General features: G+C 44.0%; 2 protein-coding genes across 6 annotated transcripts in view; one reads left to right on the top strand and one right to left on the bottom strand.

Annotated features, from left to right (window-relative positions):
- The window catches only part of raly (RALY heterogeneous nuclear ribonucleoprotein), a 175,192-nt gene extending 154,482 nt beyond the window's left edge, over positions 1-20,710 (top strand). For all 5 annotated transcript variants that reach the window (XM_048550070.2, XM_059652720.1, XM_059652721.1 and 2 more), the window contains 2 exons: positions 17,076-17,120; positions 19,260-20,710. In XM_048550070.2, the coding sequence (XP_048406027.1) occupies positions 17,076-17,117 (42 nt within the window). In that variant the 3' untranslated portion in view covers positions 17,118-17,120; positions 19,260-20,710. The remainder of the gene's footprint in view (positions 1-17,075; positions 17,121-19,259) is intronic.
- A 7,625-nt stretch (positions 20,711-28,335) lies between these two features.
- Positions 28,336-62,361, bottom strand: eif2s2 (eukaryotic translation initiation factor 2, subunit 2 beta). Its single transcript, XM_048550307.2, has 9 exons — positions 62,173-62,361; positions 54,167-54,350; positions 51,903-51,997; positions 49,822-49,948; positions 46,469-46,569; positions 44,204-44,352; positions 38,382-38,438; positions 31,885-31,970; positions 28,336-30,796 (listed from the first exon to the last, which is right to left on the bottom strand). Exons 1-9 carry the CDS (start codon positions 62,185-62,187, stop codon positions 30,621-30,623), a joined length of 990 nt encoding a protein of 329 aa, XP_048406264.1. The 5' UTR covers positions 62,188-62,361; the 3' UTR covers positions 28,336-30,620.
- Between the last annotated feature and the right edge of the window lie 9,728 nt (positions 62,362-72,089).

Here is a 72,089-nt window from a genome sequence, read left to right as displayed (position 1 = left end):
CTGTCAGGGTAATTGTACCCACGGGGTTCTGTCTGTCGTGGGAATTGTACCCACGGGATTCTGACTCCAGTGGGAATTTTACGCACAGGTTTCTGTCTATTGTGGAAATTGCACCCACGGGGTTCTGGCTGTCGTGGGAATTGTACCCACGGGATTCTGTCTGTCATGGGAGTTGTACCCACGGGATTCTGTCTGTCGTGGGAATAGTACCCATGGGGTTCTCACTGTAGAGGCAATTGTACCCTTGGGGTTCTGTCTACCGTGGGAATTGTACCCACAGGATTCTTACTGTCGTGGGAATTGGACCCACGGGATTCTGACAGTCGTGGGAATTGTACACACGGGGTTCTGACTGTCGTGCGAATTGTACCCACGGGATTCTGTCTGTCGTGGGAATTCTACCCACAGGGTTCTGTCTAAATTGGAAATTGTACCCATGGGATTCTGTCTGTCGTGGGAATAGAACCCACGGGATTCTGACTGTCGGGGAAATTGTACCCACGGGATTCCGACTGTCGTGGGGATTGTACCCACGGGATTTTGTCTGTCGTGGGAATTGTACCCACGGGGTTCTGACTGTCGTGGAAATAGTACCCACGGAGTTCTGTCTAATTAGGGAATTGTACCCACGGGGTTCTGCCTGTTGTTGGAATTGTACACAGTGGATTCTGCCTCTCGTGGGAATTGTACCCACGGGATTCTGTCTGTCGTGGGAATTGTACCCACCGGATTCTGTCTGTCATGGGAATTGTACCCACGGGATTCTGACTGTCGTGGAAATTCCACCCATGGCATTCTGACTGTCGCGGGAATTGTACCCACGGGATTCTGTCTGTCGCACGAAGTGTACCCACGGGGTTCTGACTGTTGTGGGAATTGTACCCACGGGATTCTGTCTTTTGTGGGAATTGTACCCACAGGATTCTGTCTGTCATGGGAATTGTACCCAAGGGGTGCCTACTGGCACGGGAATTGTACCCACGGGGTTCTGTCTGTCGTGGGGATTGTACCCACCGGATTTTGTCTGTCATGGGAATTATACCCACAGGGTTCTGACTGTCGTGGGAATAGTACCCACGGGATTCTGTCTGTCGTGGCAATAGTACCCACGGGATTCTGACTGTCGTAGGAATTGTATCCACGGGGTGCTGTCTGTCTTCGGATTAGTACCCATGGGGTACTGACTGTCGTGGGAATTGTACAGTCAGGATTCTGTCTGTCATGGGAATTGTACCCACAGGATTCTGACTGTCGTGGAAATTCTACCCACGGGATTATATCTGTCGTGGGAATTGTACCCACAGGGTTCAGTTTGTCTTCAGATTAGTACCCCCGGGGTTCTGTCTGTCGTGGGAACAGTACCCATGGGATTCTGACTGTCGTGGGAATTATACCCACGGTGTTCTGACTGTCAGGGTAATTGTACCCACGGGGTTCTGTCTGTCGTGGGAACAGTACCCACGGGATTCTGACAGTCGTGGGAATTGTACCCACGGGATTCTGACTCCAGTGGGAATTTTACGCACGGGTTTCTGTCTATTGTGGGAATTGTACCCACGGGGTTCTGACTGTAGTGGGAATTTTACACATGGGGTTCTCTCTGTGGCGCTAAATGTACCCACGGGATTCCGTCTGTCGCGTGAATTGTACCCACGGGGTTCTGACTGTCGTGGGAATTGTATCCACGGTGTTCTGTCTGTCGTGGGAATTGTACCCCCAGGGTTCTGTCCGTCATGTCAATTGTACCCACGGGATTCTGACTGTCGTGGAAATTGTATCCACGGGATTCTACGTGTCGTGTGAATTGGACCCAGGGGGCTCTACTGTCGTGGAATTGTACCCACGGGATTCTGTCTGTTGAAGGAATTGTACCCATGGGATTCTGTCTGTCGCGGGAATAGTACCCATGGGGTTCTGACTGTCATGGGAATTGTACCCATGGGGTTCTGTCTGTCGTGGGAATTGTACTCACGGGATTTTGTCTGTTGTGGGAATTGTACCCACGGGATTCTCACTGTTGTGGGTATTGTACCCACTGGATTCTGACTGTCGTGGAAATTCTACCCAAGGGATTCTGCCTGTCGTGAGAATTGTACCCACGGGATTCTGTCTTTCGTGGGAATTGTACCCACGGGATTCTGTCTGTCATGTGAATTGTACCCACGGGATTCTGTCTGTAGTGGGAATTGTACCCACGGGGTTCTGTCTGTAGTGGGAATTTTTCCCACGGGATTCGGTCTATCGTGGGAATTGTACCCACGGGATGCTGTCTGTCGCGGGAATTGTACCCACGGGATTCTGTCTGTCGTGAGAATTGTATCCACGAGGTTCAGTATGTGGTGGTAATAATACCCACAGGGTTCTGTATGTCGTGGGAATTGTACCCACAGGATTCTGACTGTCGTGGGAATTTTACCCATGGGATTCTATCTGTCGTGGGAACAGTACCCACGGGATTCTGACAGTCGTGGGAATTGTACCCACGGGATTCTGACTGTCGTGGATATTGTACCCACTGGATTCTGTCCGTCATGGGAATTGTAACCGCGGGATTCTGACTGTCATGTGAATATTACCCATGGGATTCTTTCTGTCATGTGAATTCTACCCACGGGATTCTGCCTGTCGCGGGAATAGTACCCACGGGGTTCTGACTGTCCGGGGAATTGTACCCACGGGATTCTGTCTGTCGTGGGAATTGTACCCACGGTGTTCTGTCTGTCGTGGGAATTGTACCCACGGGGTTCTATCTGTCATGGGGATAGTACCCATTGGATTCTGTCTGTCGTGGGAATTGTACCCACGGGATTCTGACTGTCGTGGGAATTATACCCACGGTGTTCTGTCTGTCGTGAGAATTGTACCCACGGGATTCTGACTGTCATGGGAATAGTACCGACGGGATTTTGTCCCGTCGTGGGAATTCTACCCACGGAATTCTGCCTGTCGTGGGAATTGTACCCACGGGGTTCTGACTGTCGTGGGAATTGTACCCACTGGATTCTGACCCTCGTGGGAATTGTTCCCACGGGATTCTGACTGTCATGGGCATTGTTCCCATGGGATTCTGTCTGTCTTGTGAATTGTACCCACGGGATTCTGTCTGTCGTGGAAATTGTACCCACGGGATTCTGACTGTCATGGGAATTATACCCACGGTGTTCAGTCTGTCGTGGGAATTGTACCCACGGGATTCTGACTGTCCTGGGAATAGTACCCACGGGATTTTGTCTATCATGGGAATTCTACCCACTGAATTCTGCCTGTCGTGGGAATTGTACCCACGTGATTCTGTCTGTCACGGGAATTGTACCCACTGGGGTCCGTCTGTCGTGGGAATTGTACCCACGGGATTCTCTCTGTCGCAGGAATTGTACCCACGGGATTCTGACTGTCGTGGGAATTGTACCCACGGGATTCTGTCTGTCGTGGGTATTGTACCCACGGGATTCTGTCTGTCATGGGAATTGCACCCACGGGATTCTGACTGTCGCAGGAATTGTACCCACCGGGCTCTGTCTGTCGTGGGAATTGTACCCACGGGATTCTGTCTTTCGTGGGAATTGTACCCACGGGATTCTGTCTGTCGTGGGAATTGTACCCACGGGATTCTGTCTGTTGTGGGTATTGTTCCCACGGGATTCAGTCTGTCATGGGAATTGTACCCACGGGATTCTGACTGTCACAGGAATTGTACCCACCGGGCTCTGTCTGTCGTGGGAATTGTACCCACGGGATTCTGTCTGTCGTGGGAATTGTACCCACGGGATTCTGTCCGTCATGGGAATTGTACCCGCGGGATTCTGACTGTCATGTGAATATTACCCATGGGATTCTTTCTGTCATGTGAATTCTACCCACAGGATTCTGCCTGTCGCGGGAATAGTACCCACGGGGCTCTGACTGTCCGGGGAATTGTACCCACGGTGTTCTGTCTGTCGTGGGAATTGTACCCACGGGATTCTGACTGTAGTGGGAATTTTACGCACGGGGTTCTCTCTGTCGCGCTAAATGCACCCACGGGATTCTGTCTGTCGCGTGAATTGTACCCACAGGATTCTGTCTGTCGTGGGAATTGTACCCACTCGATTCTGACTGTCGTGGATATTGTACCCACTGGATTCTGACCGTCGTGGGAATTGTTCCCACGGGATTCTGACTGTCGTGGGCATTGTTCCCATGGGATTCAGTCTGTCTTGTGAATTGTACCCACAGGATTCTGTCTGTCGTGGAAATTGTACCCACGGGATTCTGACTGTCATGGGAATAGTACCCACGGGATTATATCTGTCGTGGGAATTGTACCAACGGGATTCTGACTGTCGCAGGAAATGTACCCACTGGGCTCTGTCTGTCATGGGAATTGTACCCATGGGATTCTGTCTGTCGTGGGAATTGTACCAACGGGGATCTGTCTGTCGTGGGAATAGTACCCACGGGATTCTGACTGTCGTAGGAATTGTATCCACGGGGTGCTGTCTGTCTTCGGATTAGTACCCATGGGATACTGACTGTCGTGGGAATTGTACAGTCAGGATTCTGTCTGTCGTGGGAATTGTACCCACAGGATTCTGACTGTCGTGGAAATTCTACCCATGGGATTATATCTGTCGTGGGAATTGTACCCACAGGGTTCAGTTTGTCTTCAGATTAGTACCCCCGGGGTTCTGTCTGTCGTGGGAACAGTACCCATGGGATTCTGACTGTCGTGGGAATTATACCCACGGTGTTCTGACTGTCAGGTAATTGTACCCACGGGGTTCTGTCTGTCGTGGGAACAGTACCCATGGGATTCTGACAGTCGTGGGAATTGTACCCACGGGATTCTGACTCCAGTGGGAATTTTACGCACGGGTTTCTGTCTATTGTGGGAATTGTACCCACGGGGTTCTGACTGTAGTGGGAATTTTACACATGGGGTTCTCTCTGTGGCGCTAAATGTACCCACGGGATTCCGTCTGTCGCGTGAATTGTACCCACGGGGTTCTGACTGTCGTGGGAATTGTATCCACGGTGTTCTGTCTGTCGTGGGAATTGTACCCCCAGGGTTCTGTCCGTCATGTCAATTGTACCCATGGGGTTCTGACTGTCGTGGGAATTGTATCCACGGGGTCTGTCTGTCGTGGGAATTGTACCCACGGGATTCTCTCTGTTGCGGGAATTGTACCCACGGGATTCTGTCTGTCGTGGGAATACTACCCACGGGATTCTGTCTGTCGTGGGAATTGTACCCACGGGGTTCTGACTGTCGTGGGAATTGTATCCACGGGGTTCTGTCTGTCGTGGGAATTGTACCCACGGGATTCTCTCTGTTGCGGGAATTGTACCCACGGGATTCTGTCTGTCGTGAGAATTGTACCCACGGGATTCTGTCTGTCTTGTGAATTGTACCCACGGGATTCTGTCTGTCGTGGAAATTGTACCCACAGGATTCTCTCTGTCGTGGGTATTGTACCCACGGGGTTCTGACTGTCGTGGGAATTGTACCCACTGGATTCTGTCTGTCGCGGCAATTGTACCCACGGGATTCTGACTCAGGATGTGTGCTGCCACGGCTGTCACAGGCAGCAACGTGACATTCTGCTGGTTGCACACGGCAATGACCGTTTGAAGACAGGAGTCTGTTAGCTGCGTTCGACCTGTGAGCACCATGTTCGGGACTGCTACTCTTTCTGTTATAGCTGCGAGTTAAACCTGAATTGAATACTTCAACATGCTTTCTTCCTGCACCCGCCTCCCAGATCCTGCTTGTTCATTCGACACACATTGCGTTAGTCTAATTCTTTGACCTCTGAGCCTAGCTTTTTGTGTTCAGTTGTATGCAGTTTACTGGCACATTCAAATCTTATTAAGACATGAAACCATTGTCTACACTGTTGTAATGAGGTGAACATAGGATCTGTTTTTGATTCATTTAAACCATGTCTTGTGATTTGAATCTCAGCGTGAATGCACTCCATCTGATTTAGTTTAAGGATGCAGTGATTTGGCCCCAGTCCTGAACTCAGTAATCCATCTCTTCACCACCACATCCTTCCCAACCACCCAATCTAATCTGCCGCACACTCTAAAACGAGCTGAAACGTTAACTCTGCTTTCTCTCCACAAGTGATGCCTGACCTGCTGGGCTTTCCCAGCAATTTCTGTTCCTGTTCCTGATCTCCAGCATCTGCAGGTTTTTTTATTTTGTTCAGCCCCAGTTCTTCCAGGAAACATCTGAGGTCACATTAAAAATTTAATTCGGAATAACACAGAACGTGCAAGCTGCCTTTCACATCGTTTGGTGGTGCTAATAAAGGAGGCAGGGAGAAAACAAACTGATATTAGTCATTGGAAAATTTGCAGAATGTTATTCAGAAAACATTAACACTGCATGTAACTCAATCAAAGTATGATCAAGCAAAGTAAATGCAGTTTTACAAAAAGGAAATAGTTTTGCTAAATTAGTTAGAATTTTTTGAGTGTAAAGATGTTAATTTTTCTGTATTTTTGATTGTGGACAGCAATGGGAAAGTAACTGCTTTAAAACCGCAGGTGGAGGCAGGATTGGTGCGATGTTTGAAAGCAGCTAACCCAATACACTTTGTCAGTGTTGTTTACACTGTTTCAAGCAGGCAGGGATATTTGTTAACGGGCTGAAGTCAAGGCAGCAATAAGTAAAAGAGCTGAATCCCAGAGGGTGAGGTGAGAGTGACAGCCCTTGACATCAAGGCTGCATTCAACCGAGTGTTGCATCACAGAGCTCTAGCAAAACTGGTATCAGTGGGTATCAGGGAGCAAACTCTCCGGTGGTTACAGTCATACCTGACACATAGGAAGATGGTTGTGGTTGCTGGAGGTCTGTCATCTCAGTTCCAGGGCACCTCTGTGGGAGTTCCTCAGGGTAGTGTCCTTGGCTCAACCATCTTCAGCTGCTTTACCAGTGACCTTCCCTCCATCATAAGGTCAGAAGTGAAGATGTTCACCGATGATTGCACAATGTTCAGCGCCATTCGTGACTCCTCACATACTGAAGCAGTCTGTGTTCACATGCACAAGATCTGGACAATACCCAGGCTTGGGATGTCAAGTGGCAAGTGACATTCGCACCACACAAATGCCAGCTTATGACCGTCATCAGTAAGAGACAATTTAATCACCGTCCCTTCACATTCAATGGTGTTACCTTCACTGAATCTCCCACTATCAACATCCTGGGGGTTGTCATTGACCAGAAACTCAACTGGCCTTGCCACACAAACACAGCGGCTACAAGAGCAGGTCAGAAGCTGGGAATCCTGCAGCAAGTACCTCACCTCCTGACTTCCCAAAGCCTGTCCACCAACTACAAGGCACAAGTCAGGAGTGTGATGGAATACTCCCCACTTGCCTGGATGGGTGCAGCCCCCAACAACACTCAAGAAGCCTGAAACCATCCAGGACAAAGCAGCCGCTTGATTGGCACCACATCCACAAACATCCCACTCCCTCCCCCGCCGACGCTCAGTAACAGCCGTGTGTACTATCTACAAGATGCTCTGCAGAAACTCACCAAAGATCCTCAGTCAGCACCTTCCAAACCCATGACCACGTCCATCTAGAAGGACAAGGGCAGCAGATACATGGGAGCACCACCCTCTGCAAGTTCCCCTCCAAGCCACTCACCATCCTGACTATATCGCCATTCCTTCACTGTCGCTGGGTCAAATTCCTGGAATTCCCTCCCTAAAGGCATTGTGGGTCAACCCGCAGCAGGAGGACTGCAATGGTCTAAGAAGGCAGCTCACCGCCACCTTCTCAAGGGGCAACTAAGGAGGGGCAATAAATGCTGGCCAGCCATCGGCACCAATATCTCACAAACCACAAACAAATAAAAGAAACAAACTGATTGGTCTGTGGATTTATGACCCACTCCCAATGACAAGAAGCTGACCACAGCTGTGTGATTGCCTCCCATGTAGCTGAAAAGCCTTGGGGTAGGAAGCATTGTGGGGAAAAGCTATCAGACCTCAGAAAGAGAAGGCATTATTGTTCCTCTGCAATAAAATGCCTTTCAAGCCTGAAGAAAGCCAATTCATTTGGCCTTACCAATTGCTGTAGGATGTGACTTTTAATAAATAAATCAGTGACCTTTATGAACATAAACCAGTCACCCTGCGCCTCCCACAAACAACTGAGCATAGGCCATTCAACCCATTGGTCCTGCTGCACCATTCAGTTTGAATATGGCTGACCTCATCTCAACCTCAACTCCACTTTCCTGACCCCTCCTCATAACCCTTCAATCCATTACTACTTACAAATCTATCTCCTCCTTAAATTTACTCTGTTCTCTGAGGCAGTGAATTCCACAGAATCACAATCCTTTGAGATAATTAATTTCACCTCTGGTCCTGACCCAAAATGTCAGCTTTCCTGCTGCTCTGATGCTGCCTGGTCTGCTGTGTTCCTCCAGCTCCACACTGTGTTATCTCTGACTCCACCTCACCTCTGTTCTAACTCTAAAACTATGACCTCTTGTTCAAGATTGCTCCCAATCTGAAGATCCGTATTCAAAATGTTAACTCTGTTTCTCTTCCCACAGATGCTGCCAGATCTGCTGAGTTTCTCCACCATTCTTCCTGGTTGTTTCGGATTTTCAGCATCCGCAGTATTTTACTTTTCTTTAAAAATAGATACTGAAGGTTATGTCGGTGAGTGATGAGGTGAAAGGTTGGAAGTCTGAAGTTATTCACTTTGGTAATAACATTGAGAAATAGAAACATTGCTTTGGAGGTGTGAAACTGTTTCCTCAATGTTAATATCCAGTGTTTCACGAGTGCTTCATTTACAGGGACACAGGAAGATAGCATATAATAGCAGCAGGGATACACAAATGCAAACAGGAATTTATTGTTTGGATAAGGACAGGGAGATGTAGGATCACGTCCGGAATTCTGCATTGTTTGCTCCATATCTAAGGAATGAAGGGTCACTAGAGTGGCTGCTGGGATGAGACGCTGAGTAAACAGGGTCTATATTCTCTAGAGTTTGGAAGAATGAGTGGTGATCTCCTTGAAAATCCAAGATTGTGAAGATAACATACAGGTCAGAGAGAGCTTGGTTGGCCCTGAATAAGGAATCAAGAGCGTGGGGGCGCAAGTCTCAGGATTAAGACACTGAGTATTTCGAACTGAGATGAGTGGAAATTTTCTTTTCCATCTCAGAAGGGTGTAGCTGCTCAATCTTTGCATATATTCAGGATCGGGGGACAAAGCAAAATGCTGCAGATGCTGCAAAGCTGTAAGTAAAATAGGAACTGCTGAAAGAAACTTGGCAGATTTGGCAGCATGTTCGGAGAGAAGGCAGAGTTAATATTTCAACTCAATTGACCGTTCTTCAGGGTGCTGGGGAAATGTGGGGCTGGGGATGAGTGGGGAAGAAGTGAGTTGAAGATTGAACCCAGAGAGAGGGAAAGGCAGAGAGACAAAGGGGTGAGTGATGGTAATTCAGAACCAAAGAAAAGCTGATAATGGGAATGTGAGTGGGTGAGCGGAGATGGTAGGAAATGCCGATGCTGGAGTCAGAGTTGATGCAGTGTGGAACTGGAGGAACACAGCAGGTCAGGCAGCATCAGAGGAGCAGGAGAGTTGATGTTTTGGGCCTAGACCCTTCATCAGGATTGGGAAAGGGAAAGGAGCTGCGAAGTAAATAGAGGGAACAGGGGTGGTGGGGTGGGGTGCTGGGGAAGGTAGGTGGGATGGGAATAGTTAGGGTAGGGAGTGGCAGGGCTTGCCCAGTGGGATGGGTGGGGTGGATAGGTGGGAGGGAAGATGGACAGGCAGGTTGTGTCAGGTCAAGGAGGCAGGGATGACAGGAGGAGTTGGGCATGGGATGAGGCCGGGGCGTGGGGAGATTTTAAAACTAGTGAATTCCATGTTTAGGCTGTAGGCTTCTGAGGCGGAATATGAGGTGTTGCTCCTCCAGTTTGCGTGAGGCGTCATTGTCACACTGGAGGAGGCCCAGGATGATTATGGGAGACAACAGGAGGCTGGAAGAACACAGCAGGCCAGCAAATGTTGACTGCTCCTTTCCTCCAGATGCTGTGTTCTTCCAGCCTCCTGTTTGCCTCCCTTGGATTCCAGTGTCTGCAGTTTTTTGTCTCTAACCAGGATGGACATGAATGGGTTGGGAAGTGCGCTGGTTGTGCTGAAAGCAGAGCATGTGACGACAGGGCCTGGGGATGGGCAAAGGATTTAGCTCTGCTTTCTCTCTCCACAGATGCTGCCAGAACTGCAGAGTTTTTCCAGTAATTTCTGTTTTTGTTTCAGGTGGACAATGGTTTATTCCTGCCCCTAGTTTTATGCTGTGGCACTCCAAAAGTGAGGTGCCATTGCTGTGTAAGTTAAGAAATCTGATCACCAACGTACACACAGCAAGATCCCCCAAACTAAAACACACAATCTGTTATCATTCTAGAATCCCTACAGCACGGGGTAGGCCGTCCAGTTCACACTGATCTTTCAAAGAGCATCCCACCCAGATCCAACTCCTTACCCCCTCACTGTAACTCCCACCTAACCTGCACATCCTCGGGCACTATGGGTCAATTTTCCATGGCCAGTCACCTAGCCTGCACATCCTCGGGCACTATGGGACAATTTCCCATGGTCGATCACCTAACCTGCACATCCTCGGGCACTATGGGACAATTTCCCATGGCCAGTCACCTAACCTGCACATCCTCGGGCACTATGGGACAATTTCCCATGGCCAGTCACCTAACCTGCACATCCTCGGGCACTATGGGACAATTTCCCATGGCCAGTCACCTAACCTGCATATCCTCAGGCACTATTGGACAATTTCCCATGGCCGATCACCTAACCTGCACATCCTCGGGCACTATGAGACAATTTCCCATGGTCGATCACCTAACCTGCACATCCTCGGGCACTATGGGACAATTTCCCATGGTCGATCACCTAACCTGCGCATCCTCGGGCACTATGGGACAATTTCCCATGGTCGATCACCTAACCTGCACATCTTTGGACCATAGAAAGAAACCTACACGGACAGAGGGAGAATGTGCAAACTCCACACAGACAGACCGAACCCAGGACCCTGGCGCTCTGAGGCAGCAGTTCTAACCACTGAGCCACCATGCCATTAACTGAAGGACAAATGTTAACTCCCGAAAAACCAGGGAGATATTCAGTTCTGCAGCTGGGTGATGAGTACCAGTGTTCTGTGAATTGATCAGACAATAATAGTGCATCAAAACCCCCTCCTTTCACTAGAGACAACAGATAGGATCTTGATTGCTTGCTGCCTCTGAAAATCAGTACTGCCCTAGAATATCAGCCTGGGTTTGATCATTTGAACCTCTCAGCTGTGGATGAAACTCACAACCATCTGCCCCAGTATGTCACTGAGTGAATCAAACAGACACAATGAAAATCAAGATAATAAAATGTGAGGCTGGGTGAACACAGCAGGCCAAGCAGCATCTCAGGAGCACAAAAGCTGACGTTTCGGGCCTAGGCCCTTCATCAGAGAGGGGGATGGGGAGAGGGAACTGGAATAAATAGGGAGAGAGGGGGAGGCGGACCGAAGATGGAGAGTAAAGAAGATAGGTGGAGAGAGTGTAGGTGGGGAGGTAGGGAGGGGATAGGTCAGTCCAGGGAAGACGGACAGGTCAAGGAGGTGGGATGAGGTTAGTAGGTAGCTGGGGGTGCGGCTTGGGGTGGGAGGAAGGGATGGGTGAGAGGAAGAACCGGTTAGGGAGGCAGAGACAGGTTGGACTGGTTTTGGGATGCAGTGGGTGGGGCGGAAGAGCTGGGCTGGTTGTGTGGTGCAGTGGGGGGAGGGGACGAACTGGGCTGGTTTAGGGATGCAGTAGGGGAAGGGGAGATTTTGAAACTGGTGAAGTCCACATTGATACCAATAGGCTGCAGGGTTCCCAGGCGAAATATGAGTTGCTGTTCCTGCAACCTTCGGGTGGCATCATTGTGGCACTGCAGGAGGCCCATGATGGACATGTCATCTAGAGAATGGGAGGGGGAGTGGAAATGGTTTGCGACTGGGAGGTGCAGTTGTTTGTTGCGAACTGAGCGGAGGTGTTCTGCAAAGCGGTCCCCAAGCCTCCGCTTGGTTTCCCCAATGTAGAGGAAGCCACACCGGGTACAGTGGATGCAGTATACCACATTGGCAGATGTGCAGGTGAACCTCTGCTTAATGTGGAATGTCATCTTGGGGCCTGGGATGGGGGTGAGGGAGGAGGTGTGGGGACAGGTGTAGCATTTCCTGCGGTTGCAGGGGAAGGTGCCGGGTGTGGTGGGGTTGGAGGGCAGTGTGGAGCGAACAAGGGAGTCACGGAGAGAGTGGTCACTCCGGAAAGCTGACAGGGGAAAATGTCTTGGGTGGTGGGGTCGGATTGTAAATGGCGGAAGTGTCGGAGGATAATGCGTTGTATCCGGAGGTTGGTAGGGTGGTGTGTGAGAACGAGGGGGATCCTCTTGGGGCGGTTGTGGCGGGGGCGGGGTGTGAGGGATGTGTTGCGGGAAATACGGGAGACACGGTCAAGGGCGTTCTCGATCACTGTGGGGGGAAAGTTGCGGTCCTTAAAGAACTTGGACATCTGGGATGTGCGGGAGTGGAATGTCTTATCGTGGGAGCAGATGCAGCGGAGGCGGAGGAATTGGGAATAGGGGATGGAATTTTTGCAGGAGGGTGGGTGGGAGGAGGTGTATTCTAGGTAGCTGTGGGAGTCGGTGGGCTTGAAATGGACATCAGTTACAAGCTGGTTGCCTGAGATGGAAACTGAGAGGTCCAGAAAGGTGAGGGATGTGCTGGAGATGGCCCAGGTGAACTGAAGGTTGGGGTGGAAGGTGTTGGTGAAGTGGATGAACTGTTCGAGCTCCTCTGGGGAGCAAGAGGCGGCGCCGATACAGTCATCAATGTACCGGAGGAAGAGGTGGGGTTTGGGGCCTGTGTAGGTGCGGAAGAGGGACTGTTCCACATAACCTACAAAGAGGCAGGCACAGCTGGGGCCCATGCGGGTGCCCATGGCCACCCACTTAGTCTGTAGGAAGTGGGAGGAGTCAAAAGAGAAATTGTTGAGTGTGAGGACGAGTTCAGCTAGGCGGATGAGAGTGTCGGTGGAGGGGGACTGGTCGGGCCTGCGGGATAGGAAGAAGCGGAGGACCTTGAGGCCATCTCCATGCGGAATGCAGGTGTACAGGGACTGGACGTCCATGGTGAATATGAGGTGTTGGGGGCCAGGGAATTGGAAGTCCTGGAGGAGGGTGATGACTGTATCAGCGCCGCCTCTTGCTCCCCAGAGGAGCTCGAACAGTTCATCCACTTCACCAACACCTTCCACCCCAACCTTCAGTTCACCTGGGCCATCTCCAGCACATCCCTCACCTTCCTGGACCTCTCAGTCTCCATCTCAGGCAACCAGCTTGTAACTGATGTCCATTTCAAGCCCACCGACTCCCACAGCTACCTAGAATACACCTCCTCCCACCCACCCTCCTGCAAAAATTCCATCCCCTATTCCCAATTCCTCCGCCTCCGCCGCATCTGCTCCCACGATAAGACATTCCACTCCCGCACATCCCAGATGTCCAAGTTCTTTAAGGACCGCAACTTTCCCCCCACAGTGATCGAGAACGCCCTTGACCGCGTCTCCCGTATTTCCCGCAACACATCCCTCACACCCCGCCCCCGCCACAACTGCCCCAAGAGGATCCCCCTCGTTCTCACACACCACCCTACCAACCTCCGGATACAACGCATTATCCTCCGACACTTCCGCCATTTACAATCCGACCCCACCACCCAAGACATTTTTCCATCCCTCCCCTGTCAGCTTTCCGGAGAGACCACTCTCTCCGTGACTCCCTTGTTCGCTCCACACTGCCCTCCAACCCCACCACACCCGGCACCTTCCCCTGCAACCGCAGGAAATGCTACACCTGTCCCCACACCTCCTCCCTCACCCCCATCCCAGGCCCCAAGATGACATTCCACATTAAGCAGAGGTTCACCTGCACATCTGCCAATGTGGTATACTGCATCCACTGTACCCGGTGCGGCTTCCTCTACATTGGGGAAACCAAGCAGAGGCTTGGAGACCGCTTTGCAGAACACCTCCGCTCAGTTCGCAACAAACAACTGCACCTCCCAGTCGCAAACCATTTCCACTCCCCCTCCCATTCTCTAGATGACATGTCCATCATGGGCCTCCTGCAGTGCCACAATGATGCCACCCGAAGGTTGCAGGAACAGCAACTCATATTCCGCCTGGGAACCCTGCAGCCATATGGTATCAATGTGGACTTCACCAGTTTCAAAATCTCCCCTTCCCCTACTGCATCCCTAAACCAGCCCAGTTCGTCCCCTCCCCCCACTGCACCACACAACCAGCGCAGCTCTTCCCCCCCCACCTACTGCATCCCAAAACCAGTCCAACCTGTCTCTGCCTCCCTAACCGGTTCTTCCTCTCACCCATCCCTTGCTCCCACCCCAAGCCGCACCCCCATCTACCTACTAACCTCATCCCACCTCCTTGACCTGTCCGTCTTCCCTGGACTGACCTATCCCCTCCCTACCTCCCCACCTACACTCTCTCCACCTATCTTCTTTACTCTCCATCTTCGGTCCGCCTCCCCCTCTCTCCCTATTTATTCCAGTTCCCTCTCCCCATCCCCCTCTCTGATGAAGGATCTAGGCCCGAAACGTCAGCTTTTGTGCTCCTGAGATGCTGCTTGGCCTGCTGTGTTCATCCAGCCTCACATTTTATTATCTTGGAATTCTCCAGCATCTGCAGTTCCCATTACCTCTAACAATGAAAATCAAATTGTAGCAGGACCTGTCCAGTAGTATATGGTGTCCCACAGCTACTATCCCATGGGTAGGCAATACTTCTTTAAAGAGGCCATTCAGCCCATCAAATGTGAACTGACCCTCTGAAGGGGATCCCACCAGACCCAGACCCGTACTCTAACCCTGTAACCCTGTATTTGCCATGGCTAACCCACCCTAGCCTGTACAACCCTAGACTATACAGACAATTAAGCTTGGCCAATCCACCCCAACCTGCACATCTTTGGGCTGTGGGAGGAAACCGGAGCACCCAGAGGAAACCCCACACAGTCACGGGGAGAATGTGCAAACTCCCGCACAGACAGTTACTTGAGGGTCCCTGGCAATTTCATTTATGATGATCCACAAAAACATGAATGTCTGGGAATTGGTGATAGGTTTGGCTAAGTGTGTGTGTGTGTGTGTGTGTTTGTTTGTTTGCATGTGTGTGCGTGTGGCGGGTGTGTGTGCTCTCAAGGCTAAGCAGTGTTGGTAGTGTATTATCTCAAATTGCCAGTTCCTGGCAAGTGTGAGGCAGCGATGATTCCAAGCATCTTTAGGCTATCTCCTGGTGAAAACCAGAAGGAGCTAATTAATCCCTGACCTCTGCAGAAAACCTTCAAGAATGTATCCAACTGAATGAAAACAGAGACAAAACACTAGAACCTCTCTGCAGATCTGTGCAGTTCTGATGAGTTGCCATCCATCTGAAGCTGTGTTTCTCTCCCTCCAGGCTTGCTCAGCACTTCCGGCACTTCCTCGGATTGCCTGCATATACAACAATGTTTATTTGTGTTGAGCTGAGCAGCGCGTGAAAGATGACCTAACTCTGGAATGAGGTGAAAATTGTTTCATGCCACAAACAGCCCGATACATCCTTGCTCCCTGCTTCCTGTGGGGAGCTCTGTCTTGTTCCAATTACATTGCAAGAGGTTTCATGTTAACCTTGAAGTAGAAGCAGTCAATACAGATCCTGAAGCTCTAATCAAAAGAACTCTGTAAGAACATGGCCTAGAGTTTGTCCTATAACAAATATCACTGGTAATAACATTAGCCTTAACTCCTGCGGTGAGGTAGGTCATAAAGGATAGCTTCTCCAAATGTTAAGCACAGGTTTGAAGGGTTGAATGGCTTCTTTGTGTGCTGTATTTTTATGTGACTCTATCATTTTGCCTGGGTTTGGTAACACGGGTACATTTGTAAACAGAGCAATATAAAACAAAGGAGCACAAGCAGGAAATTCAGCCCCAGAGACTCCTCTGTCCTTTAATGAGATCATGCCAATCTATTTACGTTCCAAATTCCACACTCAATGACCCATGATGACCCTTAATTCCCTTGCCTGACAGCAATCCAGCCACCTTCACCTTTAAAATATTCAGTGACCCTCCTATAATGCTAACTCTGTTACTCTCTCCACACATGCTGCCAGTCCTGCTGGGCTTTTCGGCTAGCCTTGGTGTTTGTTTTAGTAAACTGTCTGTTCCCCTGATCTAATACATCTGAGCTTCATTTATTTGCTGCATTACATCCAGTTACCTGGGCCCTAAGCTCTGGAATTCTCCCTCTGCTTCTCTTTGATCATGTTTATAGTAATCTGCCTTATATCGCTTCATGTCACATGAAGCACCTTGGAATGCTTTCCATGAGAAGTGCTTCATAAATGTAAGTTGTTGGTGTTGAAAAACTGCAGAACATGAAGGATTGAAACTACTTCTTAGCTAAAGAAAGATAAACACGCAGCAAATGTTCATGAGACTGATACCCGGTATATGTTTGGATTGACTGGACCTGTATTTTGATGGACTGAGATCTGATCTCATTGCAACATAGCAATCTGTCAGGAGCAGTTGTTCCCAGCTGGGAGCCCAGGATAAGAGGGTACAGTCGCAGGTTTGGGTGGTGGGGAGGGAGGTGTGGTGTGTGTAAAGGCATTTAGGGTTGAGATGAGGAGAAATATCTTCCCTGAGAGGGTCATGATTCTGTGGATTTCTCGACCACTGAAAGCTGGAGGCCAAGTTGGTGAATAAATTTTAAAAAAAACTGGATTTCTAGAGGTTAGAAGTGTTGAAGGGCATGGGGCAAGAGCATGACTGTGGCATCGAAGTAGAAGATCAGCAACGAATGGCAGAGCAGTTTCAAAGGGGCTGGATGGACTAATGCTGCAACTTTCTTCTATGTTTCTATATCATAGTAGCACTGGAATTATGAGGATTAATGTATTTACCATTTCTCTTTTGCAGGAAACCCATCACAGAACAGAAACAGAGACAACATTAGAATAGAAGGTATCAATTTTGCTTTCTTTTCTGTAATTTATTTTGGTTTGTTGTGACCCTGAATACATCTTGTATTTCGCTGTCATCCTCATCAAGTAACTTGTTGCGTGAATCCTTTTTGTCAGGAACTGGCAATTTGAGATAATACACTACCAACACTGCTTAGCCTTGAGAGCACACACACCCACCACACGCGCACGCACGTGCGCACACACACACACACTTAGCCAAACCTATCACCAATTCCCAGACATTCATGTTTTTGTGGATCATCATAAATGAAATTGCACAGAGCACACATTGGGGAACGGGGCGGTATTGGCCTCGTGGTATTATTGCTCAGCTGTTAACCCATCGACCTAGGTAATGTCTGGGGACCTGGGTTCATTTCCTGCCATGGCAGATGGTGGAATTTGAATTCAATAAATATCTGGAATTAAGAGTCTAATGATGACCATGAATCCATTGCCAATTGTTGGGAAAAACCCATCTGGTTCACTAATGTCCGTGTGGGAAGTAAACTGCCATCCTTACCTGGTCTGGCCTACATGTGACTCCAGACCCACAGCAACGTAGTTGACTGTCAACCGCCCTCCGGGTAATTAGGGATGGGCAATAAATGCTGCCGGGCCAGCGCCGCCCTCATCCCATTCATGAATTTAAAAAGAACATACTGATAACACAGCCTTAGCAATGAGTTAGTGATGCCACAGTGGGTTAGTGAATAAAAACCAAATGGTCTCTTACAATAAATCAATAAAATCTGTTTTATGCCTGTATATTTGACTGCAAGATTGTATTAATGAATGTCAAGTCTGCTAATTGCGTAGACCTCGTTCAGGTTTATTGACCCTTATCATTACCATGAAGGACTTGCCTTCTCACCCTAAGATGGGAAATTTCAAGGCTAGGGGGCACATTAGGGTGAGAGGAAAGAGATTTAGAAAAGGCGAGGCAATTTTTTATTTACAAAGAGGGTGGGTTGCATGTGGAATGAGTTTCCTGAGGAAGTGGTAGATGCAAGTACAATTACAGCGCAGACGGTATTGAGTCACTTTCTTGCACACTGCAGTTTGTGTGGAACGCTTAGGAAGGAAGCTCCAAGACACATGACTCAGCAGGAATAAAGAAAATGGTGATGTACTTCCAGGTAAAGTTGGACAGATACAGGAAAGGTTTGGAGTGATATGGGCCAGGAGCAGGCAGGTGGGACTAGTTTAGTTTGGGATTACGTTCAGCATGGACTGCTTGGACCGAAGGGTCTGTTTCTGTGCTCAATGGCTGAGGTCTGGTGACCCTCAGGCTAAACTACCATCCATCATCACTCTCTAATGAGATAGCAGCCCCATGGTTCGGTAGGACTATAGCATCCTTAACTATTACTCTTTTTATCACCCCTTACTGTAACACCTTTCTTGAACTCTGTAGACCCAACACCCTTTCTTCGTTTGTGTTGTGTTCCACTTTTGACTGCATTGTGTTTCATTTGCTCATCCATACAATGTTGTAGCAGCATTTCTTGACATGACTATACTCAGACAGATTGAAAACAGTCGGATAATTGCATTAATTACCAATGCAAGTGCCCAGGACTGAATGTATGCTCATTATTCTGTAATCATTCTCCACTCACTGGCAACGTTTTTGAGAAAGGTGCTGAGTACCAATCAGCAAACTGATGCAATGTGATACCTGTGGTCAAAACTGCAGTTACAGGTGAAAGGAACTGAATTTGAACTCCACCTCGAGTATCCTGTCAAAAGGCAGTGAGACATTCAAGTGCTAAGGCAGTTTAGGAAAGTGAGATTAATCAGGCTGAGAGTTTTATGGGGAATGGAGAGATTTGAGTTATTTTACATTGAATGGAGGAATATGAGGTGATCTTATTGAGATGCTAGAGTTAGGGGACTGAAAAGAAAAAGAAAATCTGGAATATTCATTTTATTAGATTACAAAACTAAACCAAGAAAAACTAGGAGAATGAAAAGTTGTCATCCCTGATTTGCCATTCAAGCAGAGTTTCTGAGAGTAAAAATCGTTGTGTTTAATGCTATTCCTGGTGATTCCCAATTATGTTGTGAACCTTTTGACAGATTTGATGTATTGCCTCTTATGTTAGTGTTTGTCATTTGTCTTTTTATTTTACAGACTGCAAAGTGGTGGTTCCCAGCAGGTTATGAGTAATAGGGAGACCACATGCAACCAACTGAGGAGCTCGACACGTAATTTAGAGAGAAACAAATACAGAGTATGCTACCTTCAGCTCAACTACACCAAGTAGATGAGGGGACATCTGTAAAACATTTAGGCATTTGATCCTGCATCATTGAAGAAAGGTTCAAAATCTGCTGGTGTGCCATAGAAGTTGCTGCAAGAAACACCATACCCTGTGGGCAAGACTGTAGGCTCACTATCACGGCAAGACTCTCTAGGATTTGTGACAAGTATCAGATTGAAAACTCACTGCTCCCACCTTCTTGATAAGTACAAACATTGTCGTCGACTTCCATCACACGAGAACCTCCGCCCATATTTCATGAAAAGAATTCCCCGCTCCAAAATTCTTTTCTTTTTGCCCTTCTCACCTAAACATTTCCAGGACACTGCCAACCATTTTACCCATGAACTAATGTCAGAGCCATTTAAGAGCTTTACCTTGTCCTGGCTCAAAATGTTCACTGCCAGGAGTGTTCAGGAACTGAACTCGCCACCCAAACCCTCGATGATATTGAGACCATTGTTGCTAGTTTAAAGCCAGAATCATTCTACGGTTCCCTCATACCCCCCAACTCTGACTCCCAGGAGTTACATTCTTACACACAGTGGGATAAGTCTATGATCTAACTGCCCACCCACACCCCACAAGGTGTTGCCAACTCTGCTCCACCTGGAGGTTTCATCACATGACTTCCTCCACACATCCTGGGCCTCACACTTTGGTCATTGGCTGTTCAACATCGCCACTCTCGCAGCCCCCCTCTCGTGCCCACGGCCAAAGGGAAAGCAAAAAAGACACATGGAAATAATATCCAACTGGTAACAAAAAACTCACAGCCCTTCTGTCTTCCTGTCCCAAATCCTTCTGCAACCAATAAGCAGAAGTGACCAAAAGAAAATGACTGGGATCTTGCTCCTGGAGATTCCAGAGCAATGTTGGAGAGTTGGTAATGCACATTATCCCCATGAACTAGAGTAAAACTGATGATCCTGCTACAGCCAAGAGGTCCTTATCTGATACTTCCTTTCTGCAAATACACTGTGTGGTAAGTTGTATGAGCATACATAAAGTGGGAGCAGGGGTAGGCTTTTCAGATTCGAAAATGAAATTTCATCCTCTGTGACATTGAAAATGATCAGCAAGTTGCAAACTGCACCATAATTTGCAGACCTGTTTTACCAAACTGTTTCTGTCCCTGCCTCAATCAACTCTTCAACCTTTCAATTCCTGCCATTGTTCTGAATAAGTTTATCATTAATCTATTGTGACTTGTGAATTGTATCTTACTTTATTTTTTTAAAGCTGGCAGTATTACATTTCTTTAAAATATTCTTGTGTTTAAAAAGAAGACAAAATTAAACTGTGATTGCTATGGCAACAATCATGATTGCATTGATTGTCAGGACAGGCTGCACTTCAGACAAATGAACAGGTTCCTCAGCTTCCTGAATGTACAGAAGAACAAGATCAGTTTTAACCTGGAAGTACATCACCATTTCCTTTATTCCTGCTGAGTCAAAATCGTGGAGCTTCCTTCCTAAGTGCTCCACACAAACTGCAGTGTGCAAGAAAGTGACTCAATACTATCTGCTCTGGAGGAATCAGGGAACAACAATAAATGCTGGCCTTGCCTGCGTTGCTTGTGTCTTATCAATAATAGATTTAGCAAAAAACTTCAAGTGTCTGCACTGTAAACTTAATTGATAACAGTAATTCACTATCTTACCATGGTCAATATTAAATCCAAATTTGGTATAATTTCCAAAATCACATCCCCAGGAAAAAAAATGGTTTTGGAGTTTGAACTGGTAATGTTAAAAGGAGACAATAATTGTGGATCAGTGTGGGTCTCAGTGATTACACTTAAAAAATAATCTTTTCCCAGTGGTAAATGGGAATAGTCAGGTACGATAAGATATGACTTGGAAACTTGGCAACTGTAATTGAATATTAGAGACTCAAAGTAACCACTGGTTTATTAATTAGTCCAGATAGTGTGAGGAGCTGATTTAATAATCCTTATCTTGCCTGCGCTGATCGAGATCCTCTAAGTCTATCATCTATTTTCTAAGGTTCTATATCCCTTTTCTCCCTGCCCATCCATGTACCTGTCCAGATACATCTTAAAAGACACTAACATGTCTGCATCTACCACCTCCACTGGCAACGCGTTCCAGGCACCCACCACCCTCTGTGTAAAGAACTTTCCACGCATATCTCCCTTAAACTTTCCTGCTCTCACTTTGAACTCATGACCCTAGTAATTGAGTCCCCAACTCAGGGCGGGGGGGGGGGGGGGGGGGGGTAAAAGCTTTTTGCTATCCACCCTGTCCATACCCCTCATGATTTTGTAGACTTCAAATCAGATCCCCCCTCAATCTCAGTCTTTCTAATGAAAATAATCCTAATCTACTCAACCTCTCTTCATGGCTAGCACTCTCCATACCAGGCAACATCCTGGTGAACCTCATCTGCATCCTCTCCAAAGCATCCACATCCTTTTGGTAATGTGGCGACCAGAACTGCACACAGTACTCCAAATGTGGCCAAACCAAAGTCCTATACAACTGCAACATGACCTGCCAACTCTTGTACTCAATACCCTGTCCAATGAAGGAAAGCATGCCATATGCCTTCTTGACCACCCTATCGACCTGCGTTGTCACCTTCACGGAACAATGGGCCTGAACACCCAGATCTCTCTGTTCATCAATTTTCCCTCGGACTTTTCCATTTACTGTGTAGTTCGCCCTTGAATTTGATCTTCCAAAATGCATCACCTCACATTTGCCTGGATTGAACTCCATCTGCCATTTATCTGCCCAACTCTCCAGTCTATCTATATTCTGCTGTAATCTCTGACATTCCCCTTCACTATCTGCTACTCCACCAATCTTAGTGTCATCAGCAAACTTGCTGATCAGACCACCTACACCTTCCTCCAGATCATTTACATATATCACAAACAACAGTGGTCCCAGCACAGATCCCTGTGGAACACCACTGGTCACAGGCCTCCAATTTGAGAAACTCCCTTCTACTACTACCCTCTGTCTCCTGTTGCCTAGCCAGTTTTTAAATCCATCTAGCTAGCACACCCTGGACCCCATGTGACTTCACTTTCTCCACCAGCTTGCCATGGGGAACCTTATCAAACACCTTACTGAAGTCCATGTATATGACATCTACAGCCTTTCCCTCAATCAACTTTGTCATGTCCTCAAAGAATTCTATGAAGTTGGTAAGACATGACCTTCCCTGCACAAAACCCTGTTGCCTATCACTGATAAGCCCATTTTCTTCCAAATGAGAATAGATCCTATCCCTCAGTATCTTCCCTACCACTGACGTCAGGCTCACCAGATGATAATTACCTGGATTATCCTTACTGCCCTTCTCAAACAAGGGGACAACATTAGCAAGGCTCCAGTCCCCGGGACCTCACCCATGTCTAAGGATGCTGCAAAGATATCTGTTAAGGCCCCAGCTATTTCCTCTCTCGCTTCCCTCAGTAACCTGGGATAGATCCCATCCGGACCTGGGGACTTATCCACCTTAATGTCTTTTAGGATACCCAACACTTCCTCCTTCCTTATGGCGACATGACCTAGAGTAAGCAAACATCTATCCCTAACCTCAACATTCATCATGTCCCTCTCCTTGGTGAATACCGATGCAAAGTACTCGTTAAGAATGTCACCCATTTTCTCTGAATCAGCGCATAAATTTCCTTCTTTGCCCTTAAGTGGGCCAATCCTTTCTCTAGTTACCCTCTTGCTCTTTATGAATAAAAGGCTTTGGGATTTTCCTTAACCATGTTTGCCAGCAATATCTCATGTCCTCTCTTAACCCTCTTAATCCCTTGTTTCAGATTCGCTCTACATTCCCGATATTCTTGCAAAGCTTCATCTGTCTTCAGTCGCCTAGACCTCATGTATGCTTCCTTTTTTCTCCTGGCTAGTCTCACAATTTCACCTGTCATCCATGGCTCCCTAATCTTGCCTTTTCTATTCCTCATTTTCACAGGAACAGGTCTCTCCTGCACACTAATCAACCTCTCCTTAAAAGCCTCCCACATATCAAATCTGGATTTACCTTCAAACAGTTTCTCCCAATCTACATTCCCCAGATCCTGCCAAATTTTGGTATTGTTGGCCTTCCCCCAGTTTAGAACTCTTCCTTTAGGACCACGCTCATCTTTGACCATGAGTGTTGTAAAACTTATGGAATTGTGGTCACTATTTCCAAAGTAGTCCCCTAATGTAATTTCAACCGCCTGGCTGGGCTCATTGCCCAACACCAGGTCCAATGTGGCCCCTTCTCAAGTTGGACTACATACATACTGCTCTAGAAAACCCTCCTGGGCGTTCCTTATGAATTCTGGTCCATCTTGACCCCTAACATTGAGTGAATCCCAGTCAATGTTGGGAAAGTTAAAATCTCCCATCACCACCGCCCTGTTGCTCCTACATCTTTCCATTATCTGTTCACCTATTTGTACCTATATCTCACGCTCGCTGTTGGGAGGCTTGTAGTACAGCCCCAACATTGTTACTGCATCCTTCCTATTTCTGAGTTCTACCCATATTGCCTCACTATTCGAGTTCTCCATAGTGCCCTCCTTCAGTACGGCTGTGATATCGTCTTTGACCAATTCCTGCAATTCCTCCACCCCTTTTACCTCCCTCTCTATCCCACCTGAAGCATCAATATCCTGAGACAACTAGTTGCCAATCATGCCCTTCCCTCAACCAAGTCTCAGTAATAGCAATAACATCATACTTCCAGGTACCGATCCAAGCCCTAAGCTCATCTGCCTTACCAATTACACTTAAAACAAATGCACCTCAGACCACCTGTCCCTTTGTGTTCATCATCTGCTCCCCGACTACTCTTCCCTTTAGTCACGCTGACTCCATTACCTAGTTCCCTACAGGCTTTAGTTACTACCTCTTTTCTGTCCAATATTTGGTTCCCATCCCCCTGCCACATTCGTTTAAACCCTCCCCCACAGCATTAGCAAAAGCACCCCCAAGGACATTGGTTCCAGCATGGCCCAGGTGTAGACCATCTAATTTGTAGTAGTCCCACCTTCCCCAGAACCAGTTCCAATGTCCCAAAATATCCAAAGCCCTCCCTCCTGCACCATCTCTCAAGCCACGCATCCATCCTAGCTATTCTTTCATTTCTGCTCTGACTAGCATGTGGCACTGGTAGCAATCCTGAGATCACTACCTCTGAGTCTCTACTTTTTAACTTGGCTCCTAGCTCCCTAAATTCTGCTTGTAGGACCTCATCCCGTTTTCTACCTATATCAATGGTGCCTATATGGATCACGACAGCTGGCTGTTCACCCTCCCCCTTCAGAATGTTCTGCAGTTGATCTGAGACATCCCTGATCCGTGCACCTGGGAGGCAACATACCATTCGGGAGTCTCGATTTCAACCACAGAACCGCCTATTTACTCCCCTTACAATTGAATCCCCAATGACTAATTGCCCTTCCACTCTTTTTCCCGTCCTTCTGTACAGCAGAGCCAGCCACGGTGCCATGAACCTGGCTACTGCTGCCTTCCCCTGTTGAGCCATCTCCCCAACAGTATCCAAAACGGTATACCTATTTTGGAGGGAGATGACCGCAGCGGACACCTGCACTGCCTTCCTGCTCTTTCGGTCACTGTTTCGCTTTCTCCCTCAGCAATCTTAATCTGCAGTGTGACCAACTTGCTAAACGTGCTATCCACAACCCCCTCAGCATCGTGTATGCTCCAAAGTGAGTCCATCCGCAGCTCCAGAGCCATCATGCGGTCTAACAAGAGCTGCAGCTGGACACTTCCTGCACGTGTAGGAGTCAGAGACAATCAGTCATGCCCCTGAGCTCCCACATTGAGCAAGAGCAGCATAAAACAGGTCTGAGATCTGCTGCCATTGCTAATGTTAAACTTAAACTAGATGTCAATTATCTAAGTTATCTTACAAAGTGCCTCATCTCCCCTCCTTGACTAATGGTCACCATTTGAAATTAGGGATTCCTGCATACTGATATTAAATCAGAACAGGCAGGAGTTTATTGAAAGCTGGCCAATTTGACAGTCTTCACACACACTTTATTTGCACGTCCACAGAACTGTGCAGCAAAAGGGAAGGGCAACACCAGAAAATGCAATTTTAACCAATTACATAAACTCAATACTTGCTACTGCTGGATTTTGCTGTTCAATTTCTCCCCCACAGCACCTCCTATCCCCATAAACTGGAGTTCCTCCAGCCTACCAGCCCCAGCAACCTTCTCATGTGATTCAGTCATAACTTTTCTTTGATAACATTCTTGGAAAGCACTTCAAGCTGCTTTGTTATTTAAAAGGTGCTATACAAATGCAAGTTGCTGTTTGGTTTTGAAACACTGTAGATTTCCTTTTGTTTGAAAAAACAGAATTTGGATCCAGAAATCAATACCCACAAACCTTTTCCATTATGACAATGAAGCATTGTCTGCAGGGTATATTTGGATTCTGATAATGTGTTTTTTTTAAAAAATGGGATGTTAATATTGCTAGATGGGTCAGCATTTGTTACTTGTTCCTAACTGCCCCTGAATTAGTGGCATATCTGCTGAGTGCAGTGGGCATCGACCAAAACATGTAGGAGCAGAAGTAGGTTGTTCAGCCCAACTGATGATCCTCAACTTCATTTTCCTGTCTTAGCCCTATAACTCCCGATTCTCTGACTGACTGAAGATTTATCTCATCCTTGAAAACATCTAACAACCTAACTTTACAGCCTTCTACAATAAAGACTCCCACAGATTCACTACTTGATTATTTGGACTTCCCATAAGTGCTTGATAAAAGGTACCATACATTAGGCTGTTGAGGCAGTGTAACAGCATAGAGGATGGCTAACCAATAAAAGATATAATCAAGGCAAAAGGTGGCATTTCATGACAGCAATCTGTAACCAATGATGTGCCACATCAATCAGCACTGGGGCTCCAATTATATACAGAATATACATTCATTACTACTTCCCACCTCTTCACAAAGCCAAGATGACAGATTCTACAGTAGGATATAGACACATTAAGCAAGTGAGCAAAACTTAATAGATAGAATATATCGCAGCAAAATGTGAGGTGGCACTTTGGCAGGAAGGTGCTATATACTATTTACATGTGTTTACTGCCTCATTATCCCCTCAATTTAACATTTTTGAAATGCTAGTAGTCTTTTACTGTGAAGATTGATGCAAATGTTTTATTAACATTCCCTGCCATTTCCTTCTTCCTGTTATCCCCTCTCCAGCTTCATTGTCCTTTAGGCTCTCTTCCTTTATATATTTTTTAAATAATCTGTTTTCACACCACTTGCTTTTTTGCCTGCAATGTTTATTTTCCACCCTCTTCAAAGCCAACACAACAAGCAAAGATGCTTTCCTAATCCTCTGGTTCACTACTAATCTTTGCCATGATGCATGTTTTCTTCTTTCAATTTGATGTTATCATTAACCTCCTGCCAAATGTAGTCAGTTTATAATCTACCTGTTCACATGACACACTCCTTGAGCAAGTGGAACTTGAACCTGGGCCTCCTGGCTCAGAGATAAAAATAGTACCACCACTGCAGCACAGCCAGTTTATATTTTCTTTTTTCCTCACTCACTATATCCTTGCTGAGTCATTAGCCAAGACATTATTATGGGCCTGAGTCACGTATGGCTAGTACATTCAAGTAAGACACCTTCAGGTCTGTAGTCAGTAACATAGACTTCAAATCAGCAGCCCAAGGACGGATAGTCTCCAAACATAGAAGTATGTGCTTAATGAGTTTTTTTAAAAAATCATAACTATCAACTACTCTACACAGGTTGACATGGAAATTTTCCTGCCTTAGCAAGGGGGCTTCAAATTGATCGATCTACTACTACTGTGGCCAAATGGTCTTAACATGCCAACAGCCAGTAAATATTCCTATTCCTTTACTTGACAATGCCACATGTGCATTTTGAGGCAGGAACGTTGTGAGGCATAATGACTGCACTCACTGTTGATCCAACTCAGAGTGCAAGGTTATTTTCTTACAGTTCATAATGAGGTACCAACATTAACAAAGCTAGCACTCATTATTCTGGTGCCTGAATTCTGGTGAGGGACTCCCTGAATATCATGATGATAGAGCTGGTACAGGAGTTACACTTACGGAGCACAGAAAAGGCCCTTTGGTCCATCAAGTCTGCACTGACATAACTATCACTAAAGGTACGCTAATTTCCTGCACTTGTTTATATTTTTCAATAATGCCTCTACTCAGGAGCATCCTGAATGTGAAAACCTCTTTGCTACAGAATTATGACAAGATTGCACTTTGCACCTGAGGTGTTTTAAGCTGGTCTTAACAGAGACATAAATCAAGGCATTGCTGAGATCTGAACTCTCCATTCCCTGACTACTAGACCAACACACATATCCAAACACACCTATAAGGCCATTACTAAAGTAGCTCACTTACAACTTTAAAATATATCTGCAAAGCATGAACATTCAGAGCAAGTTTGACAAACTGGGATTGCAATACTTGCCAAATGCTTACTTCAGGGGGCCCAGCACAGACAAGAATAGCTGTCTTCTACACTGTAGCCATTGCAATTCGGTACGTATATTCAAGTTATTCAACCCTGCTCATTCTTGTTGTTATGCCCTGCGATGTGTTTCACATATATTATTCTCACTGAGGTACACAACTTAAAGTGGTATGGGATATGTCAATCCAACTTCGATTTACAGCCAAAAAGGCAAATAAAATCATGAGTGCTCTTTTCATTCCACCCAACACAATGCAAGTTGAAGACTCTGATGTAGCTAAAGTTTTGAAATGTAACAGACCAGTCTACAAAAGGTCTTTGGATTTATTTTTCAAACACTGGGGCAAGCAGATTACTTTTACCATGTACATCATGGTCTGGGAATAATGTAGCAGCTGGTTTTAAAATAACTGACTTCAGTGTGCTGCATTGTAGTTACAAAAACCACTTTATTCAGCACCTATAACATTTCTTAGTGTCAATTTTAGGACAAAGACAAAGTTAGTAAAGCATCCTTATGTACTCATGTTGAAATGGATGGAGACAAAACCATTATATCCATTCTCAGGTCTTAACAGCCTTAATGTCAAAAAGACCTCAAAATACTGAGCAGGGAATATGTGTATCTGGTTTACCTCAGAAGTCCTAAGTTTGTTTCTGCTTTAAGAACTTCAGAGGATCTATGAGAGTAACAATCAATAAGCTAATTCAAAAATGAGGCGCACAGTCTCTACTTCAGAGCAAATGAAACTGATAATGTAAACACGTTTAGTCTGCTCATGCAAACTCACTGTAAAATGGTCAACTTTGCTAATGTAGCAAAGGCTACCTCTGCCATCCCAGACTGTGACTTTCTTTGCTCTTTTCCAACCAGAAATGCAACCCAATTTTTGTCAGCTTTTACTAACCGTGTTAAAAGACAAATGTTTCTTTCACCAGTTTTTACAGGAAAAAAAAGCATTGCTGGTGTAATCAGGAAAGGTGACCTGACTTAACTTGCACTAATTACTTCGTATTATTGCAGGAATGCATTTGAGAGAAACATTTTTCTATTCCTCACACCCAACTGTTTGCTGACTGGGTGGAAGAATTTGATATTAAGACCCAGCACCAGTACAAATTTAAAACAAATCCACATGCTTCCCATTCAGATCTGAAAACTGTTTGGAGTTGACCATGTATCCAATTGGGAAAACATTTCATACTTCGGTCAGCTGTTTTAATTTGGAGGATGAGATTTTGTCTTTGAGATCATGTCAAATATTGGTCATGCTTCAGTCATGGTCTTGGAGTGCACCGTAGGTGAGCAGATCTAAATAGCAGTTTTTTTTAAAAAAACTTTTCCCGCCGGAAGCCAAACCCTACTAAACAAAATGCATTCAACTGGAGCAATGTTTGAGTGAGGGATTTTTACAAGAGTATAATGAGGACAGACTGATATGCCACTCAGGCAACTCATTAAATAATCCAAGCACCAAAAGATCAAATAATTTTGATTGAGACCCAAGTCTTAAGGAGTCCAACTTCTTTCAGATTTCCTATCCGCAATCAAACATTCGCTTTGAACTTACCACCGGAATTTACAACATCCTTGAAATGGGAAACTGTGTAGCCTTGCTGCAGGGCAGCGGCCTGGTTAAAATCCAGCCAATATACAGCTGACTCAGTTACAGCCAACGGAGGGCTGTTTTTGCATGGGCTTCTGAGAAGTATTAACATAAAGACATTTCTGCCAACATAAAACACATCACCTATGCTGCCCAAACGCAAGTGGCTCCCTTTGGTTTCGCAGTTTGGAGAACAGACAGCTGCAAGAGAGATCTTACCTTTGCTGCTAGCCTCCAAGTTGGTGCCTACGCTTTGAACGTGCTAGAAGTGGCTGATGGTCACAACCAGCTCGACAAGAGTCAGCTTGGGTCAAACATTACCAGAAGCAGAGGAGAATAGCTGTTAACCACTAGTTTTACTATTTTATTACATATTTTTCTTGCACGCTCGTCACCAGATGTACAATCCAGAGCCTGTAATCGGTTCAACAAAGGCGTCACGTTTTTAAAACCCCCTCCAAACCAATCTGCGGCTAAATATGGATAAACCTTCCACGCCACTGCAAAAATCAGCATAGATTATGCTTTGCAACTCAGGCCTCACCCTGGCATCAGAAAGATTTCAACTTAAAGATGGAATCAATTTTAAAAGTCCACAATTTTAAATATTTTCAGGGAATTTTTTTAATAAATTTCAAAACTTATTTAGCGTAATTTGGTCATCATCCCTCCTCCCACCCTCCCTGTTTAAAAAACCAATACAGCAGCCAGACAGCAAATAACCAGCCAGGGTGAGGTATAATCAACAAGAAATTATGCACACTTAAACAACATTCAGTGAATCACTTCCAAGCTCCAGGAAATTGAGCTGTACCTCCAGCAGCCTACAAGGTATAAAAGGCAATTTTCTTCCTGCATTTATACTGCAGACTGGACAAGATATGAAGAGAGAGCAGTGCAACAGTACTGTTACAATACATTGAGGTTCAGGAGGACTTCATAGAATAATGCTCACCATTAGTTTATTTTCCTCCTCCCCACCCTCCCGAGTCAGCAGCATTTTATTGTTGTATTTTAATCTGCTTAAAACCCAACCCCTTGTTTGGTAAAACAGTCCTATTACATTAAACTCCCAGTTCCTGTTCTCTCCAGTGGTTAAGGTTTAGGTTAATGTGCTTTGGCACGGAGCTGTGCACGCTTGCTAGTAACAGCCTGGAAGCCGGTTTTGATGCTGGCCACAGAGCAGCGAGAATGACAAGTTTCACACTGCAAGAAATACAGCCGTGTGTCCTTTTGCAAGATGGTGTCTGGCGACCGACAGGTATGACAGGTTACGTACTCCTCTGCAATGGGATGGCAACAGCAAGGAAGAGGGAGATCAGGATAAAAACACAAATGCAAGTTAAAAATATTTCACAGAAAATGCAGTACAATTCTACTATGTTTTCTTAGATGAAAAACAAACCTAAATGTCAAAGATTAAAAGTTTAAAAAAAAACAGCTGTGGAGCCTGGAAATCAGACGCAGAAACTAATTTCTGGAAAAACGCAGCAAGTCTGGCAGTATCTATGCAGAGAAAGCGGAATTAATGTTTCAGGTTCAATGACCTTGTTCAACATGGTTCCAAGTGATCACTGGACCAGAAATGTTAACCCTGCTCTTTCTCCACAGATACTGCCAGACTTACTGAATTTATTAAGCAATTTCTACTTTTGGTGTAAATGTCAACAATGCCGAGGCATGAAGCACTGAAATGCAGCAAAATAAATAAGACTAACAAACATTTGACTATAGTACAAATGAAAGTGCTATAATAACTCAGCAGGCCTGGCAGCAGAGAGGCAAAGCTAACATTTGGAGTCCCTTGACCCTTCATCAGAATCTGGTGACTGGACTAAAATCATTAACTCTGCTTCTCGGTTTACAGCTGCTGCCAGACCTGTTGAGTTCCTCTAGCAATTTCTGTTTTTATTTCATATTTCCAGCATCTGTAATTGTTTAATTTGTTTACATATTTGAATGTAGGATAATGGGACAGCAAGGGCAAAGAAACAAAAGCAATTTAGATGCCCAATCTATACACAATGCAAAGAAACTAGGATATTTTAAGATCACCTTTGAAACAAACTTAATAGCTGTTTGAAGTCAAATATCTATAAGAGTGTCAATCACCCCATCTCTAATTCTGCAACACTACTTTGTACAACAGACAGAAAGGTGAACCCAGACCAGAAAACTAAGAGGAATAAAAGAGAAATTAGAAGGGAAATTAATAAATAAAAATCATTTTTTCCAATTGGTTTGTATTTTACAGAGTTCAGTGAAGTCCCCCTACATTCCTGATGGTCAATAATTTATCTGTAGAAAACCCAGTTTCCTAACAATTTCCCTGCCTCCATATGAATAAAGTAGATCATCCAATGATACTCACTGATGTATCTCCTTAATACATTTTCTATTTGTTTTTGCTGGAACCTCCCTTTAATTACAAGCTGATTGTTGCCGTCAATGGATCCACTATTAAAAAGAAAATAAAAGCTCGTGTCAAGTAAAATATTAGCATTTAAATTTGTCACAAATATTTCAAATGCTTGACGCACAAGGACGACAGTCTCAAATACAGCAGTCATTGCAAGAGTCATTGCTCTCGTATTTCATACCTCAGTTAAAAGGATTCGACGTGCTTTGTTCGTAACCTTATCAACCTGTCCTGCTATCTTCAAGGTGCTCATTCCTTCAAACACCTCTGTTCTGCCATTAATGATGAATTATCCTGCCTTGTTTCAACTCCCTAAATGCCTCAGCTCTTCTCAACTGAAGTTCATTTGCCACTCTTCTGCCCATTCCATCAATACCTTCCTGCAATCTAACCTTTCCACCCTCAGTATCAACCACGCAGACAATGTGTCTCATCTACAAGCTTGTCACGCCCAAGACATCTACATCTAAGTCATTAACATACACCTCAAAAAGAAGGGGTCTTAACAGCAAGTCCTCCAGTTGCAAAGGCACCAGTCAACCCTTCTAATAATGAGCCAATTTCAGGACTAGCTTGCTGGATTCCCCATTTCACATGGGATTTTAAAAGAAATATCAAATCACTGTTACATGGGGCCTGGCAAAATCCTTACCAGACTACTTCAACTGCATTGCCATCAATCGTCCATGGTTGGACTAAGACATATATGTGGATTTGCCTCAAAATACTATAAAGGGTAAAGCAGACGCTACTGAAAGAATGTGGAGATCAAGATATTAAACTGAGACGTCTTCCTAGTCCGATAGCTGAACATACAAGATTGACCACACTTTGATAATGGGGAAGACTTCTGATCAGTCTTTCTCAACCAACATGTAAAAGAAGATCACTCTTACTTCAGTGCTGAAAGAAAGGTGAGCTCATAAATGTTGCAGGTGAAGTGCCTTCACACATTTCTCAGAAAATTGTGCAGAAAGCATTAGAGCAAACAATATGTTCTGGCCTTCCTGCATATGGTGGATGTTTTGAAATAGTTATCTAATTAGTCCCATTCTCCTACTCTAAAGCCTGCAATCACAGCAAAAATATTTCCCTATTCTGTTGAGAAAGTTACAATTGAATCTGGTTCCAGACCATGCATAACAACCTGCTGTGAGGAACAATTTCTGTCCATCTGATTGTGTTTCCTATTACCTGAAATGGCCAAGTTTTGATGAACAATTTTGTATTCTCTACTGAGACGGCATTACTGACAGTGATGGTGCCTTGCCTTGAATTCTGCCAGGGTACGTGTAAAAGCTATTCAATTACCTTTCCCAAGTTTCCCAAAGTAATGGCAGTGGATCACTTTAAGGCTGTTAAATGACAAGCAGGTAAATGGTGTCATGAACTTACCCCAAAATTCTGTAGTCATTGCTGCAGCTACATGACTGACGCTACAGTACTCAGTTAAAACTTTATTTTACAAATCAATCACATTCAAAGCAGTAGTCAACAGTTCACATTTACAAAATAATTTTTTAAAAAAACCAGCCCTTAGAGGTCAATAAATATCTAGACAGTTGATGATCTCATCAAATTAATTCCTTTTGTACGCTTGGAGGCCGGTTTATTAGAATTCCATCCCAATCCTTTGATCACCCTGATTAAATTTAAAAGCCACTTTTTGGCTTCATTGGCAAGTATTTTTTGGATTTGTTTATAATACTTTGGTTTTCACAATGGAAACAAATGCAATGATTTTACCAAAGGATGGCGTGCACATGGTCTCAAAGCAAATGCTAACAGAAACTAACTCGGGCATCAACTCATTTAATGCAGCCAGCAGATTGCTAAGAGCTCAGGCACAAAACTCTAATGATCCTTTTCCAAGTGAATACCGAGTCAACGGGTTTTCCAAAGTGATTTGAAAGAAAATAGCATACTAGTTTAGGTTTCAATACCACCATGCCAAGTTTGCAAATACTAAAGTGATGTTGGAATAGGCCTGAGATAGCAGGTACTGCAGATGCTGGACAATCTGAGATAACAAGGTGCAGAGCTGGATGAACACAGCAGGCCAAGCAGCATCAGAGGAGCAGGAAGGTTGACGTTTCGGGTCTAGACCCTTCTTCAGAAAAATGATCTTTCTGAAGAAGGGTCTAGACCCAAAACGTCAGCATTCCTACTGCTCTGATGCTGCTTGGTCGGCTGTGTTCATCCAGCTCTGCACCTCGTTATCTTGGAATAGGCCTAACTTGGCATACAACTGGCAAAAGAATTGCACAGAAATTAATCCAAATAAACAGGCCAATCACCCCAACGGCCCAAGACAGCTTTAATGATCCACGTGCCCATCGCCTCCCAGTTTGCTTAATCTTGCCAGATCTCTCAGCCTACAGAGGCAAAAGGATGGTAACCAGAGAACACAGATTCCAGGTGACTGCAAAAGAGCCAGAGGCAAAACAAGGTGAAATTTCCTTTTCTCTAAGGCAGAAAATTGTTAGTCAAGGACAATTTCTGCAAGGGTGATGGTAGCAAATTCTGTGGCATGTTTCCAAAGGGAAACAAATTCTTGAAGCAGAAATTTGTATCACACCAAGAAGGACAAACAGCAGAGGAAAGGGACAGATTAGATATTTCCAAAGACCTGGTGCATGCCTGAATGGCATCTGTGATGAAATCATTTGATGATTCTGCATGCTTCAATTGCCATCATACCTTAGCTGCTTCACAAGTGTCAAAATTTTTCAAAGCACCATTACCTCCTTATATTAGCTCTCCATGCCTAAGACTACTTTATCAGGAGGGAGGGGAGGGTGGGGTTTCAATGTCTTTCACCTGGTTAGGAGGGATTGCCGAATCAGGCAGGAAACTGAATAAGGGAATGATTTATAGCTTCGACTCAATAGTTTTGTATATCAACAAGAAATAAAAAATCTCAAATTCTTCACAAATATTAGCATGTTATTGGCATCTTTACTACAGAGCCACAACTTCTCCAACACACCAATGGTTTTTGCTGAACGCTGGTGCCTGAAAGTAGTGGTGGCGGTGACATCATAGATCGGATCATTTAAATAAGTAACATGTTAAACACTATATGCAGCAAGTAAAAGAGAAACAGAATGTATTAGGTTAATGACATGGAAAGTACAAGCACTGATCAAATAACAGTTTAAGATGTTGATAACTACTCAGCTGATTAGCATTACACACTAGGACAAAGTAAATATTTTGGAAAGCCAAAATATTTAAAGAAGGTGAAAAAATGGATTTGAGGGGTTTAGGAGCAGGGAGTGGTTTAAGCAGACTTTTCCAAACCACAGAGTTACGTCAGTCAACCTACAACGATGAGTCGAAGCTCCACATGAGGCAGAGGAATAACTTCTCAAAGATACACGACTGGTGGTGGCAGCAAGATAAAACACAGCAAAGCTACAAGGAAATTTCAGACAAATTCCGTTCTGTGTGTCACTGGGGAACCAATCCAGAAGAGCAAAGAATGGATTGATAGGTGCATGGGGAGAGAGGTAAGGAAATATAATTTTGGACAAATGCTCTGAAGGAGTCAAAAAATGAAATTATTAATGTGCGTTATCACGACAGAATATTGGTGATTTGGGACCGTTTCCTCAGTATCTGAGCTCAACTGTGATTTTCGGGGTGGGGGGGGGCTAAGAATAATGCCTCAATTGCAAGCAGATTCAGCAGCTGGCATACACACTGCTAAATGGAAGAAGTCTGATGAAATAAATTAAGACACAACCCAATTGCTTGAGCAGTTCAAGTCTCAACATAGAAACAGGGATTCCTCCTTGTACACAAACAGCATGCCAGACAATGCACATGAAACACTACAGCCACCCTGCCACAAGCCAGCTCATTCAAAACTCAATGATAATGGGAACTGCAGATGCTGGAGAATCCAAGATAATAAAATGTGAGGCTGGATGAACACAGCAGGCCAAGCAGCATCTCAGGAGCACAAAAGCTGACGTTTTGGGCCTAGACCCTTCATCAGAGAGGATGTTGGGGTGAGGGTTCTGCAATAAATAGGGAGAGAGGGGGAGGCGGACCGAAGATGGAGAGAAAAGAAAATAGGTGGAGAGGAGAGTATAGGTGGGGAGGTAGGGAGGGAATAGGTCAGTCCAGGGAAGACGGACAGGTCAAGGAGGTGGGATGAGGTTAGTAGGTAGGAGATGGAGGTGCAACTTGGGGTGGGAGGAAGGGATGGGTGAGAAGAAAAACAGGTTAGGGAGGCAGAGACAGGTTGGACTGGTTTGGGGATGCAGTGGGTGGAGGGGAAGAGCTGGGCTGGTTTTGGGATGCGGTGGGGGAAAGGGAGATTTTGAAGCTGGTGAAGTCCACATTGATGCCATTGGGCTGCAGGGTTCCCAAGCAGAATATGAGTTGCTGTTCCTGCAACCTTCGGGTGGCATCATTGTGGCACTGCAGGAGGCCCATGATGGATATGTCATCTAAAGAATGGGAGGGGGAGTGGAAACGGTTTGCGAATGGGAGGTGCAGTTGCTTATTGCGAACCGAGTGGAGGTGTTCTGCAAAGCGGTCCCCAAGCCTCCGCTTGGTTTCCCCAATGTAGAGGAAGCCGCACCGGGTACAGTGGATGCAGTATACCACATTGGCAGATGTGCAGGTGAACCTCTGCTTAATATGGAAAGTCATCTTGGGGCCTGGGATAGGGGTGAGGGAGGTGGTGTGGGGGCAAGTGTAGCATTTCCTGCGGTTGCAGGGGAAGGTGCCGGGTGTGGTGGGGTTGGAGGGCAGTGTGGAGCGATCAAGGGAGTCACGGAGAGAGTGGTCTCTCCGGAAAGCAGACAGGGGTGGGGATGGAAAAATGTCTTGGGTGGTGGGGTCGGACTGTCGATGGCGCAAATGTCGGAGGATGATGCGTTGTATCCGGCGGTTGGTGGTGTGGTGTGGTCTGTGAGAACGAGGGGGGATCCTCTTTGGGTGGTTGTGGCGGGGGCAGGGTGTGAGGGATGTGTTGTGGGAAATGCGGGAGACGCGGTCAAGGGCGTTCTCGACCACAATGGGGGGCCAGTTGCGGTCCTTGAAGAACTTGGACATCTGGGATGTGCGGGATGAGGCGGAGGAATTGGGAATAGGGGATAGAATTTTTGCAGGAGGGAGGGTGGGAGGTGGTGTATTCTAGGTAGCTGTGGGAGTCGGTGGGCTTGAAATGGACATCAGTTACAGGCTGGTTGCCTGAGATGGAGACTGAGAGGTCCAGGAAGGTGAGGGATGTGCTGGAGATGGCCCAGGTGAACCGAAGGTTGGGGTGGAAGGTGTTGGTGAAGTGGATGAACTGTTAGAGCTCTTCTGGGGAGCAAGAGGAGGCGCCGATAGTCATCATTGTAACGGAGGAAGAGGTGGGGTTTGGGGCCTGTGTAGGTGCGGAAGAGGGACTGTTCCACATAACCTACAAAGAGGCAGGCATAGCTGGGGCCCATGCGGGTGCCCATGGCCACCCCTTTTGTCTGTAGGAAGTGAGAGGAAACCAGCCCAGCTCTTCCCTTCCACCCACTGCATCCCAAAACCAGTCCAACCTGTCTCTGCCTCCCTAACCTGTTCTTCCTCTCACCCATCCCTTCCTCCCACCCCAAGCCGCACCTCCATCTCCTACCTACTAACCTCATCCCACCTCCTTGACCTGTCCGTCTTTCCTGGACTGACCTATCCCCTCCCTACCTCCCCACCTATACGCTCCTCCCCACCTATCCTCTTTTCTCTCCAACTTCGGTCCGCCTCCCCCTCTCTCCCTATTTATTCCAGAACCCTCACCCCATCCCCCTCTCTGAAGGAGGGTCTAGGCCCGACACGTCGGCTTTTGTGCTCCTGAGATGCTGCTGGGCCTGCTGTGTTCATCCAGCCTCACATTTTATTATCATTCAAAACTCAATCCCACTTTTCTAGAAAGGATATTCCTGTTGCCACAAACTTGCAAGTTTGGTGAATGAAGCAATTAAAATTGGGGGGGGAAAAGCAGCAGCTTAGGAAAGGAAAAAGAAATTTTGATCCTTGCCTGTAAATTGGCAGCATCTTTGTTGTGCCAGCTGAGAGATGTTATACTTTCAACAGATTTCTCTCTCTCATTGTTAAACAGATGCTTAATCAAGGATTAGGACATCACAAGGCAAGCTCCCCACAGTCTATATGCCATTGAGCAGAAATATCTTGCTAATGTAAACTTCCTTCTCTATTGCTTCTCTTCTCTCAAAAATCTGTTGCACTGAGCACTTCAGAACTGTCTACGGTCGAAGAATTTAACAGCTCAGCAGACATTGTGACAATCACATCAAAACAGAGAGGGACTACTTGGATTCCTATCTTTCCCCTCTTTCCTCCCCTAACAAACTCTCCCAACACCCTTCATAAACAACTGAAGTGTTTCAACTCACATTATACGCATTTTAGTTATAGAATTCATAAAGAAAAACACTTCTTACCTTGTACCCAACTCAGCCAACAGAAATGCCAGAAGATGCTTTGGTTGACGATGTAGCCTAAGATCAGGAAATTTTTAAAAAAATCAAAATTGTTTTGATGTCAAATACAACCTTGCAAGTTACAGCTCTACAGCCACGTATGCTTTAGTTATTGAGGTAATAATGCACTCTTTAAGAGCTAATGAAGTCTTCCAGACCTTCCCAGTTGAGTTGAAAGGTCCATTGCAAAGATAATTACCATCCATTTCAATCAGAATAAGGGTATTCTGACAAAATATTTTAAAAAGCTATTTCTTGCATCAGTAATTAATGCCAAATATACTTTTTAAAACAAGGGTGTACCAAACAGGTTTAAAACTGAATATTACATGATTTTACAGAATGTCATACACAACACCAGCATAGACCCATTGGTTACTTTAGAAGTTCTGTGTCTAATGAAAACAAAGAAACAAGCAGTGATTATACAGACAAGCATCAAAAATGAACAACAGATTCAAGACTTTTTTTAAAAATTGTAAGTGGGGGTCGGCTTTACAGATACTGGTATTTTTCAGAAATCCTTCATTCTAACATCAATAAAATAGGGTCCAATACTTCTGTTCAATAACTATTCATCAGAAACTTGTTATATTCATTTGTCCTGACAAAAAGTCATTGGAATTTGAAATACTGACTGTTCCGAAACTGCCATCAAATCTGAACATTCCAACTATTGTTGGGTTCTGCACAAAAACTATTAATATTGTCTGTTCTATTTTCATTGAAATTGTTTGAAAATTCTGATTTAAACAAGAGGAGCTCATGATATCTTAGAGATTTAGACTCACAAGGAATCTGAATCAGTAACTCTAGGACTTATATCTGTATCTTTAATAACAGACCATCTTCAGCTCCTCCACAGACCTCAAATAATGACTGCAAGCAAGTCTGATTAAGTAGAATAATTTTAAAAGAATCTGACACAACGGAGAAAAAAGATGTTTTATGCCACTTTCCAAAAAGAAAATATAGCCTTTTTATTCATAAATACAGGCATCATTGGCTGGGCCAGTATTTATTGCCAGAACCTTATCCAGAAGGTGGCGGTGGTTGAGCTGCAGTCCACGCGCTGTCGGTAGACAACACTGCCATTAGGGAGGAAATTCCAGGATTCTGAACTCGTGACACTGAAGGAACAGAGATGTATAGGTGGAAAGATAAGTTGTGACGAGGTTACAAACAGCTCCCAGCGAGATATTGATAGATTAAATATGTAGGCAAGTAGTTGGCAAATGAGAGTATAAGTGTGGGGAAATGAAAATCTTTTCATTTTGGAAGGTAAAACAACAGCATTATTTAAATGGACACAAACTGAAGCATACTGCAGCATAATGGGACTTGGGGGTACTTATGCATGAAACACCAAGCTAGCCAACAGGCAAAGCAGGTAATATGAAAGGCTAATGGAATGTTGGCCTTTATTTCAAAGGAGTACAAGAGTAGAAAAGTCTTAGTGCAACCAAAGTGTTAGTGAAACTGTGCAAGGTCCTGGTGACACCACATCTGTGGTGTGAGTAGTTTGGTTCCCTTACTTAAGGAGAGATATCATTTTATTGGAAGCAGTTCTGAGAAGCTCACTGGGATGATCCCAGCAATGGAGGGATTGTCTTATAATCAAAGTCTAAATAGGCTGGGACTCTGCTCACTGAGCTAAGAAGAATGAGAGGTGATCTCATCAAAATGTCCCTAAGGGGCTTGTCAGGCTAAGTCCTTGGGAGAATCTAAGACCAGAGAGCATAGTCTCAGCATAAAGGGCACACAGGTGGTTGAGTATTTGTGGAACTCCTTGCCACAGACAGCTGTGGAGGCACAGTCCTTGTGCATATTTTGACTGAGATTCTTGATCAAGAAAGGGAATCAAGGATTATAGGGAAAAGGCAGGAAAGTGCATGTGGGGAGAATCAGATCAGCCATTATCCTACAGAGGAGTACAGTAGCCTCGAGGGGCTGAACAGCCTCTCGTTCCTTTTTCACATGATCTTATACTTCCAAATCAGGGTGCTGAATGGCTTAGAGGAGAACTTACAGGTACTGCTGGTGTTCCATGCACCTGCTGCTCATTTGTTCTAGGTATTAGTGAACATTAGATGGAAGCAGACGTCAAAAGAGCCTTGGTGAATTGCTGTGGTGCATCGTGCAGAGAGAAAAAAAAATGTTGCTCCTCAGTGTTGGTGGTGGAGCGACTGCAGGCTTGTGAAAGTGGTGCCACAGGGGAAGCTGGTGCAGTGTTAATGTTACATGACTAGCAGTCCACACTCCCAGGTTAATGTCTTGGGAACACGGTTTGAATCCCACTGTGGCAAATGTGTTGAAATGTGAAATCAATAAAAAGTTGGAATTAAAAAGCTAGTCTGACACTGATCATGTCAACGGTCCTAAAAACCTGTCTGGGTCATGAATGCCCTTTCGGAAAGGAAATCTGCTGCCCCACCTGGTCTGGCCTACATGGGACCCTACACACACACACACACACACACACACACAGTAATATCCTCTAACCAGAACCCTCAGTTCAAGGGTAGTTAGGAAAGGGCAATACCCAGCCAGTGACACCCACTGCCCATGAACAGATTAAAAACAAACTAGGAAAGTAGTTTGAGCATTCTTGTAGCTACACTCATCCAAACAAGAGGTCAGTATGTCCCACAAGACCCACAAATACCACGAGTAACCCAACTGTTCATCGGCAATCGCAGGGGTTTTAAATCCAACATTGGATCTGTACAGCATGTTAATTTGAAGGGATCTTCTGGAGTAGTGGTAGCATCCCTACCTCTGAGCCAGGAAGCCTGGGTTCAAGTCTGACCTACTCCAAGAGGTGTGGTAACATAAATGATCAAGTTGATTAGAAAATATCTTCAGTTTGTGCGATAACAAAGAGTGGAGCTGGATGAACACAGCAGGCCGAGCAGCATCTTAGGAGCACAAATTCTGATGAAGGGTCTCGCCCCGAAACATCAGCTTTTGTGCTCCTAAGATGCTGCTTGCTGTGTTCATCCAGCTCCACACTTGGTTATCTTGGATTCTCCAGCATCTGCAGTTCCCATTATCTCATCTTCAGTTTGTGAATTGGCTGACATGTTCACCTGTGGCAAAACTGATTAAACATTAAGGAAAGTTGACCCTAAGCATTTCTGCTCCGCCCCCTCACCGAACGGTGCCGACCCTAAACGCCAACTCTCCTGTTCCTCTGATGCTGCCTGGCCTGCTGTGTTCCTCCGGCTCCACACTGTTGTCTGACTCCAGCATTGGCAGTTCTTACTATCTCTGAATAAACATTCAAGTGCTTTCCTGGCTACTGAACTTTTTCTGGGGAGTCTCTGTACCTCTGAAAGGTGCTGCTTAAATGCAAATGCAATTTCTTTGTGGCTAAATTTAAAAAACTAACATAGGTTTATTTACCCTCAACCAATAAAATCTAGTGACACCACCTGAAATTTAACTTTAGTTAACAAACTGGATATTTAGAACCCAGTAAAACTAACAAAGAATAACTGCACAGTTTAAAGAAAGTAAAATGTCTAAATTCTGTAATGTAACATCTTGCAGTATGATTCAGCATGTGAATGCAGAGGCTCTGCTCAGGTTAAGAAGAAGTTCTAGCTGTATCATAGAAGTTTTGAGATACACTTGGATGAATCACAACCATATAAATTGGCACAAGGGTTCACTTAATGTATAGACAGCATAGAGAACATTCTGGAGCCATTACATGCTTGTGCAACTCTATCCTTCCATCATCTTTTATTAGTTACAAAATCAAAGAAGGGTATCAGATGAATACAGGAGCCATTACAGGATCAAAGCCCCAAAAAGGAACAGGTACAGAAAGGACTTTTATCATTTAAGAAAGGTGAGGCAAGGTTCCTAACAGCAACAGGGCAAATGACATAATCCGAATAGCAAAATATAGAGTAGAATGCAAGAACGGCGGGATCAGCCGGCTACTAATTCAAACTGAGGTCACAAAGCTGAGTTATGAAGTCAAGAGCTCCAAGGCAACAAGCCTGCTGTGGAGCTCCAACACAGAACTAATTGCTCTGTGGCTCCTTAAAGTCTTTGGCTTTTTAGTAGACATAGTCTGACCAGTCCACTCTCCAGGGCCAGATTCCAATCTTGAAAAACCCATTAGAGAGGCAAATACATTTTACTTAAATTCCGCAGTTTAAATAACCACCCTGCGCCTCCATTTCCCAAAATATAAAAAGGTCAACTACGATTTCAAGATGCTGTTGACAGTACAAAATGTTCTTAGTGTTTCCTCAGGAATGATGCTTGTTGTCACGTCTATTCAGCCCTCATGTAAAACATGCACTATTAATAAGTTTAGCATGGTGTTCACACAACAGAGGCTGTGGGATTAACAAAAATATTTGTCTTAACATTGCCTTTGTTAAATGTACAGTTTGTGTAATTAAACAGCTCTGCTTTAGGAGTGAATTGCAGACCTTTTACTGTATTTTTTCCATATATAAAAGTAACAATAAAGTTTCTGTCTAATACACAATTCAGGTACATCAGGGCTTTACGGTTCTGAGGAAGGGTCACCAGACCCGAAACATTAACTTTTTTCCTTCACAGATGCTGCCAGACCTGCTGAACTTCGCCAGCAACTTTGTTTTTGTTTGCTTGTACATGTTTAATTCAAACTAGATGCAATTTCTGCTCAAAGAAAATCCCATTCCTCAGTGCTACATCATCGTACTTTAGCATATAAGAATCAACGTTCTTAGACACTCATTGGGTGCTCAAACCAGAAACAACTTGCGCTCCTCCTCCTATTAAATGACATGGACTTTTGTTGCTTTCACCAATGCTGAAAAATAATTAGATGCTTTGCATCTTTTCATTTTAGAGAAAGCTGTGTGTGCCCTAGTGTTGTAATGTTTCTGCTAAGGTGCACTAGATCGTGCAGCAACTTAGAAATTACTGCACTGACCCATTCCAGGGTAAACCTCTGCATTGGCTTGGGGAGGGAGGCGGGTGGTGGTTGGAGAGGGAGAGAGAAAGAAAAACAGCTACACATTGAAACTTTACAGACAGAATATCTCTATGGTATTAACTAAAATTTACTGGGTAGTAATGATATCACTTTTATCACTACATTGCTTCCCAACAACTTTCAGAACATATTCTCAAGTATTTCAGTATATTTAGAATGTTTCCATCTTGGAGACCCTAAACATACCAGAGCTTTTCAAAATATGGGGTGCATTACAAACAGCATTTGGTGCGAAAAAAGCACACAAGCATTAAAAAAAAGCAAAAGCTTCATATGTTGCATTAAACAACCATGATAAACAAAACCACAGGTAAAACCAAACTAAAATACGTGTGGTATAAAGGGAGACTAGTAGAATGGGAGAGCTACAAAAAGCATCAAGGGATACAAAAGGAATAGAAGTGCAAGGGTGTGTTAAAGAAAAGGAAGGAATATCAAAACATATGAAATTTTAATAAATAAAGTAGTAAAGGTGAATGCCAGACAATATTATTTTTAAAAGGACGAATGACAGAGATGTTAAATGAAGACAGTGTCCATTTTCACAGAAGACAACACACCAATAGTACAAGGTGTCTAAAATCTAAACGAAGGCAAAGAACATCTTGGAGCAAGAGACAATGGATAAGAGTGTAGACCTTGACGTTCTGTGGATTGAAATATGATAAACAAAAGCTTGTTAAATGTTCTGCAGTTTGCTTTTTTGGATTAATATTGTGACTGATCTCTGGAAACCTACAATAAAACACAGCTGAAGTGATTGGTACTGAAAACTTACAGTTTACAGATATCTGTGAAATTCACAAACGACGTCTTCTTGGTTCCTACTCTGACCACCTGAGGTGGTTTCATTACAAACTTCCGCTTCTCTCCAGCCACCATATCAGGATTTTTTTCTCGCATGATGTTGAATACACGAGTCAGCAACTGAAGTACAGGAGGTGACAATGCATATTAACATAAATTATTACACCCTGATTTATAGACACATGAAAAAGTAAATAATTAGCTTGAAATCAAAATCTACAGGAGATAACAAGGCGAGTGCACTGAACATTTATGGGAATAAAAACTTTCTGGGATCCACATAACTGGAAACTTCTTTCATACAAGGGATAGATACAGCTGTAAATGTTCATTTCTCTGAATTTTTTTTAAAAACTTTTGTAGTGACATCTGTAACAAAGTAGTATAGGCAGTCAAGAGGAGGTGTTGAACTTTTTGCTGGAAGTTTAATTCTCAACTCTGAATACAAACTTAAAAGGTTTTCACCTCCAACCATCAATCAAGCAGGCACCACTCACGTCCCTCTACCATTACAACAAATCTATGTTCCCAAAAAAGAGATTTAAAGAAACTGGAGATTCATCTTTAAATCTCAGCGACTCCAAGATTAACCCTGGACAGCAGGCAACACAAGTTTGGATCAAACAGAACCAAGATGTGGAAGTGTTGGTGTTGGACTGGGGTAGGAAAAAAAGTTAGAAGTCCCATACCACCAGGTTACAGTCCAACAGGTTTATTTGAAATTGCAAGCTTTCAGAGTGCAGTCTCTTTGTCAGATGCAGTGAGAGAGAAAAGCACACAGACACAGTTTAGAGAGAGCGCTCAAGGGCTAAGGCATCAAAAGATCATACAACTGCCGTGCGTGGAGTGATAGATACTAAGTCTCTGTAGGTGACCAAAAGTGTCAGACAGTGTCAACAGCTGAATAACCAGCAAAAGGATGACCTATAATCCGATTAAAAAGAGTAAAACTTTCAAACAAATGTCATAAGACTTTGTGCTACTAACACGTAATTTGACCCACTAATTGCACAAATACTGAACTAAGTGCTGAAGAGATTGGATATATTTTTAAAAGTCTGAGGAGCACAGTAGTAACATCAAAATACTCATATCCACTACAGTAAGAGAAGATGATAAACAGATGGGCTGGCTCACTGCTTGCAAAGAGGGATACAATGGTGGTAAGTGCATACTTCTCAGTAAAAATTCATTAATATTCATACATCACGTAAACAAACAAATGAGCTTTACACAGCAATAATTACTGTTAAGTGACTATAAAATTGAATCAACATTTGAATCAAAGTGCTGTATCATTATTTTAGGAATAATGTCTTCTTTAAAGAGAAGATCAGTCAGGAATGTAGAAAAACTCTGGATTTTGCAACAGAGATGCAACACAGTCGTGTGCACAGCATAGAATATTTGCCTAAACTGATAACATGGAGAAAGAGAAATGTCACCATGTAGCTAACAAAGTCCCAGCCCATCTATCTCTGCTTATAACTCAAATCCTCTAGTCCTGACAACATTCTGGTAAATTTTTCCTGAACCCTCTTCAATATAATACCCTTCCTATAACACAGCGACCAGAACTGCACACAGTACTCCAAAAATGGCCTCAGTAATGTCCTGTACAATCTCAGCATGACGTCCCAACTCCTATACTCAACAGTTTTGAGGTGACACTGAACCAAGGAGGAAAAATAAGTTAGTGAGATGCAGAGGTTTCAGTACAATAAAAAGAAAGAAAAACAGCATCTTGGTAGACAGTCAACGCTGGGGTGGAGAGGGATCAGAACGAGTTTCAGGCACAAAAGCATTCAAATAGAGACTCTGAATTGTGGGGTTTCAACAAAATAAGCATAGCAAAGGTCAGTGATGTCGACAGTAAAAAAAAAAAAGAGGGTGAGGGGACATGGTTTTAAATCATTATCTTGATGGAATATATATCAAGTGAAGATACTTCGATTTTAACATAAGCACAACTGCAAGTGCAATTTAGGTCTCAAACGGGAGGTGGCCTGGAAAGTACATGTAGGAACTTGCTGCCTGCAGCAAGATATCTAACAAACCAAAACACACCTACACAATAATGTTTGCAATAAGCATTTGCTGCTGAAATAGTTCTCTCTTCTTTTCATTCCATTAATACATGAATTGAGATGAAAACACAAAAAGGGAGAAAAAAAAGAGGAAGAGCAAAGACAGCACGGGCATACATCAAAGCACACAAGGCAATTTGTATTTTTACCTCATCGTAAGTGTAGTCTCGTTCTGATCCTGCCCAGGCTGGACCACTCTGAGTGGAAAAAGTGATGCCATCATCCCTTTTACTTTCATCATCATCAAGTTCTGCAGAAGTAAACAGAATCAGGGAAGAAGAGATGCAACTATATGAACATAAAGTACACACCCTTAAAGTTTATAGGAAAGCAAAACCTACAACACAATGCAAGTGTTTGCACATTCCACACACTTATGGATAAAAGCATCAAGAAGTAGAATTATAGGTCTGAAACCCAGACATTTTCACAAAATGCCGTGCAGAGTTTTAAAAAAAAATTCAGCTTACAGTTGCAATTCAACATGGTGGTTAGCACTGCTGTCTCTCAGCACCAGGAGCCCAGGTTCGATTCTAGCCTCAGGTGTCTGTTTGTGTGGAGTTTGCACATTCTCCCCATGTCTGCGCGGTTTCCTCCCACAGTCCAAAGATGTGCAGGCTAGGTGGATTGGCCATGCTAAATTGCCCAGTGTTCAGGGATGGATAGATTATGTGGGTTATAGGGGGATGGGTCTGGGTGGGATGCACCGAGGTTCAGTGTGGGCTTGTTGGGCCGAAGGGCCTGTTTCGACACTGTAGGGATTCTAATGCTAATTTCTTGCATTCCGCTCAGTACTGCATGGTGCTGGACTTGTTATCTGCTCCACTGCTCAAGCAGTGATTCATTCCCACTCTTGACTAGCAACCCTCGGCCAGGCTGACCTGAATTGAAATCCAGAAAAATCCAAACTTGAGCAGGGCCTCAGTTCCAAGGCTGCTGATTTTGAATGAACGCATCATATTTAGACATCTGTTAAACCAGTGAATTCTGCTTGAAACTTTTTTCATTTACAATTAAGTCATGAAACCTGGTATATTGCTGCTTCGACTCCTGTTGATGCCATGCTAAAAGCTACTGAGTTTAATTTTAACTAATTTCAAATCCTAGCTATGAGAACAGCAGTGCAGCTTTATTTAGCCTCAGCATTTCTGGACTTGAGAAGGACAGGAAAATCATAGCCATTTCCTGTTCCTGACTGCTAAATGATAATAGATAAGTTAAATGAAGCAGGGAAGGTGGAGACTCATTAAACACTAATACTGACATAGACCAAATGATATAATTGTCTTGTTACTTTATTCTTACACACTAGTTTAATTCATATATGCAGGTGGATGTTGAACAGTAATGCAGTTGTGCGGGAATGCAGGGTTTCCTTTCCAGTTCATGTAATCAGCTCGTGGCCAGTGTCAAATGAACAACAGATACAGGAGAAGATTAGGCAGTGTGTACAAACTTGTATGTAACGTAAGTTCTGCCTTTCCTCCTCAATTGGGATGAAACCAAATTGAAGGGAATGGTTAAGGGTGTCGCAGATTTTACAGCTTGGAAAGAGGGCTCTCAGTCCATCATGTCTGCGCCAGTCAAACATCCTTCTGATTCCCTTTTCCAGCATTGGCCCATTGCTTTGAATACTATGATATTCCAAGTACTCCACTAAATACTTTAAACGTCTTGAGGGTTCCTGACCTTACTACCCTTTCAGGAAATAGTTCCAGATACTCACCAGCTTCTGGATGAAAGAAAATTTCTGCAAATCCCCTCTAAATTTTTAGATCTTAAAACTGTGCCACCTGAATACTGAATCTTCCAAGGGGAAATGTTTCGCCATCTGTGCCCTTTAGAACTATGTACGTTTCAATCAGATCTCTCACTCGGCGCACTCTACTCCAAGGAAAACAATCCCAGCCTATTTAGCTAAACTGGTCCAGCCCACACAACATGCTGGCAAACTGCCTCTGCGCTGTCCCTGATGTAATAAGATCCCACCCATTTTGCTGCAACCAGAACAGTACAGTACTCCTGTGGCCTAACATTATATATACTTCATTATAATCTCCTCACTCTTGGATTCAATGCCTTGACCACAAGTATCCCACATGCCGCCTTATATCTACCCTGTGTTCAAGGATCAATGTACGTGTACTTCAAGGTCCCTCCGATCCTCTGTACTTTCAAGATGCCTACCATTCATTATGTACTCACTTTTCTCATTAGCTCTCCCAAGACAACATCTCCTCACACATTTCAGGATTATATTCCATTTGCCATCCCCTCTATTCCACCTGTTCACCCCATCTACACTGTTCCATACTGAAGGGGACAGCCTTAGACTTTTAACCGTTCCAATTTTAAGTCATCTCTGACCTTGTTGCCATGCCTCCTATATTCATGTCGAGTTTGCTAGATTGTCAATATTTAAAATAAAACATATGCTTTTGGCTTTGCACATCAGGACAGTTATGTAATTCAAACCCTACTTGCAGCTGCAGGTACAAACAAAAAGCTTACTTAAGTTACATGAAAAGTTTGTAGAGAGCTCTAGAAAAATGCGAGCAATTATTTAAACATTATTAAATCGAATTCCCAAGATAATTTTGTGTTTCATTTCTCTTCTTTCACCACTTCAAAGTATGATCAAGCTAGGGCACTTTACAGAACTCTTATTAGGTATCATTGGGGCGGCACAGTGGCTCAGTGGTTAGCACTGCTGCCTCACAGCACCGGGGGCCTGGGTTCGATTCCAGTCTCAGGCAACTGCGCAAACTCCACACAAACATTCTCCTAGTGTCTGCGTGGGTTACCTCCAAGTGCTCCGGTTTCCTCTCACAATCCGAAGATGTACAGGTTAGGTGGACTGGCCACACTAAATTGCCCGTAGAGTGCAGGGAGGTGTAGATTAGGTGGGTTATAGGGAGATGGGTCTGGGTGGGTGCTCCAAGGTTCGGTGTGGACTTGGGCTGAAGGGCCTGTTTCCACACTGTAGGGATTCTACAATTCTATGATCTACGATTGGAGGACCTTATGTTTTTTAAAAAGTAAAAGACATACAGATGGACAGACGGCTGCACTAATAGATTTGAGATCAGAGTCAGTTTCCATAAGTACAGGAAAAGAGACATCACTACTAGTTATGCCACGATCATTGCATTTGAGCAATAATTAAATAGTTTGACAATGCTTTTATTTTTTAATGGCAGACTAGACATACAATTTTGCAGCATTTTTATAAGCCATGGAGGAGATGATCAGACCATATTCCACATAATCTACAAGTATGTAATCAGCAATCTCAGTTTAAGCTGTTAATATCACTTCATTTCCATTCAAAGTAGTGTGCCTACCAACACCCTTTCTTCCCCAGAAAGAATCATCACTCCAATAAATCTCAGTCGCATTCATCCACTGTACTCCCTAGCTGCTGACAAAGCACACAAACTTCACCCAATAACACCTCGGCATAGGGCAAACCAAAGATGGTTTCCAAATATGGAATACTCACTGTCGTCTGTCCTTTCGTTTAGCACCTCAACCACGAAAGTCACAGGTTTTGGCTTCTTTTTCTTCATCATGCTGACGTCAAAGGCATCATCATCAACCTCCCCCTGCTCGGTGACATCAGCCTCAATCTGCAACACCAGTGTTTTTGTTAGGTGAGACTTTTCATAAATGGTAAGGAAAAACCAAAAAGATTAAAATGCTTTTCTTTAAAGCAGACCTCATTTTAAGAAAAAGTATAAAGTCAGGAAACACCTGTAAGCAATATGGGTCTGCCGTACAGCGGCTCTGCACGCAACCAGAACACTACACACAAAAGACACAGCATCGTGATTCTGAGCAGAACAGGATGCCATGCTCAAACTGCTGGGTGCTGCAAGTAGCCAGTTGTTACTCAAGAAGAGGGGGCAGACAGTGGGCAGAATATCCCTGTAGACTCTCTAGGGATCCTGTTAGTTGGCACACTTGAACAATCATGAATAATCTTGCTGCCCATTCTCTAGATCTGGGAAAGGGATGCCAGAAACAAAAGGAAATTGGTACTACGGACAAGAGAGAAGGAGTGTGAATCAAGTCAGGTACAGCATAAAAAGTTGGATGCAGAACGGAGCACACTACTTTATCACAAACCTAATTTTCAAAAAGAATGCTGACATTGGGAATTTCCTCTTCTCACTAGCAAGATAGACAAGTTTCATAGCTGAACCAGATGCACATTCCTCATGAACCCATTTCATAATGTTGACAAGGTTATTTTGGTGCAGTTGAAGAAGGCACATTTGTTGTCTAAACCTTTCTTTCTTCACGCTGAATATCTACAAACACCTGAATGCTTTTTCTTTAAAAAAAATTCCATGCACATTTTGAAAGATGCTACTTCTAGGAGTTTGAGAGTGTGACTTGTATGTTTGAATACAGTATATTCCAGATTGCTGCTTGGCTCTAGATCTTTAGAGGAAACACTGCATTCAACTGTTTTTGAAATGATTCGTTTTGACCTTAACTGCACCAGCCAGGCATCCAATCCAGCTGTTGATAATATTTTGAAGAACTCCATACATCAACTCTTAAATACGTCAATCTTAACAGGCACTGTTATGAATTAAATCCGAAGAAATGATCTGGATTTATTAATCCCTCACATAAATCTACACAGAGTCCCCTCTAAGCAATTTATTTCCCCTATCTGAAAGGCCCAGGTTTAACAAATCATTTTGATAGCAAATCTATTGCTATCAGATACTTTTTTCATTAAAGAGACTGCTAATTTTCTGTACTTAAATGATTGGATTGTGTAAACTAAAGCTTACACAAGCAATCAACATTATTCTTCCTTTCAACAGTCTCTTCAGGGTTTTAGGCACACAAAATTTGACAGTAAAACAGAACAATTCAGTTCTTGAAAGACTGACATTTTAATAGGAGCTTACACCCAAAAAAATTTGGAATCAAGTCACTGGACGAAAGGAGGGCACATTACAATCCTGAAGAACAGAAAATGATGGAAATATTCATCAAGTCTGGCACTGAGGAAAAGAGAGGTTGTAAACCTTACAGGTTAACTATCAATAGAAGAGTGACTGAGGGCTGCCTGATCCCGAGTGTTTCCAGCATTTGCTGTTATTTCAGATTGCCAGCATCTGCAGTTTTTAACCTTTGTGTTATGATTTTGTTTTCATTGGAGGTGTCACATTGAAGCAAAACCCAACGCTTGATGGAGAAATGCTTTATCTCTCACATTCATATTACTCCCTGCGTTAATTTTTATTTTTTCAAAGAAGTTTTTCAATTGGACAACGTGCAGCTTTTAGTTGCTTAGAAAAGATAGAGAAGAAAGATCTCCAACAAGAGAATCTGTTGACACTTGGGCATCAGCATCTGTGTGTCATGAACAAATTAAACAGCAGCATGGGCTCAATGGACTGACGTTCTCCTGTTCCTATGACAATTTGCACCTTTGGGCTAACAGTTGAAAAATTACATGAATAGTCAGTGACTTCTGTCTTAGAGAGAGTACAAGCTTGGCAAAGATTTTGTGTTCCCCCAAAGGGTCTCACTAAGTTGCTGCATACTCTCACCACTAACCTTTACACCATTGTCAATTCCAATAGGCTTCTTGGGTTTTTTCTTTTTTTTCTTTTGATTGAAGAAGTCCAAGTCATCCAAATCATCTGTTGTATCTAATGAGGAAAATTCAAACATACGGAACACAAACAGTAATCAAATCTTTGAGGGGACTTTCCAAGCAAACTTTCCAAGGCTCCCACATGTCACAAGATGATATCCTTTAGGACTTAAAAATCTGGATGTGTCATAACAGAATAAGTCTTCCAAAGCAATTTACAAGCAATGGTGTTTTTCTCGGAACTATTACCCTGGTTGCACAGTGGTTTCTTAAATTTCTGATGCTAGGTAAGGCCATGTGGTTTTTACACAGTAGCCTATTCAACGCGAAGTTATGAATAATATTTCTTAAAATGATAACGATACAAAAAGATTTAAGATTTAACCCAATCACAGGAGCTTGGCCACATGGAAAAATGTTTGCGCATTTACTTGTGCCATTTTCAGAAATGATGAGTACCTTTGACAGCAGGAGCACTGCTGGAACAAAAAGTCCAACAAAAGCTACCTCTAGTAACAGTGGACAAAGCTCACAGCTCAGCTCTCAGCATACATATGGTCAACGGTGACTTAGCTAGGATACATGGACATCCCAAAAACTATACACAGCTAAACTTGCTACTCTTGTGTGTGATCTTTGCAAATCATACTTGAAGTAGCCTTGGTGCTGCTGTGCTTAAATTGTAACCTGCTGTGTGAAAGATAAATTCACAGTATCTGCTTCATCTCCTGAGACAGATTCTGGACAATACTCACTATACTTTTTCTTTCATTCTAGAAAGAGACAAAATCTGTTTATTTTCAATATCAATTCATTTTAGCACGTTTATCATTATAAAGCCATTGCATACAATACAAACCAAAGCTTGGCTTTATTTTTTCTGATGTCAAATATAGCAATGTCACGGGTCTCCTCGGTTGAAACTGAGGCAATTATTACAAGTTATTGGTCTACTCTTGTGGGTTAACAATGAGTTGGGCTGCTGAACGGGGTTAAATAAAGACTGCAAAATGTGCTTTCCTCTATCACAATTTCATATTGTGTTTCAACATGACTACACAAAAAGTGAATGCAGAAAATAATATTGCTTATGACAATATGACTTTCATTGAAAATCTCCCAAATGTATTGGCCTTTTAAATGATCAGTAGGGATGGTCAACCCAGCTACAAAGCACATTGGAATATTGTATTTCATTGACAAACCCTAAACTAGCTTTGCTCATAATTCACCATCTCAGAGCAAAAGCTCTATCAAGATGAAAGGGGGTTTTAACCTAATAAATAATGAGTAGCAGACTATGCCGCAAGGAAACTGCATTGAACAACTATTTTTCATTAAAAATTGTGGCCCATTAGAGGTTGAAAAGAATTAAAGACATATTGCAGACTGATAAGCAGTTATAGCGCCTGACTGATCTGAACAGAAAACCATTGATCTTAATATTCTCTGAAGTTATGACTAAAGAAAAGTTTATCTTCTTTTGAATAAGCCTCTTCTGCTGTAACCGTCCATCGCTTGAAACAAATGAGCTCCCTGTATCAATGTGCCTTTCAGTATCTGTTCACAACATGGTCATCTGCACGACAGCCATCCTACCAGATCTGTCAGGGGAAAACAGCTGAGGTGCTGAGTTTCTCTCCGAGTAGGACAGCAGAAATCATACGGCATATTGCCAGAGATTGCTCGTTTCTTGTACTTCCATCCTTCAAGGTGAGCAGATTCAAAACCCCTTTAAAGCATTTTATATGAATTTAACTTGCAATCCTTTCCACGTGTGCTCTTTTTAGCTTACTTAGCCTAGTAGCTGTAGTACAGGCTCCAAATGAGTAGCCTTTTCTTGACATTGACTGGCTGCATCTCAAATTGCTTGGCAGCAAGGGAACTCCGCACATGGAGCTCTATCTCAAACAATTAAAGGTAAAATATTTGGAAGGAGATCTAGCAGGCTTCACTACATATAAATGACTGGTGACAGTGTTTAGGGCTGCCCAAGAACTCAAAAAAGGACTCAGCAATGACTCTAGAATTTGAAATGGTTCAAAGATGCTGTTCCCTTCAGAAATCTCATGCTTCACCCCACAGCTTTGGAATAATGAAACATCCTTATAAGAGACAAGATTCAAGTCATCTTTGCTTATCTCCTAGTCAATGCAAGTCGCAATTCCCAAAAAGTGAATTCTAGTCAAAAGAAATGGACTACGCAGTTAAAGAATCAATATACCTTTTTTCTTATTGTCATCTTCATCTGCCTCTGGAACCTTCTCCTCCACATTCTCCGAAATTACAGTTTCCTTAGATTCAGTTGCTGGCGTTTCCTCTGTTGGTTGTTCAATCCCATCTTCTTCCAGCATGAAAGGCTTCTTCTTCTTTTTCTTCTTTTTTGTCATTGTGGGATCGAAAATCATCTTTTCAAGGCAATTAACAGACATTGGATCAGATAACAGTTCACACATTTAAAAATTTATATTCTCAACTCTACACCACTCATTTCAAAAAATAGATTTAAACTCAAAATATGTTCCTGCAAAACAAAAACAAAACATTTCAGGTTTTGCACATAAAATCTCAATTATTTTCTTGAACAGCAATTGAAACTTGCAGTCCACTCAAGTAAAAATGATTCATTTACAACTGGATCATCAGTATACTAAATGATAACTTCAAACTCAAGCACTGTTTTATGGGCTACAGCGCAAGTATTTAAGGTTTTTCTCATAGATGTTAAGTGTCAAAAAAAAATTTATTCCAGCCTCTGTTTCTGGCCTAAAATTAGTACCACTCCCAACGTACTTTGTGGTCAAAACATTTAAACTAAGTTTTGAATGGAAGGAGAAAAAGGAGTAAGAAAAAGGAGTATTTGGGACTTTATTGAAAATATCTTCAAAAAAATTCTATTCTTTTAATATTGAGCTAAATTGGAAGGAAAGCATAAATTGAATGTTTTACAACACCATTATCCAATTAATACTCCCAGCAGAGCACAGACATTTCCTCAAAGATCATGACTGATACTCAAACACTCGAGAACCAGAACTCTCGGGTTAAGCGCACCATAATATTTAAAGACCCTGATTAGAGATCTTTTAAAAGTAGTGAGTCATTTCATAATTTATCTAATTAACTTAGCTGTTAGTAATGAAGCAGTCTATACTATGAAAGAAAATACCCTGATTCACAAATCCCTTTGGTTTCTGAGGATGAAACATAAGAACTAGGCAGTAGTACACTAAGTTTGAGCCCTCAGATTGTCAAAAACTATGCTATAAGCCAAAACACAACAGTCTCACATGGGAAATGAATGAGGGGAAATCATGCAGATGCTTGGAAAGTGGAAAATCTGCGAAGACAAAGCAGCTTGCTAGATTGGTAACCTATCGCTTAAACATCCACACTCCGCTGATTGCCAATGGTGGTGTGAACTACCTAATAAAGATGCAGAACACCAAATCACCACAACTTTTTCCAGGGCTGCTCAAGATTGGAACCATATGCAAATCCCTTTCAGGGTACGCACCAACCCAGCTTAGACATACATTGGTGCTCCTTCGTTATGGTCAAAACCCTAGAACTCTCTAGCTTCTATCATATGGAAATGACTTCAGAACAAGCTGTAGTGGATCAAGCAGCCGGTCCACAGCCACCTTCATGGGGCCATAGACATGGGCAAGAAGTGGCAGCCTTGCCAGTGTATACACAGCTCAGAAATGAAATTAAAAGTTGAATTCCTGGATTTGCTATGGTTTGAAGTCATGGTCACATTTTTACCAAGTTGTCTTGACAGCTGATAACAGGGACTCTTGGCAAGTTGGGAGAGCAGCAGATCAGTTTATACAACTGGGCGTTCAAGGAATCAAGTTTAATATCATTGAATGTAAGTACAACAGACCTGCAAGAAAGAAATAAGTGATTATATCATGAAAGGATTAAAATTAGCTTAAAATTTGAAGAGGGTTTGGAGATTTGTCATTTTTCAGCACCAAAATAAAACTGAAAAGGAATTAAAAGTTTGAGAGTTACTTCAGTGCTGCAGTTTAGATGAGATATTTGAAGTAACACTAAATTGAAGAGAAATAAATTCAAGAGTCCCCAATTCAATACTGGCCCAGACTGCAAGGTCAAGAGTGAATTTTTAAAAAAAGCTATTTCAAAGGTCATCAAAACAAAATGCTTTCAAAAAACAAAAAAAAATGTCAACTTGTGCTGACACCTCTGAAGCAGGTGGGACTTGAACCTAGGCCTCATGGCCCAGGAGGTATGGACACTATTGCCGTACCACAAAGAAACCTCAAGTTCATTAATTCAAATGTAGGCATGATATTAAAGCACCTGCAGATCTTTAACTGCTCACCAAGACTCAGAAAATGATGCTCTTACTATCATTTAATAACAGATAATGAGATAGCGTCTCAAATACATATGTCAAATTGGCAAAAGGGGGCGACATCAAGCCCAGCTTGCTCTGCCTCTATGACATCAGACTAAAAGGATATTGTCCTCTTGTCAAATAATACACGCTCTCCCACCTCAAAGCTGCCAATATCCAGCATTCCACCATGTGATTTTGCCAGCAAATTGTGGACTAATACTGTTTAAGTTATCTTCCCCTGACCAGATTAAGCAGATTTCCTTCCTTAAATGCATCATCCAACCAGGTATTTACAACAAATTGGCAATAGATTCAAAGTCACTAATTAACAGATGAATTTAAATTTCATCTAATCCTGTGGTGGGATCTGAGACCTCGCTCCCACACCATTAGCCCGGTGGATTGTGGACTAGTGCCATTTCCACTTGGTCAAAAAGCCCTAATCCCCTCCCACAAACACAACTTCCAAAGCAAATTTGGATTTGGCTCAATTTGCACACAATCTCAATGTACCTCAGCTTTAAAACTGAGTGAGGAGAAAAATCAGAGAAAGATTGAGAAAAATGTCTTGAAGTCTGGAGAATCAGTATTTTGGCTTAAACAGTCCTCAGTCTGGAAGAACAAGAGATGGGGTTTTAGTTCTCGGGGGACACAGGAGGGAAAAGTCCCCCATGCTAAATATAAATTAAATGTAAAATTAAGGGAATTTTTTCAGCTTAACTTTTTATAGTGCATGGGTTCAGAATTTTCCACTTGGAATCTATACGCCAACGGATATATCAATAATTTAGAAAAATATCCCAGACGTTGTACTTTTACTTAAGAAACGCTGTAAGGAGAAGCCTGTAAACTATAGGCCCCAAGAGTCTGACATCAATACAGAGATAGTAGGAACTTCTAATGCTGGAGAATCTGAGCTAACAAGGCGTAGAGCTGGATGAACACAGCAGGCCAAGCAGCAGAGGAGCAGGAAAGCTGGCGTTTCGTGTCTGGACCCAAAACATCAGCTTTCCTGCTCCTCTAATGCTGCTTGGCCTGCTGTGTTCATCCAACTCTATATCTTATTATCTCAGACTGACATCAATGGTGGGTAGGTTGGAGGTTCCGAAAGATAAGATTTACATGCATCTGGAGAGGCAAGGAATGGTTAGTGATGTAGTCAGTATAGTTTTGAGCTAGAGGAAATCATGTCTCACAAACTTGATGCAAGTTTGTTGAGCAAGTAAAAACTGATGAGGGCAGTATGGTAGATGCTGTTTATTTGGGCTTTAGTAAAGCCTTTAAGATTTTGCACATTGATTTTTTTCCCCACTGAAATCTAGGTTGTTGAGGGGTGACCTTATATAGAGATTTATATAATCATGAGAGGCATAAATAAGGTGAATAGTAAAAGGTCTTTTCCCTAAGGTAGGGGAGAGTTCAGAACTAGGGGGCATATATTTAAGACGAGAGGAGGAAGATTTTTAAGAAGGGCATGAGGGGCAACTTTTCTTTTAGAGTAGCTCTTTGTGGAATGACTTGCCAAAGGAAGTGGTTGACGCAGGTACAACACTCAAGACATTTGCACAAGTTCATGAATAGGAAAGGTTTGGATGGATTCAATATCAAAGACTGAAGATCCCACGCTGACAGTAAACAGGAATAATGTGATACACAGAAGCAGTGAGTGCAACCGACATCAGATTGGACAAACAGGGAGGAAACTGACGATCAGGATACACGAACACCAAACTGGCAGTAAAAAGACATAATCAACATTCACTTCTCTCAATACACACAGACGATAGGACAAAGTGACTACACTATGACAAGTGATCAGCAGGCATGCAAGCAAATTATTGGAGGCCTGGTTCTCAACATGGGACTCCATTAATAAGTACATAGAAATAGACCTTGTATACAGACTGCTGCTAAAAAAACAGAAATGGAAGTGACAAGGTCCACATCAGAAGACCGTCTGAACTTGGAACAGTAGAACACCAATGCTTCGACTAGAATTCTCACTGATGATGCTGCCTAGAATGGTAACGAAAGGTCTGCTCTCCATGGAATAACTGACTCAGCGGACAAACGATCAACCACATCCACAATCTGAGCTACAAATTTTCATTACGACCATAAAAGAGTGAATGCCAACTTGAGGAAAGCCACATAAAGTGGTTACATCTGAATGAATTACCACTGAAACTGATAGAGGCAGTTACAATCGCGGCTTTCAAAAGAAGAGCTAGATATAAAATATGGAAACATAGAAGTTGCAGGACTGTGGGAAAAGGCTGGAAGAATGGGACTGAGTTACATTTTCTTCTGTCTCCCTCATTCATTGGGTGTCATTTTACTGGGACCTTTGCAGATTCTAGGAAATTTCAGAAGATTATAACCAATATTTCTACTAGTTCTACAGTTACTTCAAAGACCCGAAGATGCAGACCATCATCTGTCCAAAAGTTTAGCCCTTATTAGTCTCACTAGTTTCCTTGTATTAATTATATAGGGGAAGCGATGGTCTTGCGGTATTATCACTGGACTGTTAATCCAGAGACCCAGACAACATTCTGGGGACCCAGGCTCGAATCTTGTTGGAGCGGATGGTGGAATTTGAATTCAATAAAATATCTGGAATTAAGAAGTGTAACAATGACCATAAATCCATTGTCAATTGTCAGAAATACCCATCTGGTTCACATGTGCTTTAGGGAAGGAAACTGCCATCCTTACCTGGTCTGGCCTACATGTGATTCCAGACCCACAGCAGTGTGGTGGACTCTGAAGTGCCCTCTAGGCAATAAATGCTGCCTATCCAGTGCTGCCCTCGTGCGATTAATGAATAAATTAAAATGATTAATTAAAATTAATATATGTTCCAGACTTCCACCACCTCCTCTATTTTCTACCACTCCTGAAGTGTTCCAAATCTAGTGGGAAAACATGAAAAGCATAAAGTCCCTGTCATTTTACAGATTCACATTATTAATTCCCTTTTTTTTAATCCTCCAAGACCAACATTAACTTGCGCTCTAAGGTTCTAGCAAAGATCTGTAGTTCCAGTTATAGGTGAGGTTGTTGACTTGTTCGCTGAACTGCCTTGTTTTCGTTTGGACATTTTGTCATCATGCTAGTTTAACATTAGTGAGACCTCCAATGAAGTGATGTTGTTCTACTCCGCTTGGAATTTATACTGTCCAGTTCATTATAGTGAGCATAGAACAATACAGCACAGCACAGGCCCTTCAGTCCACGATGTTGTGCTGGCCTATTATCCTACTCTAAGATCAAACTACCTTGCATACCCTATATTTTACTATCAGTAGTGCCATTTCTGGTTATGTTCTGTATGGGTTTGTATATGGGGTCCAATGCCATCATGTTTGTTGATTGCATTATAGGTTGCGAACCATGCCTCTAGGAAGTCCCATGCGTGTCCATCTTTGGCCTGGGCTACGGTGGTTATGTTGCCCAGTTAAGTTGATGGCCTTCATGGTCCAAGCCTACTGATATTAAAGGAAACGTTGTTGTGTTGTTTCGCTGCTAGCTGATTTTCATTTATTGGTTGTCTATTTAGTAGACATCTAGACAACAAGACGACACAGTACATCCTAACACATTGGCCACACTGCCCTATGTCACGAACATATCAGAACTGACAATAAGACTCCTGGAACCACTAGGAATCATGGTAGCACACAAGCCCACCGCCACTCTACGACAAACATTCAAGGATTAAAGACCCCATTCCCACAACATGCAGAATCAACGTAGTTTACAAAATATGTAACAACTGCCACAAACACTACATTGAACCGACAGAAATGAAACTAACCACCAGAATACATGGACTTCAGCTAGCAGCAAAATGACAACAAACTTTCCTAACATCAGTACAGTGGGACCATGAAGACCATCAGTTTAACTGACACAGCATAACCACAGCAGCCCAAGCCAAACACAGACACGCAGGGGAATTCCTGGAGACATGGTTATCAACCCATAATGCAATCAACTAGCATATAGAATTGGACGCCATATATGAACCCATTCAGAACACTGGAAATGACACTACTCACCATAACGGACCAGACAGCATAAATTCCAAGCTAAGTAGAACAACATTGTTTTACCCGAGGCCTCTCTGATGATGTTCCTAGCATGGGTGAGGGAACGTCTGAACGAAAACAAGCCAGTTTGGCAAGCAAGTCAACAGCCTCATTAATTTGAACTACTCATTTGCTTTTGATATATCTCTGCTTCACGTATACTGCCATTATACTTTAAAATGCAGTGCAGTGGAGGCCAGGATGGTAGATGCCTTCAAGGCAGAGATCGACAAATTCTTGCTCTCATAAGAAATCAAGGGCTACGGGGAGAGTGCAGGGAAGTGGAGTTGAAATGCCCATTAGCCATGATTTAAATGGCAGAGTGGACTTGATGGGCCAAATGGCCTTACTTCCACTCCTATGTCTTATGGGCTTAAAATGGCATCTATTTAAAAAGTCCTGCCTTGCATTATTCAACAAGTTTAAATGCTAGAACCGATTAAAGGGGCCAATAGGAAGCTTTTAAAATCCCAGCATTCAATATCTCAGGACTCTTAAGTGTATTTTAATTAATAGGCAAGGTCTTTTTCCAGGATAACGGAGCCCAAAACTAGACTGTGTAGGTTTAAAGCATGAGGAGAAAGATTGAGAAGGAACCCTTTCACGCAGAGGGGTGGATGCATGGAACAAGCTGTCAGGGAAAACTTACAAGATAATGTACGGTTCAGAAGGGGTGGACGCTGGGAAGTTGTTTCTGTTAGGCAGGGAGACTAGGACCTGTAGGTACAGCCTTAAAATTAGAGGGGGTAAATTTAAAACTGAAATGAGACGACATTTCTTCAGCCAGAGTGGTGGGCCTGTGGAATTCATTGCCACGGAGTGCAGCGGAGGCCAGGACGTTGGATGCCTTCAAGGCAGAGATCGACAAATGCTTGATCTCAGAAGGAATCAAGGGCTACAGGGAGAGTGCAGGGAAGTGGAGCTGAAATGCCCATCAGCCATGATTTAAATGGCAGAGTTGACTTGATGGGCCGAATGGCCTTACTTCCACTCCTATGTCTTATGGTAGAGGCAAACACATCTACAACATTTAAAAGACATTTGGACATGGATAGGAAAGATTGAGAGAGATATGGGCCAAGTGCAAGCAAATGGGACTGTTCAATTTCAGAAACATCGTCAGCATAGACAAGTCGGTCAAAGGGACCGTTTCCGAGCTGTGTGGCTTTTTGCATCCCTCAAGTTCGTGCAGAACAAAGAGAGCAGTAGGATGCTTGACAGTATAGGAAATTGACAAAATGGAAAATCACGCAAAGTTCCCTTCACGTTGAAACGTTTAAAAGAATTTAACATTTTAGTTTTAAAATAAAGCCTAACTGCAAGATTTGTTGAATTTAAATCAAATTTAAATAAAGAACTTGCACAGAGTGCAATCTGAACTCTGCACTCTCTTACATTTCAGAACATTAGGACAAGGACAGGGCCAGGTCTAATATTACGCCTACTGTAGTGGGACAGCCTGTGACATTACGGCGAAACGTGGGTATAGGAGTCTGTGAACCCAAAGCCTCAGGCGGCGGAATAAAAGGTCCACATCAAAGACACTAAATTTCCACTCGGAAGTTGTTTACTTTTCCCTTTATCCATTAAAGGTGGCAAAACAGCTAAATTCAAAGCTATTTACTGCAGCAGAGTGGCTGGGCCGAGTAGGCCTCAGGCCCCTCCCTGACTCTCCGCCCGTTAGACACCGGCCGCTGCCTCACGCAGGGCCAGCGCCACCCAAACTCGAGCCCGAGGCGCAACCTCAGCATGAAACTTCAACCATACCTCATCTCCAGACATAGCGACTTCCCGGGCTGTGTAAACTCCGAATATAAGATATCGAGCTGAAAATTTGGGTTAGTTATTATTTATTTTTGTTTTGTTCTCTCTCTATTTCGTTGTGAATGAGAGACCCGCCGGTCACTCGCCGACTCCCTGTCACCGCCAGCAGGACAGACCCCACCCCCTAACCGTTACTATTGGCCAGTCTCGCACAGACCGCTTCGCTCTGATTGGCTACACCCCTTGTCTATCGATATTTGCGTCGTTTATCCCGCCCGCCCCGGAGCCGGCATTGCATCAGCTAAACGATACCGCGCATGTGCGGTCCTCCGACACGCGCGAGCCGCCAAACACATGCCAGCGCACGCGCATTGCGGCCAGGCAAGGGAAAGGGATCATAGGAGCCGGAGAAGGCCATTCAGCCCACTCAGTAGGATCATGGCTGCCCATACATGTGCTTTTGGCCCGTGATCACTCATACCAGCATAAGCGGGAAGAACATCTCATTGTCCATTTGGGAATGCTGAAATCTTCTGGATTCAATACTGAGTTCAATAATTTTAGGGCTTGAGCATCTTCTCCCAACACTTCACCCTAATCTCCACATTGCGGGGGGGGGGGGGGTGGACGACCACAAACATTGTCAGCCACTAACGCTCCCCATTATTGGCTATTCATTATCCGAAGCTGACCTTCACACGTTCATTTGTCTGCCGAAATATTCTCTCTCTCCCTCAACCTATCTCCAGCAATAGTTAATAAAGTGTGAAGCTGGATGAACACAGCAGGCCAAGCAGCATCTCAGGAGCACAAAAGCTGACGTTTCGGGCCTAGACCCTCCTTCAGAGAGGGGGATGGGGGGAGGGAACTGGAATAAATAGGGAGAGACGGGGAGGCGGACTGAAGATGGAGAGAAAAGAAGATAGGTGGAGAGGAGAGTATAGGTGGGGAGGTAGGGAGGGGATAGGTCAGTCCAGGGAAGACGGACAGGTCAAGGGGGTGGGATGAGGTTAGTAAGTAGATGGGGGTGCGGCTTGGGGTGGGAGGAAGGGATGGGTGAGAGGAAGAACCGGTTAGGGTGGTAGAGACAGGTTGGACTGGTTTTGGGATGCAGTGGGTGGGGGGGAAGAGCTGGGCTGGTTGTGTGGTGCAGTGGGGGGAGGGGACGAACTGGGCTGGTTTAGGGATGCAGTTGGGGAAGGGGAGATTTTGAAAGTGGTGAAGTCCACATTGATACCATTAGGCTGCAGGGTTCCCAGGCGAAATATGAGTTGCTGTTCCTGCAACCTTCGGGTGGCATCATTGTGGCACTGCAGGAGTCCCATGATGGACATGTCATCTAGAGAATGGGAGGGGGAGTGGAAATGGTTTGCGACTGGGAGGTGCAGTTGTTTGTTGTGAACGGAGCGGAGGTGTTCTGCAAAGCGGTCTCCAAGCCTCCGCTTGGTTTCCCCAATGTAGAGGAAGCCACACCGGGTACAGTGGATGCAGTATACCACATTGGCAGATGTGTAGGTGAACCTCTGCTTAATGTGGAATGTCATCTTGGGGCCTGGGATAGGGGTGAGGGAGGAGGTGTGGGGGCAGGTGTAGCATTTCCTGCGGTTGCAGGGGAAGGTGCCGGCTGTGGTGGGGTTGGAGGGCAGTGTGGAGCGAACAAGGGAGTCATGGAGAGAGTGGTCTCTCCGGAAAGCAGACAGGAGTGGGGATGGAAAAATGTCTTGGGTGGTGGGGTCAGATTTTAAATGGCGGAAGTGTCGGAGGATGATGCGTTGTATCCGGAGGTTGGTAGGGTGGTGTGTGAGAACGAAGGGGATCCTCTTTGGGCGGTTGTGGCGGGGGCGGGGTGTGAGATATGTGTTGCGGGAAATGCGGGAGACGCGGTCAAGGGCGTTCTCGATCGCTGTGGGGGGAAAGTTGCGGTCCTTGAAGAACTTGGACATCTGGGATGTGCGGGAGTGGAATGTCTTATCGTGGGAGCAGATGCGGTGGAGGCGGAGGAATTGGGAATAGGGGATGGAATTTTTGCAGGAGGGTGGGTGGGAGGAGGTGTAATCTAGGTAGCTGTGGGAGTCGGTGGGCTTGTAATGGACATCAGTTACAAGCTGGCTGCCTGAGATGGAGACTGAGAGGTCCAAGAAGGTGAGGGATGTGCTGGAGATGGCCCAGGTGAACTGAAGGTTGGGGTGGAAGGTGTTGGTGAAGTGGATGAACTGTTCGAGCTCCTCTGGGGAGCAAGAGGTGGCGCCAATACAGTCATCAATGTACCGGAGGAAGAGGTGGAGTTTGCGGCCTGTGTAGGTGCGGAAGAGGGACTGTTCCACGTAACCTACAAAGAGGCAGGCATAGCTGGGGCCCATGCGGGTGCCCATGGCCACCCCCTTAGTCTGTAGGAAGTGGGAGGAGTCAAAAGAGAAGTTGTTGAGGGTGAGGACGAGTTCGGCTAGGCGGATGAGGGTGTCGGTGGAGGGGGACTGGTCGGGCCTGCGGGACAGGAAGAAGCGGAGGGCCTGGAGGCCATCTGCATGCGGAATGCAGGTGTATAGGGACTGGACGTCCATGGTGAAAATGAGGTGTTGGGGGCCAGGGAATTGGAAGTCCTGGAGGAGGTGGAGCGCGTGGGTGGTGTCACGGACGTAGGTGGGGAGTTCCTGGACCAAAGGGGAGAAAATGGAGTCCAGATAGGTGGAGATGAGTTCGGTGGGGCAGGAGCAGGCTGAGACGATGGGTCGACCAGGGCAGGCAGGTTTGTGGATTTTGGGAAGGAGATAGAAACGGGCTGTGCGGGGTTGGGGAACAATGAAGTTGGAGATGGAGAGGAGAGTATAGGTTGGGAGGTAGGGAGGGGATAGATCAGTCCAGGGAAGACGGACAGGTACATGGTCGAGCATTTTCAAGGCTGAAGAGATTACAAGAGAGTTGCAGTGGAAGAGAGATTCTCTGAGGTTGGTCCGGAGGGAAGAGGGTAACTTCTCCAGGTTAGGCATCCCTGGAGGGGGCTTCGCAGTGAGGTTAAAATTATATCAGAGATAATGGGAACTGCAGAAGCTGGACCAAACTGCTCGACCGGTACCTGTCCGTCTTCCCTGGACTGACCTATCCCCTCCCTACCTCCCCACCTATACTCTCCTCTCTACTTATCTTCTTTTCTCTCCATCTTCACTCCGCCTCCCCCTCTCTCCCTATTTATTCCAGAACCCTCACCCCATCCCCCTCTCTGATGAAGGGTCTAGGCCCGAAACGTCAGCTTTTGTGCTCCTAAGATGCTGCTTGGCCTGCTGTGTTCATCCAGCTTCACACTTTGTTATCTTGGATTCTCCAGCATCTGCAGTTCCCTTTATCTCCAGCAATAGTTTACTCTTTCCCCTCCTCCCCAACCCTTTCTCTAGCATTTGTACCAACCTTTTCCCGGCTACAATCCGTTGTGAAGAAGGGCCACTTCACCCGAAATATTAACTCTGCTTTCTCTCTACAGATGCTGCCAGACCTGCTGAGTTTTTCCAGCAATTTTTGATTTTTACCTAAAATATCTTGGCTTAAAAATGCATCTATTTGAGAATTAAAATTAACAACTAATCCTGCATTCCCTGCCATTTATAGAAGAAGATCCAAATCTCTCCTACCCTTTGTAAGGGGGTGGGTTCATCAATTTACAAATATCTAACTTGTGAATATGATACCATATATGGTCATAATTTTAAAGACCCAATATATGAACATTACACACAGATGCATCCATTGTCCTGCATTGTATTCTGACTTGTGAACCAAGTCAAGAATGGAACCTATTCTCAACTCGGGGACTGTATCAGAGATAAGGGGAACAGCAAATGCTGGAGAATCCGAGATAACAAAGTGTGTAGCTGGATGAACACAGCAGGCCAAGCAGCATCTTAGGAACAGAAAAGCTGACGTTTTGGGCCTAGACCCTTCGTCAGCTTTTGTGCTTCTATGGTGCTGCTTGGCCTGCTGTGTTCTTCCAGCTTCACACTTTGTTATCTCAACTCAGGGCCTGCTTGCCGAAATGCTTCCTAACATCTCTCCTGAATCGTCTCACCCTAATTTTTTTTAATATGGCCGCTGGATATGCGAACCAGTGGAAATAGCTTATCCACACAGTCTTTTCCTGTTAATATCTTGAAGACTTTGATCAAATCACCCCTTAACCTTCTAAATTCTGCAGAAAACAGACCGAATTTGTACAATTGCTCCCCATAACGATCCCTGAAGTCAATGTATCATTCTTGTAAACGATGTTGTACTCCCACTCCAGGCTATTGATCCTTCTTAAGGTGTGGTGCATGGCTACTCTGAGTAGGGCTTTGTAAAACTGCATCCTTAAACTCTAATCCTCCAGATATAAAGACCAGCATTTCATTAGCCTTCTTGGTTATTTTCTGTGCCTGTTTGTGGCATTTTAAAAGCCTATGCTGCAGAAAGGTCTGAAGAAGAGACAGCGGACTCACATTGACTTTATTTCATCTCCAGAGATGCTGCCAGACCTGCTGTGTTTTGCTAGCAATAGCTGGGGTTTCTTTTGATTTTCAGGTAACGATCTATCTCCTTCTCCAATGCCAGAATTGAATTTGATTCCACAAGAAGCCAACGAATTTGGACACAGAGAGGAGGAAAAGATTTTCTCCCTGAGCACCCTGAGTCCTCAGAGCACTGCGGGAGAAATCTTATACAGCCCTTGCAGCCTTGATGACCACAGTTACTGGAACGGCCTACAGTTTGATTAGCTTTAGTGCAGGGTTTTGGAGCTTGATTATCAGCTGAAGGATGAGAGTGCATCCGCAAGCCTGAGAGTTAAACGGATAGACATTTAAAAAATAATATGTTGGTAGTAGTAAGGAATTTCAACTTCTCCAATAATAACTGGAATAGACAACGTGTGTAAGGCTTAGAGGAACACAATTCTTAGAAAGATTTCCAAGTAAGCCGCTTTAAGCCAGCAGCTACTTGTGGCAAAATCCACATCAACGTTGTCGAATGTGTTCAAAAGGGTAATAATGCGAGTGCAGGGCCAACATGGCCGTGTAAAGGTGAAGGGTGGGACCAACAACCCAGAGAACCCTGTATTGGCAAGGGGTGCACAGAATTGAATAAGAACACAAAGGAATCTTATGGTAAGTATCAAAACAGCACATGTCCGAGAAAAGTATAGGAAATGCAGAGATGGGGGGACATGAAAAAACACTACTGGGTCACATTATGGAAAATCCGAAGGCACTTTATAAGCCTATTAGGGCAAACAAATAACCAGGTAAAGAGAAGGGTCCGAAGAGACAATCTGTGTGGAGCCAGGAGAAATAGCTAAGGTCTTAACTGAGTATTTTCCCCAGAATTAGTAACAGAGAACAACAAATGTGATCTGGAAATCAGGGAGTGGGGAGCTGTGTAATACTTGCACAAATTGGCATTGAGAGAAAGAAGGTATTAGTAGTTCTAGTGGGCTTGAAAGTGGGTAAGTTCCCAGGCCAAGGTGATCCTAGGCTGCTGTGGGAGGTGAGGAAGGACGAGTGTGACGGGACTCTAATATTAATTATCAACTCCTCTCTGGCCATAGGGATGTTTGCCAGAGGACTGGAGAATTGCCAATGTGATGCCATTATTTAGGAACAGTGGTAGGGGTTAACCAGAAAACTGCAGGCCAGTGAGGATAACATCTGTGCTAGGGTAAATATTGGGAAAAAAAATTAAGGGAAAGAATTAATCTCCACTTTGAGAGACAAGGATTAATCAATGAATGACAGTATGGCTTTATTAGAGGAGAGCACGTGCGACAAATTTGAATTTTTAAAGGAGTCGACTAAGTGAGGGAAATGTGGTTGATGTTGTTGACATGGACTTCAATAAGGCCTCACACATCAGACTGGTTAAGAAGCAAAGTGACCACGGAATACAGTGCAGTTTGTCAAATTCACTCCAAAATTGGCTTTGTGGCAATAAACAAAGGATGATGGTTGGAAAAAGAGGGTATTTACTGGAAGAGAGATAATGGGGAACTGCAGATGCTGGAGAATCCAAGATAATAAAGTGTGAAGCTGGAACACAAAAGCTTTTGTGCTCCTGAGATGCTGCTTGGCCTGTTGTGTTCATCCAGCCTCACACTTTGTTATCTTGGATTTACTGGAAGCCGGTGTCCAGTGGCATATCACATGGTTTGGTGTTAGGTCACTTTGCTGATTGTTGTGTATATCTATGATCTATGACATGAATTATAGGAGGCATGATCAGAAATTTCACAGATAACACAAAAGTGGCGCTGTGCTAAATAGTGAGGAAGAAAACTTTAGAATACAGAGTGATGTAGACAGGTTGGTCAGATGGGCGGAGCAATGACAAATGGGATTTAATTGTGAAATTGTGAGGAGATGCATTCTGGGAGAACTAGAAAGGCAAGGGAGTACACGTTGAATAGTAGGACCCCAGGAAGCACAGAGATTCAGAGAGATCTTGCTGTGCATGTCCAAATGTCAATGCAAACAACGCACATTTGATTTTTGCATTCTGGCTATTTAAGCTACAAAGCAATCCAACTTCCATTTTAGTTTATAGGCCAAAAAGGAAAATATGTAGTCCCAGAAATTAAGGACTGATTTAAATGTATTTCACCACAAAGCACCATAACAATATAAAATATAACACAAGAAAATTACATTTATTCATTTAAATTATTCAAGCACAATCACATTCTTGATAACCTGTGGCTATTACATTATCTTTTCCAGCTATGTGAGCAGCTTTCATATTAAGTTGTTCATTCAATAAGCTCAATTAGAGTAATCTTATTTTACAAGTCTTAAATTTCTCTGCAAAAGGGAATTTTCCCGACAAAAGCTAGCAGATTACGGTTCGCACTTATTAGTGTCAGTGTCTTTGTAGTGAGGTGGTAGTGTCTACCTAATCATAACGAGTCTGAGCAAGTTGATTAAAAATAACAATATTAGTGTTTCTCTACAACTGCGATGGATATAGAATTCAAAATGTCAAGTGCCAATAACAATCCTAAAGTCTCCTTTTTCACTGTAGAGTACTTCTTCTGACATTGGTTAAATTTTCTTGAAAAATATCCCTCTGGCATCTTTATTTAAGATTCATAATTTTGCAATAAGATTGCAGCTATCCCTAAGTCACTTTCATAATATCACCAATTTTAAAAGTAGCCAACACTGATTCATTTATGAAAATGGTCTGGGTGGGATGCTCAGAGGTTCAGTATGGACTTGTTGGGCCGAAGGGCCTGTTTCCACACTGTAAGGATTCAATGATTCTATGATTCTCAAAAACTACTTGATACTCTGCTGACGAGGCTAGTTTTGCCTGTTTTCATAACCAACGTTTACAGGTGCAGCTATTGCGCGCAATTTAGGCATGAATTTCTCACACATTCTCAAAAACCTAATTTTCCGTTTAGTTTTAGAAACAGGGAGTTCAATCAGAGCCTTCATTTTTGCTGTTCTTGACAACACCCTTTGCCCTACAACGCATCCTAAGTGAGTTACCTTCAATTCTGTTCTCCCTGCTACAGGAAGGATGTTGTTAAACTTGAAAGGTTGCCAGTGTCAGAGGGTTTGAATTGTGGGGAGAGGCTGAATATGCTGGGGCTCTTTACCCAGGAGCATTGGAGGCTGAGGGGTGACCTCACAGAGGTTTATAATATCATGAGGGGCACGGATAAGGTGAAGATTCCTTACAACTCCTAATTGACCCTTAAAATGTGCGGAGTAAGCTGCTCGGTTCCAGGAAAACTAGGGACGGACAACAAGTGTCAACTTTGCCAATAACGCCCATATCCCATACAAGAATAGGAAAACCATCAAGGGGCCGAATGGTCAACAATCCTAATTCACATCCATGTTCGTATGACAAAAGGCATAGTAGGGAGACATAATATGTGTTACAGGACAAACAGACTAAATAAACGAATTTTGGTAAAATAAGGGACAACTAGGCTATACAAACCATATCTCTTTTGCCAATTACCTTGAATCTGTGACATCTTCTCATTCTTTCCACTACTCCACTCTGTCCAGTCCCATCATGATTTTTCATACTTAGACTCATAGACATTTACTTGTGAACTGAGTCAAGAATGGAACCCATTCTCAACTCGGGGACTATATCAGAGATAATGGGAACTGCAGACGCTGGAGAATCCGAGATAACAAAGTGTGGAGCTGGATGAACACAGCAGGCCCAGCAGCATCTCTGATCACATTACAGAGCCATCTTCAGATCAAAGGCACCTGGGTACATATACTGAAGATCAAATTCTTAGGAAATAAAAAATAAATAAAGCAATAAATAGTCCAGAATTATAAGTCGTAGGAATAAATTAGAAAAGTAAATTTAATTTCATTTGATTTATTATTGCCACATATACCTAGGTACAGTGAAAACTTTTGTTTTGCATAGGCAGATCATAACATACAAAGTGCATTAGGGTAATAGAACAAAGCGAGGAATACAATGTTCCAGCTGCAGAGAAGGTGCACAAATTGAGACCAACCTTCAATGTGAAATATGACAGGTCCATTCAAAAGTCTAATAACGGTGGGGAAGAAGCTTTTCTTGAATCCGTAAGCATTCAAGTTTTTAACCATTTGTGTCTTATACCCGATGGAAGAGGTTCGAAGAGACTGTAACTGGGGTGGGAGGGATCTTTGACTATATTAGCTGTCTCAAAATCAATGGACGGAAGCTTGGCTTGCATGATGGACTGGGCTGTGTTCACAACCCTCCGTAGTTTCTTACAGTCCTGGACACAGCGGTTGCCATACCAAGCCATGATGCGTCTGGATAGAATGCTTTCAACGGTGTACCCATAAAAATTAGTAAGAGTCTTTATCAACATGCCAGATTTCCTTAGCCTCGTTCGGAAATAGAGGTGTTGTTATGCTCCCTTGACTCTTGCATCAGCGTGAGTGGGCCACGACAGACTTGCTGGTGATCATGACTCTGGGAACTCGATGCTCTCAACCATCTCTACCTCAGTTCCTTTGATGTAGATAGGGGCGAGCCCTCTTCCTTGCTTGCTGAAATCAATGACCAACTCTTTCATTTTGTTGATGTTAAGGGAGAGATTGTTATCTTTACACCATGCCACCAAGCCTTCCATCTCTTTCCTGTATTCTGTCTTGTCATTATTTGAGATTCGGCCTATAATGGTGATGTCATCAGCGAATATGTACATCGAGTTAGGAAGGAATTTGGCCACACCTCATAAGTGTACAGGGAGTATAGTAAGGAGGTGACTACACAGTCTTGTGGGTCTCTGGAGTTGAGGATTATCATGGAGGAGGTTTCGTTGCCCATTCTGTTTGCAGTCTGTGGGTCAGGAAGCCAGTGATCCAGTTGCAGAGGGTGGAGCAGAAACCTTGGAGTTTGGAGTTTAGTTTGGTTGGCATTATGGTGTTGAAGGTAGAGCTGTAGTCAGTAAGTAGGAGCCTGACAAAGGTTTCCTTGTTATCTAGATACTCCACAGTTGAGGGTAGGGCCAAGGAGATAGCATCTGCCATAGACCAGTTGTGATGGTAGGCAAATTGCAAGTGATCAAGATTGGCTGGAAGGCTAGAGCTGATATGAACCTCTTGAAGCACTTCAGGGTTATGAAAGTCAGAGCCACTGGGCAGCAGTTGCCGAGGCATGCTACATGATTTTTCTTGGAACTGGAATGACGATGGTCTTTATGAAACAGGTGGGGGACTTCAGATCATAGCAAGGAGAGGTTAAAGATGTCCACGACTACTCCTGCCAGTTGGTCCTCACAGGGTCTGAGTGCCCAGCTGGGCACTCCATCTTGGCCAGTCGCTTTCAGTGCAGACTATCCATCAATATATGTAATCTATCCGTGTTACTGAAATTCACCATCCTTGGAACCATTCTTACAAATCTTTCTGCATCTCTATTGCTTT

Source organism: Stegostoma tigrinum, chromosome 19 (genome assembly GCF_030684315.1).
Source record: "Stegostoma tigrinum isolate sSteTig4 chromosome 19, sSteTig4.hap1, whole genome shotgun sequence".
Taxonomy (NCBI): Eukaryota; Metazoa; Chordata; class Chondrichthyes; order Orectolobiformes; family Stegostomatidae; genus Stegostoma; species Stegostoma tigrinum.
The sequence above is the reverse complement of the archived record's forward strand: the minus strand, read 5'-3'. Positions and strand labels throughout refer to the sequence as shown.

What these genes read in the sequence shown, in the direction of transcription:
- eif2s2 (XM_048550307.2), bottom strand. An exon ending in GAATTGACAATGGTGTAAAG is followed by an intron (nt 49,949 to 51,902) that starts GTTAGTGGTGAG and finishes CTGGTGTTGCAG; the next exon opens with ATTGAGGCTGATGTCACCGA. An exon ending in TTGGCTGAGTTGGGTACAAG is followed by an intron (nt 31,971 to 38,381) that starts GTAAGAAGTGTT and finishes TCTTTTTAATAG; the next exon opens with TGGATCCATTGACGGCAACA.